Source organism: Haliotis cracherodii, unplaced genomic scaffold (genome assembly GCF_022045235.1).
Source record: "Haliotis cracherodii isolate W230 unplaced genomic scaffold, xgHalCrac1.p SCAF_52, whole genome shotgun sequence".
NCBI lineage: Eukaryota > Metazoa > Mollusca > Gastropoda > Lepetellida > Haliotidae > Haliotis > Haliotis cracherodii.
In genome coordinates this window covers 82,480-154,568 of record NW_027266311.1, presented here as the reverse complement: position 1 = coordinate 154,568, position 72,089 = coordinate 82,480, and the positions used below count along the sequence as shown (strand labels likewise).

General features: G+C 41.0%; 2 protein-coding genes across 3 annotated transcripts; both read left to right on the top strand.

The window, feature by feature from the left end:
• The first annotated feature begins 34,056 nt into the window (after positions 1-34,056).
• LOC139444466 (tumor necrosis factor ligand superfamily member 15-like) lies at positions 34,057-53,646 on the top strand. 2 transcript variants are annotated; one of them, XM_071225428.1, is made up of 3 exons: positions 47,753-48,469; positions 48,669-48,780; positions 50,887-53,646. In XM_071225428.1, the coding sequence occupies exons 1-3, from the start codon at positions 48,101-48,103 to the stop codon at positions 51,276-51,278; spliced, it is 873 nt and encodes a 290-aa protein (XP_071081529.1). In that variant the 5' UTR covers positions 47,753-48,100; the 3' UTR covers positions 51,279-53,646. The 2 variants fall into 2 exon arrangements, 1 of the variants encoding a protein (XP_071081529.1); XR_011651766.1 differs by lacking the exons at positions 47,753-48,469; positions 50,887-53,646 and adding an exon at positions 34,057-34,219 and having other exon boundaries at positions 48,669-48,747.
• Positions 53,647-56,464: 2,818 nt separating this feature from the next.
• LOC139444467 (uncharacterized) lies at positions 56,465-62,678 on the top strand. The gene is made up of 4 exons (XM_071225429.1): positions 56,465-56,855; positions 58,647-58,683; positions 59,505-59,600; positions 62,288-62,678. The coding sequence occupies exons 1-4, from the start codon at positions 56,520-56,522 to the stop codon at positions 62,674-62,676; spliced, it is 858 nt and encodes a 285-aa protein (XP_071081530.1). The 5' UTR covers positions 56,465-56,519; the 3' UTR covers positions 62,677-62,678.
• Positions 62,679-72,089: the final 9,411 nt, after the last annotated feature.

The following is a 72,089-nucleotide window of genomic DNA, read 5'->3' as shown; positions in this document are numbered from 1 at the left end:
TGAACTCTGTAAAATTTAATTAGCTTGGTGTGAATAACAATCCATTTTCTTTCGCCAAATGAAATATATTTAGGTGCAATCAAATTTTGCCCTGAACTTTTTATGTGAACGATCATTTTTAGTGGTCCATTCATAATTTTCATCACAAGTTTACCTTTCGCAACCAATTGAGTCTTGGGATATTCGAGACTGATCAATTGACATTTTAATAATCAACTTTCCCTTCATGTCTAGCAATATTCCAGCAGCTACAACCTTTCTTGTCTACACTTCACATCGTTTGAGATAAAACTGAGCATACTCTTTCTACCAAGATTTCAATAATGTCAATCTTGTTCAAAAGTTGTTTCATCAGGAATAAAGCATTCAAGAATATAACAGTTTATGTAAAGGACATTTTAAAATTTTTAAATCTTTGACAAGTGATGACATGTGACACAGTACTTGGTTTTCATTTGTACCGTATGTTCCCGTGATGTTTTGGGTGAACAGTTGACCTGCCTTTTCATGAACAGTTGACCTGCCTGTGCATGTGTTTTAGACGCATGTCACGTAGGGGATCGGATGTTTATGGTGGACATGTAAAGGAAATTTCATTTTCAAATTTTCAAATCATTGACAAGTGATGATGCGTGACACAGTACTTGGTTTTCATTTGTGCCGTATGTTCCCGTGATGTTTTGGGTGAACAATTGACCTGCCTTTGCATGTGTTTTAGACGGGTGTCACCTAGGGGACCGGTTACGCTAACCTTTTCACGAACACCTGGTGTAATGCCTATTTGAAAATGACTGACAAACAGATGCTGAAGCTATAGTCGGAACCACACAGTGGACTCTACTTTTGGCACAGATTTCTTATGTTTACTGAAAGGGTTTGATAAGGATGTTGACCTGTTGCATCAGCTATAGCGCATCACGTGATGCACAGTTTAGAAAACTAGTTAGTATTCTTGCATCTTCTAATGGAAGTTTTTCTAGTTGAGCAATCTGTTTGTGTGTTCACTTCTCCCAAACTTCCCATACCAGTACATATTCAAAACATTGACATATAAAAACTGTATGTACCTTATTCTCTGTATTGTGGATTTACAGTATTGCTTATGTGACAAGACCATTTTGTAATTTGATGAAAACATCAGTCCCAGTTCACAATGATCCACTTGTTTTATTCTTTGTTATCCAAAATCAGTTTTATAACACCAAATTTGATTTGGATTCCTAGTAAAAATAAAGGTCACAGGCAACCGATGGTTGATTGATTTACTTATCATTGTCTTCCAATTGTGTAGATCGATGCTAAGGATGTCAATCACTGGATTGTCTGGTCCTGATACGATTATTTACAGACCGCCGTCATATACCTGCAATATTTCTGAGTGTGACGTTAAACAACAAACAAACTATATATCGCAAAGAATGTGTACGGATTTTAGACGGCTTTGCAGGGTATGGTCAGTTTAACTGAGGGAAATATGGAATCGGACCAACAACAGCAGAACCTGATTTGACCCAAAAGAGCAAAATATTATGTGTGAGTGAGTGAGTGAGTGAATTTGGTCTTACGCTGCTTTTAGCAATAGTCACGGCCATATGTTACCCGTAATGGTACCAACAATATTACACATAATGTAACAAATTGATCCTAGGTCTTCGAAGTGAGGAGCGAACACTCGTAGCACAGTGAGTTGCTGCGCCTTAGAGCATGGTAACCAATAACATAAGCCCAATCTAAACGTCAAGACATGGGGTCAATAGCAACATAAGTGATGTACGTTAACTTTGGTATAAAATATCCACCTAACTGGTAATAGAATTGCCCTAGAGACGGGGCAAATTTCACGTTCGTAAACCCTTGAAATTTGCAATGTCACCTATAAAGGTAAACACATCCCGTATTGGCTTCATGTTTAACTTAAATATTAATATGTATAAACATGCGATCAAATTCATTTCCACATTCATCTATGACCATGACGTCTCCCTTAATCCCTTGTCATGTATTCATAGGCATGTATGGATTCCTCAAACACACGATCTTTGAACTATCCCGAAAGTGGATAAACAAACACCTAATTTACTTAACAATACTTGACTCAAGCTGCACGCCAGGTCAGGGAAGTTGAACTGTAAGGAATATGACTGAACAGATGACAAAGGGGAACAGTTAGGTATCTTCCCTTGGATTGGCAAACATGATTTGATCCTACGAAAACAGCCACGACATCTTACAAGGCGGTTACATTGAAACAACCTGGAGGAAGACAAGATCAACTGGTTCCACTCTCATATCCTGAACATTGTCACCCTGACATCTTCCGTCTACTTGCCCCTGACTGGGCCGTGTTTGGACTGCACTCAAGGCTCATTTAAACACTGACATGGATATGGAATAACAAACAATAGTGCCTGTCGCTGCATGTCAGCACCCTCCACGTACTGCCAGATGATTGTATTCAGGAACAGATCACAAAGGTGTGGCCACAACCTGTTGTCTTCATGTTAATGTGTTCTCGGGATTTTGTTGTTGTTTGTTGTTTAACGCCGCACTCAGCAGTATTACAGCAAAATGACGGTGGTCTGTAAATAATCGAGTCTGGACCAAACAATCCAGTGATTGACTTTATGAGCATCGATCAACGCAATTGGGATACGATGACATGCATCAACCAAATCAGCGAGCCTGACCACCCGATCCCGTTAGTCGCCTCTTACGACACGCATGGGGTGCTGAAGATCAATTCTAACCCGGATCTTCACAGATATTCTCAGGTTGATTGGAGGACATTGTGAAATATGCTTCTTATTGTGCTTACTCTTTTATTCTCTGTCGTTGACGTTTTATCATCAGTATTTATATTAATTGTTTCTCTGTGTTGAGAAGCCTTGGGTTCTTTTGTGTGTGTGTGTGTGTGTGTGTGTGTGTGTGTGTGTGTGTGTGTGTGTGTGTGTGTGTGATAACTGTGAAGTGTGTGTGTGTGTGTGTGTGTGTGTGTGTGTGTGTGTGTGTGTGTGTGTGATAACTGTGAAGATACAGATGGAAAAGTGGTGTTTTCTTACCAAACAACATGTCAAATGGCCAAAACTTAATAAAGAAAATTAGACAAGTAATTGTTATTTTGGTTGAAAAGATGTTACCCAAATACGTTTATACGTTTCATGATAAGTATGTAAAGGTTTCAAATCTCTACCTGATGCGCGTACGTTGTTTCCGCATTCAGCATTGTTCTAGCTCTTTTGTGTTTATCTACATATTCCGGTTGTACCATGGATGGACCTCTGTGTCAAAGCCACAAGCATGGCAACGGCAGTAATGAATTATTATTATTATTATTATTATTATTATTATTATTATTATTATTATCCAAAGCTGCAGTAAATAAATCCGTACATGAATAACGAAGCTGTCACACTCCCGCTCAGTGTCACAATATCGCTTTTGACATTTTCATCACGAGCCACATAGCACGAGACATATCCAGTTAAACAGTCTCATACATTCTACACATTACACATGTTCCTTGTGTTCTCTTGTTAATGTATAAATGTCACGTGTAATCCCTGTCAAAGTTTCTTCAGACTTGAAGGAAAATGTTGCAAGCGTCCATTTCTCAAATCAAATGATTTTATACTAAAAATACCCCGTCCAGAAAAAGTGAGTAAATTAAACGCCATATTGGATTATCTGATTCCCGTCACCGTGGGCGACTGAGTAATGGATGTAGAATAGTATTCACATTTCACACATTTGACGTCCTCAAAGGGGCCAGGAGACTGTGAAATTGTCACCTGCCAATACCAGACATAGTAACCACGGCCCTATTATATTAACTGCAATAGCTCCACTATTTCATGCAACGTAGACTGACACGATAGTCGGTCGATTATGCACAGACAGTTACTAATGAGGTATTAACTTCATAATACGTCTGAAATAGCGTAATATTGACCAATTAGCAATCCAGATTGCAACATTGCTGTGCTGTTGAGGACTACTGGAAACTTTCACAGGGACTTGTCACAGTTTTGTAAAACTAAAATACTGCCTCGTTTCAGTAGCTCAATTCATGAAAGATATAATGTTTGGCTTGAAATCTTGAAATATGCTCACAGAAACTTTCACATGTTTTTGTCAAAGTGTTTTAAGAATAAAAGGGAAACATATTGTATCCCCACTGTAGCTCACTGATATGTGATATTATGTTTCGATTCCATATCTTAAAAACAGCAGTATAAGAACTTTAAAAGCTGACAGCATCATAGAATGTGGGCGTTTTTTTCAATATTTATCAATATGGCATGAATTCAAAGCTATCATCTTATCTATATCCATACACATATACTATTCAAAAGAATTAAACAATGCCGTCTTTACAAGGGGATTCCTTCTGTACAGACAAAACCAAGTGCACAGAAGCATCAACGAAACTTACATGTAGGTATAGGTTTTCAGAGACTACCCACCTCACCCGTGACGCCAGTAGGTCACTTTTAACATCCTAAATATCACAACTGATTACAGAACAAACACAGGGACATTACCGACTGACCCACATGGTCTTTCAATAAATAACCCCAAATGCCATCATTCTTATGTTACACAAGCATATTGGATATCCCAGCCACACACGACCTACATAGCCACACCTGTATTGGACAACGTTAGATGTCCCGATCAATACCTATTTCAGGTTGTATTCCTGTTCATGTAACACAGTGTAAGGCCTATTGTGCCTGGCATGTCCCCCGAAGGAAGTGTCTGTCTGATTTTTTTCCTTGCTTAAAATACTTCTTCACAGAATGTGTTAAAGAATATGGAACTATATTTGGACAAGGAAGAACCGTTTTTCTTCTTGAAATAATAACTTATCTAAAAATCTCTAAATCTTTGGCACCTGTGGTTGTGCTGTGTGTTTGATATAAGCATAAATAGATAAATCACTGTTTTGATACAGTAACAAGTGATTAAATGTTTATACACATGCGTGTAGTGTCACATGCTATGGCCTGTACTTTTTATGTTTCAATGTTGCTACTTTTTCGTGTACTGTGATTATGTATAACTAGGTGTATTCACCTCCAAAAACAGACACAATGAAATTAGAAGCGTTAATTTCTTATTCAAGTATTAATATCCCTTTAACAAGAAAAGGTCACACCGTGATGGAACCGTTAGATTTAGACCTTCACTCAGGAACCATGGTATGTCAGAGGGGGGACAACAGACTCTGCCCTACAAGACAAGATAAGGTCACACCGTGATGGAACCGTTAGATTTAGACCTTCACTCAGGAACCATGGTATGTCAGAGGGGGGACAACAGGTTCTGCCCTTCTGGCAGTACACTCAACAAAGCAAAGATGGAAACCTAGGTTCATGTCCAAATACCACCCATACACCATGCTGAGAGTTGTTTAAGTCATACCGTTTCACCAGATACGTGAACCCTTTGGACGTTGTAAGAATAAAACACGTCACTATTTAAATACTGTTGGAATGCTGTGCAAATATGTACTTTTTTGTATCCCCAAGAGGGATTATTTTCAACATTTCTCGAACATTTGGACTCGATAGTACAGAAAACAAGGAACGTTGTTCTACAAGATTGCGGGATACCGTCTTATCTTTTCTTCACATGGCCCCTTCCATAGCCTTTGCACATAGTTCTAATATTACAGATAATGCAAGCTTGTTTGGAAGTAGGAATCTATTTGCGTTGGGCTACTGCTTCAAGTGCTATCAATCTTAATAACATGAGGTTTGATGCGTGTTGCTTTGGCCCATCTTACTTCTAGGAATATATTCAGTGCTCTGACAACGTATATAAATACATAGTTTCTTGACGTAGATGTTAGCTCACATGACAAACAAAGTTCCAGTTGAAACTTTTTGTACTAGGTTACCATCGAGATCTTTTATGTCAAACCTATGCATAATATTTGATCCCTAGACTGTATGATAAAAGGGGTGGACTGGGCTGGCATCGTTTAGGTTGGCATAATAGTGACGATGATCTGGTTGATCCTGCCAGTATGTTATATGCTTGTCTCAAAGATTAAGGCATGTATGTCTTGGTACAAGTGTCTATCATGACAACATATATTTGAGTATTTGGTCCCAATTAATTCACTATGACATGCCACTGTATATTCCAAGTCGCCATAGTTATTCCCACTGATAATTATGATTGGTTTATGAACACCGTACTCTCGCTTTTAAGTTTCACCAAAGGGAAAGATCACCTCGGCTTGACTCGCACATTAGGCTGACACGTGATATAACGTTACATCTGTTCTGCTTTTAACGCATTCAATCACTTTATTCGTATAATCGCATCCTCATAGAGGAGTGCCATGAACTCACTCACTCACCTATTTACTTAATATGCTAATAAAAGCGCCAAAATGCTTCCCATAACTATTATTATAAAAATATATGTCAATAATGATACGAAATCTCTAATGAGCCCATTGTAGGATTCCGGCTATATCATTAGCATGGATTTATGAATCACAATAAAGTCGGGATGATACTGGGTGGCTTTGACGTGGTACTACTGTACCTCGACATGATACTGATCCTGGGCAGATGTACAGATGGGTACCCGGTAGATGGGGGATATGAAAATAAGGAAAAGCTACAAGGCATATAGAAACAGGTCTCCGAGGTGCACTCGTAAGTTCAACTAACCCCTCGTGCATGACTAAAAGTAACTTCGAGACACGAGTTAGCGAGAAGACATGTGCGTACAGTTTTCACGCTGTCGGCAGCATCACTACGACAATGTCACGCTTCGGTGAACGTTGATTATTGGTGAGACATTCTTGTACCAGAGATGCTTGCTTGTAGGGGAACAGGTGCCTGCTGAAATGGTTTAATGTTTCAGCATTTGTATTTTTAGTACAGAAGTATTGTTCAGTGTTTGGAGATACCATTGCACATGCAGATACTATTGTATTTTAAGACTGAATCGTTCTCCAACTAGAGAATGACTATGTTTGTTTGCCGGAATGACACACCAATTAATATGGAAATTTAATTGTATATTCCTTAGTTTATCTAAATGTTATCAATTAGACGTAGAACAAAAAATTATTGACTGTATGTATTGTTGTACTGGCAACATATGTCGAATTTCAACAATAAACAGCGTCAACGACATAAGTACAACGGCATTAGTACAAACACGCACGCACGCACGCACGGTCGCACGCACGCACGAATAAACGCACGCCACACAGACACACACAAACAAACAAACACAAACACACACATATATAAGTGCAATAATCTTGAACCCAACGTTTTTTTCACCTCTCACTACAACATACTGCTGAATGGAAGAAAAGGCTTATTATCGAACTAGCATTGCGTACACCAGTTGTCGACGGCTCATTTACCCAAATGGAAAGTAATCAGATATCATGCACAGAATAGTTCAGGAAACTCCAGGAACATAAACAAAGGAGGTAGTGTTACTGCACATAATCCCACCAGCGTCGCGCAGGAATATGCTTTTCGTTATGTTGTCTTAAAAGGCATTTGTTCCTCCGCCATACTATCGAGTTCCTATATAAATGCATCAATTAGCGATGCCATCTTTATTGTCGGTACATGTCGTGTTTTCCCTGGCGCAGTAATTTGTTGTGACAGTCAGTCCGCGTTTCTGCACGAGTTATGCAGGATATGCTAAACAATTTGCCCGATTCAGTTCCGCAGTAAATCCCATGATCTTCCGGTATAGTCCCGCAGCAAGAACAACACATGTTAATGCTGAAGAGCTTTGTTTGACACGGAACGTGGGAAGTAAGTACTTTCTTAGGTTCTTAGGAGAGGCTGCAAGTGGTACGGAAGACTGTTTGGTCATATGTTCCAATTACTTTTGACATTACAAAATAAAGACAGAATCCGAGTCTCGTAAAACTTTCTTTATTTGATGTATCCAATTGGCTTTACAATGCTTTTGGATTTATTGCATAATAACAGGCAGCCAGTCGATCACAAGACCTACATTATTTTAAAATAAGTTGATTTCACTGACAAACAGGGGTGTATTTAAATCCTGCGTAGTGTCCTCCTTGCACTGAATATATCGGCTAATGTTTTTTATCTTCAGTTTGACGTTAATAAGATGAGAATAGGACAACGTATTGACTTTATCTCACGTTTCACATTTCACAGGCATCTGTAATTACATAAATATCTATTTTATCATTTTTGTGTGTCGACGTTTGGCATATGACTGTTAGTATGGCATGGCATGATTCATATATTCCAGGTTACATCCACAAATTGTTTTGCCTATTGATTTTATTGTATATTTCAAATGGCAGGACATTCACCCCAATCCCTCACTCACAGATATGAGGGACGGTGAGCTGGCCTTGAGGGACAAAGTGTTCACCATCCATCCCGAAGAAATGAATAAGCCCCCACACAGGTGCATGCAGACTAACACAAAGTCTGTAATATATTTTATGACACAACACACTCCTTAGCAACCAAATCTGTGCACCAACGTAACAACGTAACATTGTAGTTACAGCTTTATCTCGAAAAGTCTAGGACCCGGTTTAAATCCCTTGGTGCTCCCCACCGTGACACGGCTGGCATTTTGCTAAAGGTTTTCGTATAACCCTCACTTGAAATGTCTGATTGGGATGACAATACTACTCCTCCTTTTAATGATGATGATGACGACGACGATGATGACGCCAATGATGATGACGCCGATGATGATGATGATGATGATGATTAAGATGGTGCTATGACGACGACGATTACGGTGACGAAGACGACGATGATGATGCTGCCGATGATGATGATGATAATGACGACTACGATAGCGACGAAGCCGACGATCCTGTTGCTGCTGCTGCTGATGATGATGATGATGATGATGATGATGATGATGATGATGATGAAAGTGATATATCGAGACAACAGAGCTCAAGTTCACGAAACATATTACGGAATTACTAAAACCCTGCGATAACTGTGATGAGCTGTTCGCATTGATTCAAATATATCTCAATTAATTCTTCCAATTTCAATCAATTTATCAATTTCTTTGTGTTTGTTTTAATTCACTAAACAACGACTCAATTAAACGTTTTTCTGACTTGATAAATATTTCACCGAGAAAGTAATAATTGAAAATTGAATTTTTTGGGTGCGTAGGATTTAATGTAAATAGACTGTGGCTCCCAAGCAAACATGTGACACCTACATTCTTTTAAGTTTGAGAAATGGCAGTATGAATCAGAATTCGTGTAAACTGCACATCAATTGGAACACTCAAACAGAGGGACATAAAAGAAGGCTGGCTAAGTAGCGTTCTCTAGGGCATAAACACACTTCCGAGTGCCTCACGGCGTTTTCATTAATCACTCCATTCACCAACACGGGAGAGACGTGTTTATCATGGTTTAGATGTAAATCCTATAATTTTACCGTTGACTTTGACGATGTAGTCAAATATAAATGGCAGCACCAGAGACAAATAAGTCTCGATAATCTCAATACACAGATTCCATTTTTCGTAAAAGGTAAAATAGCGGTAATAATTATATGATTGGATCACTGAAAATCAACGATGACACCAGGTGTTTGTGAAAACTGCTAGCATGCCCTGCCTGCTGGTAACACCCTACACCCACACAATGTACATCACAATGTAAGTGTTTGTTTGTTAGATAAGAATTAATCAGTTGATTCAGTTGTTTTCAGTAATCCGAATTTATTGGGTATTGAAATATTTATTAATTTTACCTGGTCCAGGATTTCAATCCCGTATATAGATACCAACATGATGTACTGGAGGCTAACGTATATCTTGACATGGGCACGGTTATCTGAGACACTGAAGTTCATGGTACATGTGCTTCCTGGCACACTTGTATCATTTAATGCAAACTAAAATAATATAAATCTTAGTTCAATTTAAGTCCATTTAAGATGCGCCAACATGTCACTCACTTGTATACTCATGACACTACATTGTTATTGCCACGCCCAGTGGACCTGTGTGCACTCCATTTCCATTCTCAACACCCTTAGGAGTATACACCCCAAGGCACTACAAGGCTAACAGTCATATTACCACCTTGTCCTATGTAACGATAGTAGTAGTGGTAGAAGAAGTACTTGAAGAAGTAGTATAAGTATTAGCGGTGGTGGTGGTAGTAGTAGTAGTAGTGGTAGTGGTAGCAGTAGTAGAACTAGTAGTGGTAGTATTAGTGGTAGTGGTAGTAGTAGAAGTAGTATTAGTAGTGGTAGTAGTAGAAGTAGTAGTAGTAGTGGTAGTAGTAGTGGTAACAGCAGTGGTAGCAGTAGGAGCAGTAGCAATAGTAGAAGCAGTAGCAGTAGTAGTAGCGATAGTAGCAGTAGAAGTAGTAACAGAAATAGTTACAGTTGTAGAAGTAGTATTAGAGTAGTAGTACTAGTAGTAGTAGAGGTAGCAGTGGCAGTAGTAGCAGTAGAAGCGGTAACAGTAGCACTAGTAGTAGCATCTGTAGTAACAGAAATAGTTACTGTTCTAGAAGTAGTACCAGTAGTCGTAGTACTAGTAGTAGTAGAGGTAGCAGTGGCAGTAGTAGCAGTAGAAGCGGTAACAGTAGCACTAGTAGTAGCATCTGTAGTAACAGAAATAGTTACTGTTCTAGAAGTAGTACCAGTAGTCGTAGTACTAGTAGTAGTAGAGGTAGCAGTGGCAGTAGTAGCAGTAGAAGCGGTAACAGTAGCACTAGTAGTAGCATCTGTAGTAACAGAAATAGTTACTGTTCTAGAAGTAGTACCAGTAGTCGTAGTACTAGTAGTAGTAGAGGTAGCAGTGGCAGTAGTAGCAGTAGAAGCGGTAACAGTAGCACTAGTAGTAGCATCTGTAGTAACAGAAATAGTTACTGTTCTAGAAGTAGTACCAGTAGTCGTAGTACTAGTAGTAGTAGAGGTAGCAGTGGCAGTAGTAGCAGTAGAAGCGGTAACAGTAGCACTAGTAGTAGTAGAGGTAGTAACAGAAATAGTTACTGTTGTAGAAGTAGTACCAGTAGTCGTAGTACTAGTAGTAGTAGAGGTAGCAGTGGCAGTAGTAGCAGTAGAAGCGGTAACAGTAGCACTAGTAGTAGTAGAGGTAGTAACAGAAATAGTTACTGTTGTAGAAGTAGTACCAGTAGTCGTAGTACTAGTAGTAGTAGAGGTAGCTGTGGCAGTAGTATAGGATGTTGATCAGTTCTACACATATAGTGTCTGTTTAGTATTCCGAGCCTACGCGGCTGATGAAGATATATACCATCCATGTACGTGTTAATGAACCATATATTTGCATCTCTGAGGTACGAACGATTGTTGAATGATATAGAAGCTAATGGTGTTAAACATTCACATACATAGTGGGAATGTGTGGCGATCCGCTTTAGACCTCAGTTCGATTTTCCACATGGGTACAACGTGGTGTCCATTCCTGGTGGGCGCCACCATATTCATGTTAAAAGTGGCGTAAAACAATATTCACGCACTCATTTACATTTAAGGCTGCATCCGTAGTTTAGTAGATAGAGTGTCTGCCCGGAGAGTGGAGGTTCTTTGGTTCGATCCCTGGTCGTGTCATACCAAAAGACGACAAAAGATGGTACATATACATGTACTTGTTTGTACCCTGTCTGGCATTGAGGGGCCAAAACAAGGACTGGTCGGATCAGAGTCAGTATACTGTGTCTGGGTGGGTTATCTGTGTATAACTGTGGCATGGTATCTCAGTGGGCCAAAACAAGGACTGGTCGGATCAGAGTCAGTATACTGTGTCTGGGTGGGTTATCTGTGTATAACTGTGGCATGGTATCTCAGTGGGCCAAAACAAGGACTGGTCGGATCGGAGTCAGTATACTGTGTCTGGGTGGGTTATCTGTGTTAAACTGTGGCATGGTATCTCAGTGGGCGAAAACAAGGACTGGTTGGATCGGAGTCAGTATACTGTGTCTGGGTGGGTTATCTGTGTATAACTGTGGCATGGTATCTCAGTGGGCTAAAACAAGGACTGGTCGGATCAGAGTCAGTATACTGTGTCTGGGTGGGTTATCCGTGTTAAACTGTGGCATGGTATCTCAGTGGGCTAGCTGGCATTACAAGCAGTTCGCTCGTCACACCGAAGACCCGGGTTCGATTCCCTACATGGGTACAATGTGTGAAACCCATTTCTGGTGTCCCCCGCCGTGATATTGCAAGAATGTTGTTAAAAGCGGCGAAAAACCATACCCACTCACTCCCATGACAAATGCACGCGCATTAAGGGTAAATGTGTAGAATTTATGGCATGTTTAAACATTCGGTTCATATTTACAAATTAAAGGGACAAAACAGTTTCCATAACCAAGCGAGTCCATTGTACGATTCCGACTAAATCATAAGCATGTGTTTATGTGTCACTCTCAAACAACAAACCGCCATATCTTGAGACGGGTTTACAGCTTCCCTGTATTACCATAGTCTATGTCATGTAATGTATCACCGCAATCTATCATTCCCTCTTTGTTGTTCATGGCTCTGGATTCACAGTACCTGTACACAAACCAAAACAACCGTTATCTTACGTATGTTAAGACCACACGAACAGGGAACCGTCAGATCAAACCACCTGTTTCACGTCCTGGCGTCAAGGTGATTGACAGATGACCTTTGGGGTGGTCTATTTCTCACACTTGATAACATAATCCCCCGGGGCTTTGAGAGAGTCCTTCAGACTGGAAACCTATATTACTTGCTCTGTTGGTGTTACAACTACTACAACTACTTCTACCTCTCCGTCTACGTCACCATCCAGAAACCTAGATTCAAGAGTCACCTTTGACAAACCATTACTCAAAACGACAATTACTTGGGGTTAATAGACAACAAGGTAATGACGCATCGGTCGTTGACGTGGTATATGTACCGTTATGTCTTCAAGGTAAACATTCGACCTTGCTGTTTTGGTTTGGTCATTTGATACACAGAACGTAGAACATATACATCAACGCCCATTGTCTACCTACTGTGACAATAATTGATTGAGTAGCTCACATTCGGAGCACCATGTCCTACACTTCATGAACTCAAAAATGCAAACTTCGCATGAATATGCCAATAACACTGACAGATGACATCTCGGCTCGATTCTTAACATCCACAGTTATTTTTTGTGAGCAGTGCAGAGATATATCGGCTCGATTCTTAACATCCACAGTTATTTTTTGTGAGCAGTGCAGAGATATATCGGCTCGATTCTAACATCCACAGTTTTTGGTGAGCAGTGGAGATATATCTGCTCAATTCTTAACATCGACAATTTTTTGTGAGCAAAGTAGATATACATCGGCTCGATGCTAATATACACAGTTTTGTGTGAGCAGTGCAGATATATATCAGCTCAATTCTTAACATCCACAGTTTTTTGTGAGCAAAGTAGATATATATCACCTCGATTCTAATATCCACAGTTTTGTGTGAGCAGTGCAGATATATATCGGCTCCATTTTAACATCCACAGTTCATCGTTGTGTTTTGTTTTAAATTTTATATACAGGGCCTCTTAGGTCCTTTAAACTCGAAGATCTTTTTGTCTGAAAGTCCATCCTTACTCTCGAAAGAACCCGAGTGAGCTGAAATGCGCATGACTCCAACACAGCAGGGATGCTGGTTGTATAGCTATAATTTCAACTCCACATCACTGTGATGTTCATAACTTGAGGTTTCGTCACAGTATATGATTTTCATGATGTATATGATTGGGACTGATCTGTTTGTAATAAAGATGTCGAGATTACATGTGTGATGTGTGATGTGTGACATCATAAGGGAAGAGTGACGTTTACTTTGTTTGGGGCATTATGAGTGTGATTTTCGTGTGTGAGACTTCCACATAACCGTTGTAGCATGTACAATTATCAACAGTATCATCCCAGATATAGCCGTATATCACAAAGGTAAGGCGTGAACTAGCCAGCAAAGCGTAACTGATCAAACCGCCTTAAATATGTGTCCTCTGTTGGTGTAGGGGGGAAGGGGGAAGGGGGAAGGGGGGGTGTCACCGAACCACAAACACGTGCTGGGTTAGTTTCATTGTCACTGGTGGAAGCCGGGTGGCCCTGTTGTCTAAGACACCGTAATTCACTGTACCGAGTTGCCCCTCTGTCCTATGAATCCTATGAATCCTATGAATCCTGGCTTCTCCCTTACTGAGATTCTTGGTTTGGTCGCATCACACCAGTGTGTGTGTCTCTAAAGTGTAAACGTCAGAGACCTGCGTCACTTCCAGCTTCCCTCCCACATTAAGCTGAACCTCCGTGACATGACAGACATACTGTACAAAGCGGCATTAAACTACATGAGAGTTTGAATAATTATCAAATCAAGGATGATCTTGATCAAACTGGGTGACTTCTTCTGAAACAAAGCTATACTGTTCGCTGTCAATGCTTTGTTCAACAAGATGGACATCCCCTGGCAACAACCTGGTGCAAAAACAATTACAGGTCCATCACACTGACAACAAACAATGCCGGTAGGATGAAGCCATCCCGCCGATGACAGTGATAGCCTCCCTGCTCTGCTCTCGAGCCTGTACACGATCCTCCTGTTCTTAAGACCTTCAAACCACCAGAGCCTTATCAAGAGAAGATCAAGAGCGCCACTTGAAGGTTCAGATATTTCAAACAGCAGAGCGGACGCGCCTGGGGAAAGATGAGGATGAGAGGAGATGCGCGGGCAGCCGGAAGCAAGAAGCACACCTTGAAGGGAAAGGACTTCCTGTTGTAATGTAAAGCTGTCTAAAGGAAGGTTTATATCTGGGCTGATTAATTATCTGCTTGCTATCAGATTCTGTGTGTGTGTTATTATAGACCGTTGATTGTTTCCTCTCCACATAGACGTTAAGTTTTCGCGAGGCGATGGGCAGTTAACGGGAAGTGATAGCTTTACTCTAGGGTTATTTGAAACAGTTGATATAATCGTTTGACGTATTTGTGAAGGAGAGAATCTGCCTTCCCCTCCTTTATTAAATCTTCCAAGTCGAATTAATCATTGCGAAACATGGGTTTGCACTTATGATGTCAGTGTATGTGTAGCTGTACATGTGCAAGCAAATAATTCCATTTCATAGTGACACGATGACGTCATGCATTCCTGGTGTACCCTTGTCCTGTGGAAAAGTTGGATTTTATTTAACGAATATCAATTGCAGATAACAGGCTACAAGTATTTGTGACTTCGCCCTTATTCACTCTTAAAGGCCCACTGCACATGGAGCATTTCAATGTCTGAAATTATTTTTTCAAATGGTTTTGGACATGTATGTAGGACTGATCACGACAATGGACGTGTATCTGGGACTGATCACGACATTGGACGTGTATGTATGACTGATCACGACAATGGACGTATATGTAGGACTGATGACGACATTGGACGTGTATGTAGGACTGATCACGACATTGGACGTGTATGTAGGACTGATCACGACATTGGACGTGTATGTATGACTGATCACGACAATGGACGTGTGTGTAGGACTGATCACGACATTGGACGTGTATGTAAGACTGATCACGACATTGGACGTGTATGTAGGGCTAATCACGACATTGGACGTGTATGTAGGACTGATCACGACATTGGACGTGTATGTAGGACTGATCACGACTTTGTCGCTTGTATTTTAGAAAATCAGATTGGATCAGAGTCTTGAAATGCTTACATTGTAACACCCTCAAAATACATTATTGACACATTTCATCGTGATACTTCTTCATTCGATGCAGAAAATGCTCGCCAATCACATGAACACTTCTGATATAATACCTTCTGTATCTCGCTTCAAGTGGAAGTTCTAGAAGACGAATCTAACCCCGACTCTTGTTTGATTTATTTAAAGTGAGTGAATATGTTAAACATGTACATATTAGATCACGTTTAAAGAGATAGCATCGAGTGTGTGGTCCAGGCATCACATCCACGTGACTAAAATACCTTTACGTTTCATCATCGGAGACACTTAAAAGTGGTCCTACTGCGCACGCGCCAGCACGTGCAGATGGCAGGGGTAAGTACCTCCTTACGGCCTCCTTACAACATTTCGCTGTAAATAACCCGGGAATGTCCTCAGACTACGCCAAGGTGCATCCTATGCCCAGTTCTCTTCCAATTTCTATTACTTAAGTCCTCATGAAAAACACCACAATCAATTTCTCAGTGTCACAACACACAGTCAACATGTTTTCTAACTTAGAAACATCAGTTTATATTATAGTTACATCATGTCTACTTTAAACATCAAATTGCTCTCTGTATGCTTGGCAACATGTTTAAAGAGAGTTTAACAGAGAATAGGGTGTAATGGTCTTCAGAACTCCGTTAAAAGGGTAAGAGGGGACGTTTCAGTTTAAAATCCTTCTTGGTTGGTGTTGAAAGGAAAGGGAAAATGTTCATCTTAGAATGTTGTATGAGTCTCACGTCACGTTTCATTTCCTTATTTTATTCTAGTTTTCACTTTAATGTCCCACATGGCCTCAGTGGATACTCCATCTTCCTTCCTCTGGCATCAGGGTGAAGTACCATCAGTTTTGATGAGAGCTGTATTGGTACACCTGTGTTCATATTATTTAGAAATAATTTCACAAGAAGGCTAATTTCACAAATTTCATTTTGTTTTTTTAAATTGTTATTGACATATTGAAGCTATTCAAGGGTTGCATAGTTTCTGGATGTGAATCGTTCAATTATGTGGGTATAGTTTTGTTTCAGATGCCTCAATATTGCATTGCAAATATACAACATTGAATACAATCTACCTTTCAAACATTCGTTTTTTAATTTGGATTGGAAAATATATCTTTATCAAGAACATTATTCAAACTCCCGACTATTTCAAGTCTCGACTCCAACCTCTCAACTTGCTGTATACACTCACGTTTGTTTGACTTTTCAGCAATCAGAATATTTAGATTGGAGACTACATTCTGTCTGAACTGTTCATTTTAGCTTTAAACAGCACTACTACTTCCGTTTACATATATACAGTATTTAGATACTGCTTCCTTTGAATCACAAGTTGAGATACAAGTATTAAGAGCCCTGTTAGTGATGTTTCAAGTAAGCCAGTACACCTTTGTCTGTCAAACATTTGAAACCGCTGTCCCTACCGCCCTTGGACACGTGTCATCGAATGACTACAGTATAGACATCGACGGTGTTACAAATATGTACATCACTCCACATGACTTATAGGGAACGGAGGGGCTAACTCCTCCCCGTCTACCATTGCCCTCAGCTGACCGGACACATTAGCTATTGACCGTACTGACCAGTTGACTCACTTCCATCTACCGTCCTGGGTACAGTAACTGTTCCTCTTCACGGGGTTTACCTCGAACAAGGGGCATTGTGAAACTAAAATGAAAAGGTTGAATCTGATTGGACAAGATCATGGACTAAATAGGTAGTCACTGGTTGTATTTTGTACACAATTCCTCTTTTACATGTAACGTCATTAACTTATATCGTCATGAAAATAGATTAGACACAGATTTCGAATACCAGAATGTTTTATGTTAAAATGTGTTTTTCTGGACGTTAGGAGAATATTTTTATAGTGTTTATTAATATCCTGCAGCAAGGTTGGAAAGATATAATGTTTACTTGTTGACATAATATCACCATTTAAGAGATTCTAGTGAACATATAATTGACTATAATTGCCTTACAGTTATTTTAAATTATTTTCACAGCAGCCTATAGCCTGTATAAATAATACCGACAAATGATACATTTAACACATTTAAACTTAAACAGTTAGAAGACAACACGATTTATTCATCATGTGTATCTATTAATAATGTGACAAGATTGTTTATTTCAACATTTACGGTAATAGGGACCTATAAATCCAAACACGGTATTAACAAAGCTGGTGAAGAAGAAACGCAACATTACCTACAGCATCTTCAACACAGCGGGAGACTTTCCTATCTCAGTTTGAAGAGTTCCCTCCGGGCATGCGCATTATATAGCGGAACAAGAGAGAGCCGTGGTGTAGTGATTCGTGTAATAAGCTTTTGTTGCATGGCGGCTGTCGCTATTGACTGGCACAGAGCCCCTACGGTAATCCTCTCTTCACATCCAGAGCAGGGAGACACTTTAACTGGGTGGAGAAATTAATGCGTTTCAGTTCACGTGTTTGCTTTTTCCAATTTATTAATGCGAAATAAGTCAAAGCAAACAAGTCCTGATTCACACCATGGATGACAAAATAGACACTGTATTGATTGTTGCGTTCTTTGTCTGGGGACAGGTAGAAACCTTTTTCATATAGTAAAAGGCCGCTGTCCTCTGTCAACTTGTGAAATATTACCTGGCGTCTAGGTCAGGTGAATTCCTTCGCTGTATATCCACTACGTATTCTCGTTAATCAATGGAGCCTTAATTGTCATCACGTTGTGACGGCTCACAGGGTGAGAGTTAATGTCATTATATATTTTATAACGATCTTTATTCCCGAGCGCTACGGGGGAATTGCATGTCAGGGGAATCTGGGTGCTCTGGCGCATCTATCTATCGTTAAGGTATAATCGGAAGACAACCCATGTGCTTGTATTTGTTTAATGTATTGATGTGCTTAAATGTGCATTATACTTTGGTCGGTTTAGAATAGGGCCGTCGAAAGTTATGTGCGTATGTGAGGCTGCCAACCCCCTTTTGGCACGTGGGATTCGGGGATATATTTAGAGAGTATTCTGGACTCAGCAGTGATGTAAGTGGGATGCAAAGACAATAACATTTGAAAACAAATAACGATGAACGTAAACATTTCCTTTATAATTAAGCATATCTTTTCGATATTTGTTTTCATTTATTTATCTTCCAGTAGCACCCTATTCTCAAAGCTTTGAGATTTTTCTGAAGTAATAATCGGGATATTGGAATGAGCTATTAAATGGTATTCAGGATTCAAGGGAGGAGGGGGTTGGTACCTTCACTTGTCACCTTTCTCCAGTGTGAGGCATGTGTCGACTTTCTATTGTGTCATGCATGTGTCAACTTTCTTTTGTGTCATGCATGTGTTGACTTTCTATTGTGTCACGCATGTGTCGACTTTCTATTGTGTCATGCATGTGTCGACTTTCTTTTGTGTCATGCATGTGTCGACTTTCTTTTGTGTCATGCATGTGTCGACTTTCTATTGTGTCATGCATGTGTCAACTTTCTTTTGTGTCATGCATGTGTCGACTTTCTATTGTGTCATGCATGTGTCGACTTTCTATTGTGTCATGCATGTGTCGACTTTCTAGTGTGTCATGCATGTGTCGACTTTCTACAGTATCACTGTATGTAATCCATTATTAATTACTTGCTTATAGTAGACGATTTGACGAGTAGAATGAAATAATATTCCATTAAATATATATCGTCAGGTTATAGAACACTGTTTAACGCCAAATTCCCTTGGGCGTTATAATGATAAACCACAATGACCTTGAAAATGATAGATACCGATCGATATTTGAATAATTTTGTAGACTGCACAAATTGGCAATAATGCTACAGTAACTAACGTCATTTGTCATTGTGACAGTCTGGACCAAGAGAAGAGCAACACACCCCTTTGATCACGCATTCTATACTGACATTAGAGTGGTCAAATTACAATACCTACCAGATATGCAAAGACACATTATGAGGTGTGAGCGACATACATTCATACGACATGTTATTAATAGTGCACGTTTATTATCAAATGAAAACGCGAGAACCTTAGGGTTATTCAAACACGAATATTTGTATGTAGGAAGCCTATTAGTGACACAGTGTCATCTACGTAGATGAAAGTAGTATCTTCGTAGATGTAAGTCTCATCTACGTAGAGGAAAGTAGTATCTTTGTAGATGATAACAAATGACAAAGAAAAGCCGAAACTGCAGTGACAGATTAGAGTGCTTAGAATGTGTGATGCGTGACTCGTCTGTTTCGCGAACACCCGGTGTCAATGTTGTAGCATCACAATGGTTATAATGTGCAGGTATTGGAATCTGTATTGTGGAGCGAGCCTTGTGGTCAAAGCGTGCGTTGGTGTCCCCCATTATGATATTGCCGGGAAATGTCAAATGCGGCGTAAAACGCTACTCATCTTTTCACAATGTGCAGTACTGGTGATGAGCTTGGTTAAAACACACTTTTACATTCCTCAAGCAATATAACATTCCCATGGGCTTAAGACATCTCAGCAAACAAAACAAAACGTTGGTACAACGTTGTCACGTTTCTTGTTTGTTGTGATGATGAAAATAACATTGCTACAACATTAAATATGTGTTTTGTTATGTTGCTGCAAGGTTATGGTGGACGACGTGTAACGTTACCAAAACATATCCCTGCAACATTCCCTCAACATTGTCTTATCATATTCATGATACTATATGTTCATACTTTTATTCATAATTGACATGACCCGTGAAGATCCGGAGTATAATAGGTCTTCAGCAATTCGAGCTTGCTGTAACAGGTGACTATGCTTGTTGTAAGAGGCGACTAACGGGATCGGGTGGTCAGGCTCACTGACTTGGTTGATACATGCCATCGTATACCAATGGCGTGGTTTGATGCTCATGGTGTCAATCACTGGATTGTCTGGTCCAGACTCAATCATTTACAGACCACCGTCATATAGCTGGAATATTGCTGAGTGCAGCTTTAAACAACAAACAAACAAAATCATAATTGACATACCAGTCAAATATTCTCATCTCTTCTTGACAAGAATCATAGTTATGAGATCGTGCAAATGTTTATATTTAAATGCTGTTGACTTAGGGACTGGTCATATATGAAAGTCGTGACCCTGACCCTAAATAATTTCAATAATTAAATTGTTATATAAAATCCTTTTTTTTGAATAGAACTTGGAAAATGGCGGCAATAAGGCAGAGCAGCTGGTGATCTCTGTTTAGAACCTCCGAATTGTTTTTGTTTGTTTTTAATTAATAGATTTAGATATGTTTAGGTTTGTAAAGGCATAATTTCATACTCGGGACTGTATTTAATATCATGTCTTCCAACCACCATCTTGAAGATACTTATGATTCCTATGCAACCTTGTCGCAGTGTTACTGAAATTTATGTTAGAGCGGTAGTTAATTTATAATGGACTGTAATGTTGAATACGTACTAACATATTAAATATGTCATACGCAACTTGTTTCTTGTTCTCTGTTCAATGTTTATGACACATCAGTCAGGATTGAGCGATGTTGATTTTCTTTGCCGAGTTTGGTAAACAAAGTACCTGTCATTAGCGAATCAAGGGCGGGCAACTCTATATCATTTTTTTTGTGGTGTGATACTTTTGGATGATGAGGGTTACATCACTTCCTGTTTTTAATCATGCAGAATCAGTATTTATACCACCTATTGTGGGTCAAGGGACATCGTCCGAACAAGTGGATTCTTTTATAACCAATTTTGAATGTAGGTAGGGGTAATTAATTACCCTTCAAAAACATTGCAGAAACTATCATAAAAATGTAAACGTGTATACTAACAAGTAGCCGAGACATAGCGTTAACAGTCAACAGAGGGTGTGGATTACGAGATTTACCGATACCGCGATAATATAGAGCCCACGATAATATAGGGTCATACTAAACATCATAACATTCCCATATCTTTTGCTGCGAGTGTACCAATGTTGCCAATCGAACCTGAGCCGTCGGCGTTACGAGCGGATGCTTTAACCACTTGACAACCCAACATCCATCTTCCTGTTCTGAATATGAACCAAAAGAAGCACTGCTCCTATAGCACTAACAATAATGTAGGACATACATGTATGTGTATCCAGACACCATATCATAGCATCTCAAGTCGTCCCACATATCAGATTCCCAGAAAGAAATTTGGCTTCCTCTGTTTCCGTTTTCTATGATGTGGATGCTGAATGTAAGCTGTCGGTTCCAAGAACAGTTCCTTTGATACTTTGAAACAGCACGCGAGTCAATGAAAACATTCTCTTTTGATGCATAGTGTTTGTGTGTTTTAGATTTTTTCCTGAACAGTAGTGTAGCTTTTAAGTGTTTTGTTTAAAGCGGGTCCTAAGTTCTTTTCTGTGTCTTCATTAATTAAAAAATATTTTCATTTTTTTAATTCTTTTTGACAATTCAACTGGTTATTTCATCTTTAGGCACCCACATTGTGTCAATATTGATTTTATTGCATGTCAATACATGTCTTTATCCATGTGTTCTTGTCAACACAACCTGTGAGGAATGGGGAATGGAACAAGTTCTCAGAAAGCTTTGCTTGTTCTCCAGTACTACAAAATGGATTGGAGGTCAGACTCTGTGATTTGGTTGATTGGAGGTCAGGCTCGGTGGTTTGGTTGATTGGAGGTCAGGCTCAGTGATTTGGTTGATTGGAGGTCAGGCTCAGTGATTTGGTTGATTGGAGCTCAGACTCGGTGGTTTGGTTGATTGGAGGTCAGGCTCAGTGATTTGGTTGACTGGAGGTCAGGCTCGGTGGTTTGGTTGATTGGAGGTCATTGTACCCCGACGGAGTCGGATGCTGCTCACAACATCAACCACTGGTTTGTCTCGTCCAAACACACACATTTCCAGGACGTCTTTCTATGGTTGGAATACTCCCGACTGTACGTGTGGCGTTATATAACACTCATTAACATATGGGAATTATATCGATTCTCAGCTGCCTTGGTCCGCTTAAGCAATATTACCTCATATTCCTCCATTGTAAATAATTAATTAAAGGCGACAAAACCCTTTCCATATTCATAAGAAATATCTGCCCAAAGCAGAGTCGATTGTGCCGACAATATCATAAGGGTGTGTTTATGAATCACTATCAAATACTGATGAAACCAGGTGTTCGCGAAAAGGTGCGCGGTATCCTAACTCACTGGTGGTCCCTGTTACAAACACATGCAAGAGCAAGTCAACAGTTCCCCTGAATATACGCTATTATGAAAAAGTAATAAAAAAAGTCAGTCATATTTCCCAGCAACAATTTCCCTTAAGAGTTTTGAATGATCAGCTTGTTAGGACAAGACTGTATCACCCATTTAGCCATTCCCCAGGTTACATACATTCTAAACAATATAACCCGTGAAGGTCCGGGGCAGAATAGGTCTTCAGCAACCCATGCTTGCCGTAAAAAGCGACTATGTTTGTCCTAAGATGCATGTCATCGTATCAAACTTGAGTGGATCAATGCTCATGATGTCAATCACTGGATTGTCTGGCCATGATTCGATTATTTACAGACCCCCTTCATATAGCTTGCTGAGTGTGGCATCAAACAACAAACAAACAAAACATATGTTTGTTTATATTTATATTTTTACTCTGGGCTTCAGAACCATTCATATCTTGCTTTTTAGTGTGTCAAGATGATTATTTAATGTAAAGTTGATTACAGTAGAGCTAGTGACCTACGCTTCATGTGCAATTATTAAACAATGTGGATTTTGTCTGTTTCAGGACCATACTCTCTACCTGAAGACGTTTGACAAATGTCTAACAGTTGGGGAGAACTCGTCTCTCCAAATGGCAACGTGCGATGGAAATTTGAATCAAAGATGGATGTTCGAGAAATCTAAATTTGAAAACCAACGTGTTGTCAGGAATTACAGATTAACCGTCATTCATAAACACATTCATCATTCAGAACAGGCTCCGAAATTTGCTGTGCAGAGTTGCGTGCCTTGGGCATGCCAGAAACCTATGATTGTGGGTTCGAATCCCGGTTCGCCTTGATTATGTTCTAGGTTTGTCAGCACTATACCTGTGCTCGTGGGTTTCACCAAAGTGGTAAACGTCTGAGACCTGCATCACTTCGGGCTTTCCTCCCACATTAAGCTGACACACCGTGATATAACTTGAACACTGTTAAAAGCGGCCTTAAACCCGACTCACTCACTCACTCATTCAAAACAGCTGATCTGCAATGCCCCATAGCACATAACTAATTTCATAGTCTTCTAACATTGACGTGTATCAGTCCTGAAAATGTAACACCAAAGTATATTATATATTATAATTCTAAGTAACTACTTCCTTGGGACTAATAAAGGACTAGATTGCTACCGAATGATCTTAAACGATCTTGTGATATCGGTTTCACACACTTGGCGCCAACAGGCTTTTGTCCTTACTCCCCAAACTGTGGCGAATCAACCATATCTACTACTACATCTTGCTCAGAACAACAAGGTCGATCCTATAAATCACCAGAATTTTCAAATTGAAATGATCAAGGCTGTACTGCTTTAGTTTAACATAGCATGTGTCAAGGTGCAGTCTTTCTAATGTCACGCATGTTGAAAATAATTATGTTTGTAAGATACCATTATTCCACAGCATAGTTATATACCCCACAAGACTGTTTGACAAGAGTGATGACTTTCCAGTAGGCAACTAAACCTTTATGTCCAGCAATAGTGCAGGGTGTACATTTCACTACTTTTGAGGTACTATCAAGTATGCTCTTTCTACGAATTAAAGAGATTCATACGACTAAAGCTCTAAAGGCGTTTGATCAAGGTTACAACATTCAAGACCACAGTAAAGCTTCCATAAAGTTTTGTGGTCGACATGAGGTGGACGTTTTCAAATTAGACGCATCAGTGACAAAAACAAGATGTCCGATGCAATTCCCTATTTTGACTTGTACCATGTTCCTGTGTTTATTGCCACAGCCATCTTGTAAATCAATGACAAACGTAATGTAACGTAAAAGCTGTCACGGAGCTGTGCTCCAGTGAACAGAGAATAAAGTAATAATAGTGGTAAAAGGTTCAGATGTTTATTAATAAAGGCTAGTTGTACTTATAAATGACAATAAAGAATCAGATAAACACAATGAGTGCTAACAGTTATCACTATTATACAACCAGATAGCTAAACAACTGTATTACAGCAATACAAGGAGTAACTAAAACCACACCAGATACCCACCAGATACCCACCCGATACCCACCCGATACCCACCAGATGTCCACCAGATACCCACCAGATACCCACCAGATGGGGAGATGTGTAGATGCGTAGACAGACAATTAAGTCGGCTGCGACCAATTAACACCTGGGTCAGTTAACTGAACACTCTAATGAGTGAATAACCTCGGCTGGGTGAATTAACGGGAAATATCCACATCCCTAAGATGCCTATCCCTGAAATAAGTCACTTAGATTACAAAATAGATTATTACGTCTGAATATCAACTAGTCTTTATCGACTGAAAATTCAGACAATTTGACTGAAAAAGGTGAGTGAGTGAGTTTGGTTTAACACCGCTTCTAACAGTATTCCAGTTATATCACGTCGTGTCAGCTTGATGTGGGAGGAAATCCCGAAGTGATGCAGGTCTCAGACGTTTACCACCCACGAGCACGAGTATGGTGCTGACAAACCTAGAAACATAATCGGGGCGAACCGGGATTCGAACCCACAATCATAGGTTTCTGGCATGCCCAAGGGACGCAACTCTGCGCATGGAATTGCGGCGCCTTAGATGACTGGGCCACCGCCGGGGAATACAACAGACAGGCACCAAGCCAACGTGTGTTTCTACACAGGGGGATAACACTAACAGCAAACTAACTACTATAGCCATACTGGAGTTGTAACATATAGCTCTGAACATATGCTATCCAACGGTACCATTATACATCAGGCTATGTACAATTATTGATGAGGCAAAAATGACCATGAATACATGAGAAATATCTGAGTGTAATTTTTGAAAATCACAGTTACAAAAACATTTTCAATACAAGAATACGGCAAGGAAGAGAATATGTGGATGTCAACTTCTTTATTATGAGGAACACGATGTTTCCTAGTATATACTTACTCCTTTATCAGATGAATGATGAAGGAGTAAGCATATACTCCGAAACGTTATGCTCCTCATAATAAAGAAGTTGACATCCATATAGTCTCTTCCTCATCTGTATCGTTTCTTAATGCCTTTCAAAGACAGGAATACGGTGGCGAACATATAACAGATAAAATACACCAAGCCAATACATATTTGAGAGTGCCATTAGATTACAAGAGAATGAAATATTCGGGCACTAAATTTCTGACACAAAATGTACTAACACTGTAGTATAACACTGCCGGACATTGCCGAGCAGCGCCGGAAATAAAGCCAGGAACCGAGCACTCACAAGACCGTAACATGAGGCAATCAACGCCCCGGTGACAGGCGCCAACTGGTTAAAATGTTCTATGGTCACGCCGAATGGGTTTTGGTTACAAAGTATAAAGTACATTCTTGGTATCCACTGTAGAATTTCTCACTCACGCACGTATACAAATATGTTATTCCAGAAAGTATTTTACTTAATGCATATATTGATTACTGCTTTCCAACGGTACCACCTCGTAACAATGACTATGAAGATGGCCACTTTTCTAGTTATTATGAATATCCACCGATACAAAACCTCGAAGAATAATGAGTCACCCTAGCAATACTATATCCTATAAAAAATCCATGTTTTGAAAAGAAAGTTCATTGTTTTGCAATTATATGTTTTTTTTAACAATTACGGTTATCGTTAAGCTTTTATATTAAATTATCGGTTTAACAAATATTGTTTTAAGCCGGCACGTTATTTATCTTTCACAAGTTGAATCATGAAATAACACAAAGAAAAAGCTCAGTTCACAATATACAAAGGTATCTGATCTTGTTGGATGATGCGCAAGTAACGTTTGTGGACAGTGCAACTTCATCAGGCTTTATGCCCGGCAAGCAAAACTCGGTTAAAGAATAATCATTAGCAACATTGTCGGCGATCACCGAAATCACGAATAATTACGTTTCACGTTTCTGATAATACAATACGTGTGTACATCTAATTAGGTGAAACAACATGACGCCATAGCGACATCATAGTTTCCTTATCTGGACCAATGTTAGAAGTGTTTCATTTGAAGTGTTATCAAGTCAAACCGCCGGTACCTCAGGGGTATTCAAGCTTGTGTGTGTGTCACTTGAAAAGAATCAGAGTTTAAGCAAAATCGTAAGCGACGCATTCAAATGCTTACAAGCATTAATGATTTACACATGCAAAACAAAATTTACAAAACTTTGCACATGCAACACCCGGTGTCATCATTTAAATATTAGTATAGTCAATGCGTGACTCATCCCTTTAGCGAACACTAGGCCCCTTGGATCCATCCGGTTCGCGAACACCTTGTGTCATCATTTAAATATTAGTATAGTCAATGCGTGACTCATCCCTTTAGCGAAAAACTTGGCCCCTTGGATCCATCCGGTTCGCGAACACCTTGTGTCATCATTTAAATATTAGTATAGTCAATGCGTGACTCATCCCTTTAGCGAACACTAGGCCCCTTGGATCCATCCGGTTCGCGAACACCTTGTGTCATCATTTAAATATTAGTATAGTCAATGCGTGACTCATCCATTTAGCGAACACTTGGCCCCCTGGATCCATCCGGTTCGCGAACACCTTGTGTCATTACTTGATTTACGATGACTAGTGCGTGGTTCATTCAGTTTGCGAACACCTTGTGTCATTATTTAATTTACCATGACTACTGTGTGATTCATTCGGTTCGCGAACACCTTGTGTCATTACTTAATTTACCATGACTAATCCCGTTTCGCGAACACATGTGCCATCGCTTAATATTACTGTAATTATAGCTTGATTCATGCCGTGCATTGACACCTGGTGTCATCATGTCATATGACAAAGCATGTACGTATTTGCGTCTACTGAACTTGACCACCACGCGATCAGTCTTAAGAAAACATCTAACCAGCAGAATCAAAGAACATGACTGCCTTCAAGTAATCTGTCCAGGCTCTTCTGGCAACTGTATGCTTGAGCCATCGTTAGTTAAGCAGTATGCATGTCAGACATTATGTACCTTCAGTTTCAGAAGCTTTGACGAGATATCCAAGCCTGCTGACCTATACGTCGGACAGGTAATCTGGTAACGTTGAACGTATAATCAGTGCACGTAGAAGTACATTTAAAGACAGACTACTTCTCCTGACACTCACTGCACTGAGTGGGGGAACCAAACATTGTCTTTAGTAACCATGAGCTATTTATATTCTAAAACCTGAGGGTTTTTTAAGCATTTGCCAAGAGACCTATCACGTCCTTGAGAATGCTTATGCAAATTGTGGGTGCCGGGTGCTGCCGGTAGGGCAGGACAGGACATGTGTATATCGCGAACACCTTGTGTCATCACTGATCTTCGCTATTTTGCATTTTGACCATTGGAATCCTTCCGGACCACCCCTTTGAAAACCAAATGTAGTATATTGTAGGCAGTAAAATTACCTAAGAGAGGATTTTGATATTTTGGACACCCCCCATCCCCCCTTTTAAAAATGCTGTATCCGCTCTTGCTCATCAGTGTCGTTTTGGGATTTAGGGTCATGGCTTAATTCCAATATACAACACATGTGCAGATTTCCGGGACAGGTACTCATGTTCTTGGTCCCCTGTAGCGAGTGAGTGAGTGAGTCCCCAATAGTGAGTCAGTGAGTGAGTCCCCAATAGTGAGTCAGTGAGTGAGTCCCCAATAGTGAGTCAGTGAGTGAGTCCCCAGTAGTGAGTCAGTGAGCGAGTCCCCAATAGTGAGTCAGTGAGTGAGTCCCCAATAGTCAGTCAGTGAGTCCCCAATAGTGAGTCAGTGAGTCCCCAGTAGTGAGTCAGTGAGTGAGTCCCCAGTAGTGAGTGAGTCCCCAATAGTGAGTCAGTGAGTGAGTCCCCAATAGTGAGTCAGTGAGTGAGTCCCCAATAGTGAGTCAGTCAGTGAGTCCCCAATAGTGAGTCAGTCAGTGAGTCCCCTGTAGTGAGTCCCCAATAGTGAGTCAGTGAGTCCCCAATAGTGAGTCAGTGAGCGAGTCCCCAATAGTGAGTCAGTGAGTGAGTCCCCAATAGTGAGTCAGTGAGACCCCAATAGTGAGTCAGTGAGTGAGTCCCCTGTAGTGAGTCCCCAATAGTGAGTCAGTGAGTCCCCAATAGTGAGTCAGTGAGTGAGTCCCCAATAGTGAGTCAGTGAGTGAGTCCCCAATAGTGAGTCAGTGAGTGAGTCCCCAGTAGTGAGTCAGTGAGTGAGTGGGTTTGATTTGACTCCGCTGGAACAGTATTCCAGTTACATGACAGTGTGTCAGCTTGATGTGGGTGGAAGAGATGCAGGGCCCACTTGCATAAAGCGATCTTAGCGCTAAGATGATCGTAACTCCCATACTTTAACATAGGCTTAGAATAGTCTTAGCACTAAGATCGCTTTGTACAAGTGGGCCCAGGTCTTAAACGTTTATCACCATGAGTGAGTGAGTGAGTGAGTGAGTGAGGGAGTTTAACAGTAATCCAGCAATATCACAACCAGAAATGGTCTTCACACATTGTACCACGTGGGCATGACGAACGAGTGTTTTAGCCACTAAGGCTACCCCACCGCCCCTTATCACAGTGTTGAGACCCACGAGCACATGTGTGGTTCTTATACAAAACAGGGCCCCGTTCCACAAAGCGATTGTAGCGCTATGACAGTCGTAAGTCTAGGTTTAAGTATGGGCGTGACGATCTCAATGTTAAAACAGGTCCCGGGAATCACAAACAGGGCGAGTCTGGGGTTCGAACCCACTATCACAGGTAATGTCCCTAATAAACCATTTTGATTAAAAGCGACGAGGATCCATCGGTTACAATTTGCCACAAAACTTGCTTTTAGTATGTGTCATAGTGAAACAAGTGGTTTGTTTTCGAATTTCTGATGTTTGAATCATCATTGGCCTTTTGTAGATGAAATAATGATTGCGATTAAATGAAGAACTAAATGTAGAAATGAAGAAATATAAGACGCGCCATTCTAAACGAACTGCAAAACAGGATGTGAACAGGTGGATGGATCAATCACAAATTGTTTTCATCTATGTTTTGATTTTTATATAATTTTATCAAAATGTCAAATACAAAGATGCAATAATGCCTTATGCAATTTCAGCAAAATAAGAAACTTAAAACAAATAAGAATATCATGTTAGATTCCCAATCAATAATTCCACGCACTTAAACGCTAAACTTCCGGGGTCAGGAAGGTAGATACCTAAAAATAACTTGACTCAGCTCACTGTGTCCTGTGATTTGCTATTCCGTGTTCCATGTGCACCTTGCCTGTTGTGAGATATTCATTGATCTGAGTGAGTATGGTTTTACGCCGCTTTTAGCAATATTCCAGCAATATCACGGCGGGGGACACCAGAAATGGGCTTCACACATTGTATACATATCGGGAATCGAACCCGGGTCTTTGGTGTGACGAGTGAACACTTTAACCACTAAGCTACCCGACCGCCCCTCATTGATATGAAGCAGGTAATATCGCCTGTGATACCCGTATCAAATACATCACCATGGAATAACCATTCTTGTTTGTCCCATGTTAGCCACCATCAAACATGGGTATATACTTTCTTGTCCGGCAGTTTACTGTAAGCACAGTATCGAGAGGGTAAATACAAATATATCTCTTTGAGATTAAAGACAGAAATTGAGTTTGTATGTAGCCTACGTCTATTTGACCAACCACTACAACACACCACACAACACCAGAACATGCACTATTCAACTTTTACCACACAACACACATTATCCACACCCTACACACATTGCCAGACCACGCACTACACGATACACACACTGGACCACACACTACACAAAACACTCTACACTAACACTACACACTGTACCACACACTACACACAAAGGTACGCACTAAACACTACACACTGCCGGACCAACCACTACAACACACCATCATCCACACAGAACACCAGAACACACCTTGTACCACACAACACACAACGTCATCATCCACACACAACAAACACCACCAACCACACACAACACCAGAACACACACGACACACCTTGTACCACACAACACACAACATCATCATCCACACACAACAAACACCATCATCCACACACAACACCAGAACACACACGACACACCTTGTACCACACAACACACAACATCATCATCCACACACAACAAACACCACCAACCACACACAACACCAGAACACACACGACACACCTTGTACCACACAACACACAACATCATCATCCACACACAACAAACACCACCATCCACACACAACACCAGAACACACACGACACACCTTGTACCACACAACACACAACATCATCATCCACACACAACAAACACCATCATCCACACACAACACCAGAACACACACGACACACCTTGTACCACACAACACACAACATCATCATCCACACACAACAAACACCATCATCCACACACAACACCAGAACACACACGACACACCTTGTACCACACAACACACAACATCATGATCCACACACAACAAACACCACCATCCACACACAACACCAGAACACACACGACACACCTTGTACCACACAACACACAACATCATCATCCACACACAACAAACACCACCATCCACACACAACACCAGAACACACACGACACACCTTGTACCACACAACACACAACGTCATCATCCACACACAACAAACACCATCATCCACACACAACACCAGAACACACACGACTCACCTTGTACCACACAACACACAACATCATCATCCACACACAACAAACACCATCATCCACACACAACACCAGAACACACACGACTCACCTTGTACCACACAACACACAACGTCATCATCCACACACAACACCAGAACACACACGACACACCTTGTACCACACAACACACAACATCATCATCCACACACAACAAACACCATCATCCACACACAACACCAGAACACACACGACTCACCTTGTACCACACAACACACAACATCATCATCCACACACAACACCAGAACACACACGACACACCTTGTACCACACAACACACAACATCATCATCCACACACAACAAACACCATCATCCACACACAACACCAGAACACACACGACTCACCTTGTACCACACAACACACAACGTCATCATCCACACACAACACACAACATCATCCACACACAACACCAGAACACACACGACACACCTTGTACCACACAACACACAACATCATCATCCACACACAACAAACACCACCATCCACACACAACACCAGAACACACACACAACACACAACACACACAACACACAACGTCATCATCCACACACAACACCAGAACACACACGACACACCTTGTACCACACAACACACAACATCATCATCCACACACAACAAACACCATCATCCACACACAACACCAGAACACACACGACTCACCTTGTACCACACAACACACAACGTCATCATCCACACACAACACACAACATCATCCACACACAACACCAGAACACACACGACTCACCTTGTACCACACAACACACAACATCATCATCCACACACAACAAACACCACCATCCACACACAACACCAGAACACACACGACTCACCTTGTACCACACAACACACAACATCATCATCCACACACAACACACAACATCATCCACACACAACACCAGAACACACACGACACACCTTGTACCACACAACACACAACGTCATCATCCACACACAACAAACACCATCATCCACACACAACACCAGAACACACACGACACACCTTGTACCACACAACACACAACGTCATCATCCACACACAACAAACACCATCATCCACACACAACACCAGAACACACACGACACACCTTGTACCACACAACACACAACATCATGATCCACACACAACAAACACCACCAACCAAGCACTACACATAACACACACACAACACACAACAAACACCACCAACCAAGCACTACACATAACACAACACACAACACACTCAAAGCACTACCATCAGGCACCCTCTCAAAGAACATTAAGTGAAATAGATAAATTAATATCAAACTACATACGTATCAAAATACTCTATCTCAATGTGCGTTGATAATCCAGTGATTGATAGCAGGGGTATCAATCCTCACCTTCAGGGTATCATCTGGCGCGGGCTGTGTGAGAACGACAGACACCGGGGTGTCCTTGTACAAAGCGATCTTAGTGCTAAGGTGATCGTTACTCCCATACCTAAACATAGACTTACGGCAGTCGTAGTGCTAAGGTGATTGTAACTCCCATACCTTAACATAAACTTACGGCATAGTGCTAAGGTGATTGTAACTCCCATGCCTTAACATAGACTTACGGCAGTCGTAGGGCTAAGGTGATTGTAACTCCCATACCTAAACATAGACTTACGGCAGTCGTAGTGCTAAGGTGATTGCAACTCCCATACCTTAACATAGACTTACGGCAGCCGTAGGGCTAAGGTGATTGTAACTCCCATACCTTAACACAGACTTACGGCAGTCTTAGTGCTAAGGTGATTGTAACTCCCATACCTTAACATAGACTTACGGCAGTCGTAGGGCTAAGGTGATTGCAACTCCCATACCTTAACATAGACTTACGGCAGTCGTAGGGCTAAGGTGATTGTAACTCCCATACCTTAACATAGACTTACGGCATAGTGCTAAGGTGATTGTAACTCCCATACCTTAACATAGACTTACGGCAGCCGTAGGGCTAAGGTGATTGTAACTCCCATACCTTAACATAGACTTACGGCAGTCGTAGGGCTAAGGTGATTGTAACTCCCATACCTTAACATAGACTTACGGCAGTCGCAGTGTTAAGGTGATTGTAACTCCCATACCTTAACATAGACTTACGGCAGTAGTAGTGCTAAGGTTGTTTTGTACAGCGCCACCCGAGTATTCTTCACACCCTCCTCCACCAGTTGAATACACGATCTGCCTAGCGCTGTCTGGATGGACCGTGACGGGTGTGTATGGAAATGTCTCACGTGCATAGTCATCGTATTCCTAATAACACCAGTCACTGAGGTTACCCCTGCACTGATCCAATCAAAAAGCAGACACCCGCAAATATCAGATCTTGTTAAACATTTTGTCAGTAAGCAAAACAGGTCCAGCGACACATCACACTGGATAATTTATCACGCATCTTCATGGATTGTAACGTTGATACTTATACAGAGTTTAATGTATTTCGCCGAAGTTAAGTCTTCGACAAGATTCTGATGCAGCGAATGGAATATACACGTGTGAGGTGCGGTTTCCATGGCAACTTACCTGCATATAGGTGATGTGGACAAATCGTGACTTCTTTGCCTGCTTGTTTGGTTCGCTTCCAGCAAATGTCCTCAAAGAGTGTTTGATTGAAAAAATATAGGTTGTGGAAAAACACTAACTAGAGAAATGAAATACTGACGGGCTGACACACTGGGTGCCTAGATATATAGGCTACGTCAATTCCATCCGTTTTCAGATACATTTTCACATAAAGAATACTTGCTTAGTATGATTCGCTATTACGTGAGCTGCCATTGCTTTATTGATTAACATATTCGTTTCATTTTTAAGGTTGTATTGGCGTTGTTTTTTCGATCACTGAAAGGTAATTCTATTTATATGAAATGTTCATAAACGTGCCTCAAATCTAAATAGTTGTCACGTTTTGGTCTCGAGGTATAGCATTTTGTGTACGGCAGTTTGCATTATTGTAAGATCATCTAATATTGTATTACAGATGTAGACGAGGTTGATGTCACCAATATCAATGAGCTAATATTCAAATGCAACTGACAGCGAGCAAAAAAAATGTTGCTTGATTTTCCAATTTAATTTAGACACTTACGGTATATAAATTAACACTTTCATTTTTGAAGTTGATCATATTTGAGCACGATTTCAATATACTACGTTTTACACATATGTATCAAATTGAAACTCATATTTAATACTCTCTCTCTGGTGGACACTGTCTTGGTAACATTTACTCCTCGAAAAATAAGAAATACTCAAATGTTAACACAGCTGTAAAACGTAGTTATGTAATTGAAAATTTACATATTGATACACAAGATATTTCAGCGAATATTTCTTGAATAACGACAACCATTTTATGGATAATTAAATGTTCCGGGCAAATATTTATGACCCACTTTACAAAAAAACAATTATTCTTTAAAAATATATAGCAATTTGCAAACAATTTTTCAGGAAAATTGGCATTTTCTATTTCCATATATTCTTGAAATATGAGAGAAAAAAACGATTATTCAGTAGTTAAAAAAGTCAATAATCAGAGTGTCTCTGTGTAAGGCGGTCTTAATGCCATTCTACCATAAAACAGTGAAGCTTGGATCTGATTTGTGATTAAATAGACGTGGAACCTAGCATGAAAATGCTTCCCGAATATTCGAAAACCAGAACAACCAAATCGGAACCATTTCGGGTACAAAAAGATTGAACTTCAAACTGTCAACATTCATCATTTGAATGCTAAAAACTACGACACGCATTGCACACATTCACAACCTTCGAATATACAGCAAGCATTGAACGATACATGCCTAATTAAAACAATGAGCTGGTGTGCAGGTCCTTCTTTGATATCATACCTGTTGAAGCAAGATAAGGTCTTATGTCTTATTCCAGATTCAAGATTATTCGTGGCTCAGAGTACAACTTTACGTATGTATGGATTTTTTTATATATTTTTAATGACAGAATTTTACGTATGTATGGATTATTTTTTATATATTTTAATGACAGAACTTTACTTATGTATGGATTATTTTATATATTTTCTAATGGCAGAACTGTACGTATGTATGGATTATTTTATACATTTTTTAATGACAGAACTTTACTTATGTGTGGATTATTTTATATATTTTTAATGACAGCTTTAGCATTCATCTCAATGTGCACAGAGGTGTTTTTAGTGTAAGTGATAAAGATGTTGTTTTTAATATGAGGGAAGACCATTTACCAGTGCAACAGTCGTTGTGACAGTTTTTGCCGTGAGGTTCTGAAAGTCGACAGACCAAAGACCTTCGTCTTCATCTTCGTCAACTGTCAGAATTTGTGTAGAAAATTCCATAGCGTTGTTTGTTTATTTTCAAGTTGTATGAAAGTGCGAACCATGCCCAAACGTTTATTAACTCTTTTTGTAGTATATCATTTACAATGTGACAAATTGTGGTATTCCTGTTATTGTGATGGTATAATGGCTGTGTTGTAGCGGAACGATGATGCTGGTGTAGGTCATATACCTTGAGTACAAATTTTGACTATATAAATTGCCGGGCAAAAGAAAGTATACACCCATGTTAATGCTGGCTAAAAATAAAATAACCAACAAATGGTTATACGATGCTGATGTATTTGATACGGGTGTCATAGTTGTGTTTTGGACCTCAAGATTGCAGTGTTTAAGCATCTGTTTTCAGCCTAGTAACCTCTCGATAACGATTGTATTTTTGTGGTCAAATTCAATTTTCATGTGTATACTTTCTTTTGCCCGGCAGTGTATTGAGGTTACTTGCAGCATTTCGACCAAGTTGTAAAAATGAGGCTCTGCCATGTCGAGGAATTATTCGTTCAAACATTGAAGGCATAAAAAACAGTAACTACCTTAACCGACAATCGATTCCGGTAATGTAGGCCGTGCTTTTACGTATCAGGCAAAAAACATCCGTTTATGTCAAAAGGTCCCTTCGTGTCAAAAAATGTTTCAGAATATCTCGGTAAGATTTATGTAGGTATTTTTCAGTTTTTACGTCGTAGTAGAGGAAATGTACTTCATACAACGTGTATGACACACACGGAGATCCATCCATCCCTGCCCACCGGGGATATATCCTTGACTTAACTCCTAAACAAGACAGGGTGTAACTCTATATCTCTGAACCGGAGATTGTGAGAGGTTAATATTCACAACACTGATAACAGGTAAAATATCTACCTGAGCCGTCCATTCCTCGAAGGATGAGTGATTTACCTGTAGCGATCACATTACCCCACTGTTATCATTACCTGTTGACTGTGGATCATATGTCGCCATCAGTAAGTTGTGGCATTAATATGAAATCCTTTAAAACCATCTTCGGATAAGCTTCTCAGGAATATTTTGTATGGGAGGACGATGGTGTTGACTTTCAGCGACTAACGCAGTGGTATACATATTTAAACACGGACTTTACATGTCAGCGGTATCCTTGAAGCATTTCTGAATGTCAACCTAACGAATAAACATAGTATTCCTCTATGGTGTAAAACAAGTGAAGTTTCTCGGGCAATTGAATAAAGTGCATGTCACTCCAAGCATCATTACAAAATGTCAGAGCAGGTTTACGAACTTTTTACGCTTTGGAATACTTAGGATTTCAGGGTTTAGTGATGTTATCTATTGAACTCTGTGCAGTGCGGCTTCTGGTGTGTAGCAACTCGAGAAATATTTCGAACCAAGGTGGAATTTTGTAGTACTGTAAAATTTTGGTTCCAAAACAACGTTAAATCGTGTATGATTTGTAAGGTAATAGGGATAGTTGTTTCGTTTGAGTAACACGAGAACTATGTACACTGACATGAAGCGCGTATTGTTCACATGATTACCGCGATGTGGCGCTAAGTTGAGATATTCATGGAATCTTTAAAACTGTGAAATATGCCTTCCATACAGATTTTATTTGATAAGAAATATGCGGTAAATACAGAAAATACTAAATCTTGTTTTTATATTAAGTCGAATCATTTAGATTGACGATGTTCCATTTGACAGTATTCCATTTGCTTGAAATTAGTCTGATGTTTGTGATTTCATTTTCCAGTTATAAAGTATTTGATCAGATCCTAATCCTGGAATATGCAGCTGCGCCATAGACGGCATACACACGCTATTCATCAACACGGTCACTACGAGGAGCGCTTGGTGAGAAACTTAAAGGAACTCTCACTATCAAAGTGTACCACAACTTTTGTTCATGGCAGCATTACACATAATTATTCATTCATTTGACGAATATGACACCAAGACACGCCCCCTTGTGAATGGCACTGTGAAGATCCAATCATATCGTTCTGTACATTCAACAGGTCCGCCTGCAAATCTGTACTTGTCCAGTAGAAATCATTGTTGTATCTGATGCTGCGGAATGTTCAACAAATAAATGAACAATTACGAAATATTTTGTAATTAAAGAGCGCTGGGGTGTCATGTTTAAGAACTGAAGTAAACATTTGGACAAGAAAAGGTTTATTGTTGTACAAAGAAATCTTCAGATGGTGATGGAGACAGATAAGGTCGATACGTCTGACCCGCCCAAACTGTTCACTATAATGTTGTCTTACCTTCTCCTAACATGTCACATTCTCACCAGTACTGTCAAGTCTCTTCTTGATCCAAATTTTGCGTCGTCATATGCTTTTGGAAAAGAGTGAAGTTGTATCAGTATGAAAGTTTCGATTTTGATTTACTTTGTAAAATTACTCACAAATCACGGAGAGCTAATAATAAACTACTATACAAAAGGAAATATACACTTAAAAATTGCATTTGACCAAAAATTTACAAACCTTTTCAAAACGTTACCAGACCAAAAACAGTCGTAAAACACTCCTACTAAACGTCCGAACACAACTAATACCTGTATCAAATACATCACATCGAATAACCAATTCTTGTTTCTTCTATGTTAACCACCATCAGATAGAGACGTATACTTTCTTTTGCCCATCAGTTTAGTTAGATGAAAGAATCTTTAGATGTATTTTTAAGTCTTGTTTAGTCAACCAATGTTGTGTCTTTGTTTATGGTTTGTCATGTTCCTATTACGCTTGTTTACTGTTTACTTCATGTTATAAAAGACATAGTAAACAATAACAGTTTTCAATATTATTTCGTCATGAATGAACCAATGACGCTAAACAGGACGGGAATCGATTTCGTTTTCTGTGGCAATATTAATAAAATAACCATGAGACGCTTTGAATTTCAAAGGTGTGTCTTGTAAAATACCTTTACACAAACGTTTCATTTAAATTGCGCTTTACCGGGATACAAAAGTATTTGTGGTTACAGTAATCTTCAAACACACGACCGTAATATTCTGACATACTTAAACCGAGCGCAAAATCGTTAAGCCTGAGCTCCTGTTTGAATAACCGTCACAAATTGTGTAGTATTATTCAAACTATCTCGAGCATCTGTTATTTTGAGATAAAGACCCCTTAAATATTACCTCCCACCCCTGTAGCTCACAGCCTGGGGATGAATCTGGCATAGTTACCTCGTTTGTATTCACCCGTATTGACGAACGCGCCTTTCAAACATGCGTCACACTGACAGGCAGTCATCGGGGTGTTCGTGAATGAACAAGAAAGGGTTCAATGTGAGCACTCGAACTTGTTTCTAGATGAGGAAAGCGGTGTTCCATACTATGTGTATTTCGCATGGCCTTTCCACACGAGGGTATTCTAATGCCGCTTCTGTCGTTTTTTTCTTGTTTTAAAAATTGAAACGGTTTAGTTTCTTTGTGGTTGATGCTTGCGGCTTCCTTACTTCAACTGCTGTAAATATGTGTGTTCTCATGTCGTGAACTGTTGTTGTCGGTACAGTATTGCATGCTCTCTGCGAGTTTAATACAGCGACTAAACCATTCCCATAATCAAAATAATTCTCTGCTACAATCAGAGTCCGTTACACTATAATCTATATGAATATAATTGAAAAATTTCAAAAAGACCAGTCATCGACAGGGATATTCTAGGGAAGGTGAAATGGCTGCGGTTTGGGGGGTGTTTCTAAAACAATATACACCACGAAAGGGGTGAATATTTTATTTTTCCCGCAGGTTTCCTCCCAATATTATTAACTCACATGTATAGTTAAACGTTATGAAAAAAATCGTATTGTGTAGTGTTCAGTTCCCCCTTTCAAACAAAAATAATTGTACGTTTTGAAGCGCTAAACACTGACTAAACCTCACACCCAAACCCACCCCAACCCCACAAACAACCCCCACCCCACCCATGTCCCAATACACCCAGCAAATAAGGAGAACCCTTAAATAGATCACCGACGATCTATAATGAACCAAACAGTTCGGATTCATTGATATATTTGGGGATATTTTTATTTTTATGAAATTATGTGTTCAGTCATAACTATAAGAAAAATATCCCCCCAAATATCCATGATCCTTTACGATAATCGGTTCAATATCCCCCAAAATATCCATGATCCTTAATGATAATCGGTTCAATATCCCCCCAAATATCCATGATCCTTCATGATAATCGGTTCAATATCCCCCAAAATATCCATGATCCTTCATGATAATCGGTTCAATATCCCCCAAAATATCCATGATCCTTAACGATAATCGGTTCAATATCCCCCCAGATATCCATGATCCTTAACGATAATCGGTTCAGTATAGATTATAACATCTTCTCTCCCCGATTAATATAAAATATACACAGAGTGAGCCTTGGTACTCTCATATCATATATGAGTACTAAGTACACTGTCGGACAAAAGAAAGTATACACCCATGTTTGATAGTTGTTAAAAATGAAACAAACAAGAAATGTTTTTTTCGATTGCGATGTATTGTATACGAATATCATAGACAACATTACATGTTACATATTACATGATTATCAATAAGTATCTCACGACAAGTCAGCCCAGTAACGTTTAGATAACGTTTGTAATTGTGTGGTCAAATTCAATTTTCAAATGTATATTTTCGTTTGCCGAGCAGTTTATTTAAATTTTGGTGTCGTTTTGGATCGCTTTGAAATGTTTCCATGAATTCAACGTATACAGTGGTATCGCAAAGACATGTAAAAATATTTCTGCATGTTTTTGAAAAAAAATTTTATTTCAAGTAAATCTGAGATAGGGATTATTTTTGCTGAATCGTCGAGTCGGCTTAATCCAGTAGCTATCAGTCACCCAATGCTTTATAAAACGACACGTACAATTTGGCTACAACCCAATCCTTTATAATATCGGGTACCTAATTCGCAGACATATTCTTGAATACATTTCTTTCCGACCGTCGAGTCAGTGAGTCAGAGGTTTACATCGTGTGGGGTATACTATATGTATATCGCAAGGAGTTGATATACGACAACAAAGAAAATAATAAGGTGTGGATGATTAGGTCGGATCAACTGCGCTTGTCTGAACTTGCGCTCCTTCTTTAGAAAAAAATATATTTTTACATTTTCGTTGTTTAGTTTGTGATGTGTTTTGGTTAAATTTGAATGAATGTTTATCGTTTTGATTTACGTTGCTCGGAAATTAGAAGACGTTTATTCTTACAGATCACATAGTATTATCAGTCATCGTCTTATCTGATTGTACATAGGTGATATTGTTGGTTGTTAAACTTCCCTATAGTTTATGCGTTTGTTATATGCAGAGTTGCGTCCCTTGGGCGCGCCAGAAACCTGTGATCGTGGATTCGAATCCCGGTTCGAGCCGATTATGTTTCTAGGTTTGTCAGCACCATACCCCTGCTCGTGGGTTTCACCGAAGTGGTAAACGTCTGAGACCCGCACCACTTCGGGCTTTCCTCCCACATTAAGCTGACACACTTAACTGAAATACTGTTAAAAGCAGGGTTAAACACAACTCATTCACTAGTAGTTTGCACAGAAAGATATTTAGTGATCCAAGCTCAGATACACAAAACGCTGCGACAGTGTGCACTGTAAATGTGAAAGTTCAGACTACAGTTGAAATGCTAAGGTATTTATATTTTACATTTGTGTACACACATCATGCATTAGCGTATTAAGTATATATATCACCCACAGGGGCACGGATGAAGGGGACATTCTCGCAAATAATTGAAGATGAAGTCATCCGTTGTTCATGACGTCACATACGATGTATTGTGACGTGGTTTCAACAATAGGAATAAGGAAACTGACATGTTCCTACATTTCCTCAGAAAAAGAGACATTGGTTAATACAAACAATAACCTGCTCGTACATCTGAGTTCCCTGCCCATCGTGAATTAAGGTTGAAAGCACACACAGAAACTAACTCGTGACAGATAATCTTTATTTCCACGAAGACTGAAGGTTAGTCTCTATATCTGTGCGACCGCCTCCATGGTCTAGTGGATAGAGAGAGAAAAGTCGATGGTTCGATTCCCGGCTGTGTCATACCAAAAGATTTTAAAATTAACCACTAAAGTCTCAAGTCACGTCCGTTTCACAAAGCGATCGGTGTGTCAACCTTAAATTTGGCAATCGTATGTCTTCGCTTCTGAAACCTATTGTTACCCTGCCTGGTGCTCCGCATAAAGAGGATAAAACAAGGCCTGGTCGCCTCGGAGTCAGTATTCTGTGTCTGAGTTGGGTGTCCGTGTTAAACTGCAATATGGTGTCTCAGTGTTTTTATTGGGTTAGCACTATAATAGACGCACACACACATTCACACACATATAAAACACATACACACACACGCACACACACACACACGCACACACATAAACACACAACATGTTAAGACGTTAACATATGGTACTTGGAATTTTGTAAGGTGAACACTTGAGTTGCCTTTGCATGTGTTTATGACGGGTGGCACCGGTGGGGCAGGATAAGCTCATTATTTGAGGTTTATTCAGAGTCCATACACATTATCAGGGACCCAAAAAACCGTTATTTAGGTCCGCGATGTGATTTACAGTCGGAATCGCACAATGGCCTCTGCTTTTAGCAAAGAAATCTTATGGTCATGAAAAGGGCTTTGTGACATTTGTTTGAGAAATGAATTTGCTGAAGCCTGAAGCTATTTACCTTCAATTTTTCATACATTTACAAATCCTTACTCGTCAAAAGTACAATAACATCGATATGACTGTACACAATGACTTGGCAGCGCTTCCCCAGTTAACAGCATCTTTCTTACAAATCACACAAAGTCTTAAAAGTTAAATATTCCAAACAAAATACGCTCTCTTCACGGGTAATTTCTTGTTTACAATTACCTGTCCACCTCAATTAGAGGCAATTAGTGCAACAACTGCCTTCTCGACGCCGAAGATGACAACCACAGCATAAAAACCGCCCTAACAAACGTTGCCTCAGCTACGAGATATCTTGAGGACGCCATAGTGTTATTTTTCTGTTGATTTATTCGGAAAATCTGACAAGACTAAAGTTGGAAATATTTGTGGAGGCGAGAGTGGCACACCGGCTAACCCGTCATACACTTTGTCGGAGCTTAGTGAAGACGCGATTGATGATGATGATGATGATGATGATGATGATGTGGTATTCAGAATAGCTCATGGTGTTCAGTTCAATTAAATATTTTCAAATGCGATCTTTCAACACGAATTGTTATCAACGCTGCGGAATGAAATCAATTTCTCTCAACACTGAAGAGTGTGGGTCGGCTCTTGTCAATAAGGAGACACGAGTTGTGTCCCTTTATTGGCTCCCGTTCGTTTACGAGATATTGCTCATTTAACGTCGCACTGAGAAATATCTCAGCTATATGACGGGCGTCTGTAAATAATCGAGCCTGGACCCGACAATCCAGTGAATGACATCATGACATGGATCTACGCAACTGTTAGATGACATGCATCAATCAAGTCAGCGAGTTTGACCACCCGATCCCGTGAGACGACTCTGAAAACCAATTCTGTTGATTTGACTGTTCAGGCAGGCTTTAAAAGAACTGAAAGTTTACTTTCCATAATCATAAAAAATCTCTGCTAAAGGCACAGTTCTTTGTACGATTAAGCATGAGTTGATGAATCACGATCAATTCGTGAAGACGCCAGGTGTTCGCGAAAAGGGGAGAACACCCTGCCTCATCGATGACTTAGTGGTGTCCTGCAGCAGTTCGTCAATATCACGTCTTGGAACAAACCACCATGCCACCTTAAATTGGCTTGACTTGCAGCAGTTCGTCAATATCACGTCTTGGAACAAACCAGCATGCTACCATAAGTTGGCTTCACTTATTGTACCCTTGAGGGGAATCGAACCCGGGTCTTTGGTGTGATGAGGAAATGCTTATACTACTGCGCCACCCCACCTACCCAACTATGGTGCTTTTGTTGTATTGTAACACCTAGCTACCTAATACAACGAGGAATACATATGCTGCAATTATGAAGCCTATGATTATCATTCGCAAAGGGCAATCCCAAAACGGGTATTTCCTGAAAATAGATTATCAGATTAGATCGCCTGTATGCATTCACAACAAAGCGGTAAAGTTGTTCCGACAACAAATCTATATGATAACGTATATTGTATATTCTTTAAATAAGACACTGATAAATGGAGAATTACTAAACAACCAAGAACTTATAAATTTATCCCAACCATAGCCGTTCTCGTGGGTTTCACTAAAGTGGTTTTATCATTTAAGAACTGCATCACTTCGGGCTCTATTGCCACATCAAGCTGACACGCCGTGATGCAGAAGGAATACTGTTCAAAGCGGCGTTAAACCAAAACCACTCACTCACCTCGGGAGACTTCTCTGTGGCAATGGATATCCCACAATACTATCTAAGAATTTGTTTGGGTGGAGGAGATAGAATTTGGTGCTGGATAGAGGAGATGAGGAGTTCTATCTCAAGTCTCAATGTCTGGTAAGATATTGACATGGCGTACAAGATGCCATCACAGAGGACACGATAAACAAGAGTGTTGCCGGCGAAAACATTAACTGTCCTCTATCGGTACTGAGTGTGTCCATTTAACGGTGATTACATAGTGCTGGGAAACTACAAAATCAAAGAATATGAAAGAAGTCCGACATTGGGGATGGGGGTATAGGGGCAGGGCTGGCCCAGTTCGTCTGAGGCGTCACAATTCGCTGTGCAAAGTTGCGTCCCTTGAGCATAACAGAAACCTATAATTGTGGGTTCGAATCCCATATCCGTCCTCGTTGGTTTCACGTCAACGTCTAAGACCGGCATCACTTCAGGCTATCTCCCAATGCCAGGCCCTGGTGTTACTGGATACTCTCAACAACTCACTCACTCCAAGGCAGGAGCACACAGCCTGTAAATGTCACACACAAATCATCTCTACCTTGTTGTTTTTATTATGACTCCGCCATGAATAAACATCAGTTACAGAGTTTCATGAGTCGACAGTCCACATCCGGAGTGACGGGATGGTTACATAACTGACTGTAGCCATGGCACCTCCTTCTGGTTCATTCCTCTTGTTGACTTTAAATGTCTGGCTGACTTGGTTGATGCACGTCATCGATCCCCATTGCGTGGATCGATGCTCATGATGTCAATCACTGGATTGTCTGGTCCAGACTCGATTATTTACAGACCGGCGCCATATAGCTGGGATATTGCTGAGTGCGGCGTTAAACAACAAACAAACAAATAAATAAACAAAACATGTCCCCGATTATTTACATGTTATCCTGTTGTGACTGTAAATTTGCTGACTGGGGCGTGAAAGGCAATAATAACTCATGAGTATGGAATAACGCATGCAACATTTAGTTCATACATTTAAGACCCGTGAAGATCCGGGGTGGAATAGGTCTTCAGCATACTTGCCATGCCCGCCCTGAAAGGCGTCTGTGCTTGTAGCAAGAGGCGACTAACTGAATCGGGCGGTGATCTGACCTGGTTGATGAAGGTCATCGATCCCAATTGCGTGGATCGATGCTCATGATGTCAATCACTGGGGTGCCTTGTCCAAACCGCGATTATTTACAGGCCGCCGTCACATAGCTGGAATATTGCTGAGTGTGGCGTTAAAAAACAAACAGTCATACATTTGATCACTGTTCACGTTATTGTTCTCAAATGCAAAGTATGACAAATCTAAGTATGACAAGAACTCAGTATGACGAGAACTCAGTATGACGAGGACTCAGTATGACGAAAACTAAGTATGACGAGAACTAAATATGACGAGAACTCAGTATGACGAGAACTTACTATGACGAGGACTCTTTGGATTTTATCAGAATTACCATTTGTAAACGTGGAGAAATTTGTTAAAATAGAAGTTTGCGACAGACGGTTCAGAATGTATGTTTCTAAGAGAGATTTCAACCAAGAGGCCTCCGGTGGAAAATGGACAAGCAAGTCGCCCTCTCAAACAGTTTTGACAGAGACTTTAATCATACTGGAGACACGTGTCCACAATATCTGACATGGAAAGGGGGCGGTCGGGTAGCCTAGTGGTTAAAGCGTTCGCTCGTCACGCCGAAGACCCGGGTTCGATTCCCGACATGGCTACAATGTGTGAAGCCCATTTCTGGTGTCCCCCGCCGTGATATTGCTGGAATATTGCTAAAAGCGGCGTAAAACATACTCACTCACTGACATGGAAAGATACCCATGGGTGTCTATTTGTTTTCTAACAGGAATTAAATTTACAACACTTGAAATCGCAAGTGGCACCAATCAGTTTAAAAAATTGAAGTCAGCCTTGTTAAAACGTTTGGAGCCTTGATATGGTCCGGAAGAAACGTTTGATCTTTCTCCCTGATGACATTTCTCCGATCAATTTTCAGAGGAAATGCTTTTCTAGAGGTAAGAGGAAAGTGTTGTTGTATCGTCATTACAAGTACTGTGGTGTTCCAAGCTTCCAAGCCAAGCTACCCAGGGGAGCTCAGGAGCTGAATGAGTCTCCAGTGGCCAGTGCTTGTCGTGTAAAACTAACGAGGTTCAGGTGCTCACAATGTGTGCCATCATCGCCTTACAGCGTGAGATTCCGGGTGGAATAGGTCTTCAGCAACCCATGCTTGCCATAAAAGGTGACTATGCTTGTCGTAAAAGGCGACTTACGGGATCGGGTGGTCAGGCTCGCTGACTTGATTGATGCATGTCATAGATCCAAATTGCATCACTGGATTGTCTGGTCAAGCCTCGATTATTTACAGACCGCCGTCATTTACTTGGAATATTGCTGAGTACGGCGTTAAACAACAAACCAACAACCTTACAGCGTGACCCCGTGAATATCCGTGTTAGAATTGGTCCTCAGCAACCCGACGCGATGAAGTAGCTTAGTGGTTCAAGCGTTCGCTCGGTTCGATTCCCCACCGGAGTACAATGTGTTAAGCCATTTCTGGTGTCCCCCGCCGTGATATTGCTGGAATATTGCTAAAAGCGGCGTAAAACCATATTCACTAACTCATTCACTTCAGCAACCCATGCTTGCCGTGAGAGGCGACTAACGGGATCGGGTGGTAAGGCTCGCTGACTTGGTTGATGCATGTCACAGTATCCCGTAGCGTGGATCATTGCTCATGATGTCAATCACTGGATTGCCTGGTCCAGACTGGTTTGCTACAGGCCGCTGTCAACCACTTTACTGTCAAAAGGGACAGTGAATTTGATAATATAAATGATTTCGTTGGATTAAACAAAAAGGACAAGGTCAGGTTTGGGTCTATTCCACAAAATTATATAATTGTCATTTCCCATGACGCCGTCTACACATTCTGTGTCGTGCCATAGATGGACCTCTGATCCAAAACCACAAACATGGCGAAGACAAAGTAATAACAGGATCGAGCCACGCCATTATTTGTATTATTGTCGTTATTATTATTAGTAGTAGTAGTAATAGTAGTAGTTGTTGTAGTGGTAGTGTTATTGTTGTAACAATTATCATCATAGGAGTAGTGTTATCACCCAAATCAGCCACATTACGGTGGAAGACTCCAAGGGAATCGAACCCGGTCCTAGGCGTGACGAGCTACAGCTCAATCCTACCCCCACCGCAATGACGACGGTGCTCTGACAACATGCGTTAACAAGACAGTAGTCCTAAAGTTGTCTCCCTTAGCACAGGTGAGATACAAGGAGGTTGAAATTCCCGTGTCCCGTGTGACGAGTTCATAATGGATCTTGAAAAGAAATACTTACAATTTGCTTTACGGTGACAATGGAGAGTACATTTCAGCTTACTCTGTTGTAATCTAGACTTGGGCATCTTACGAACTCTAAATAGGCCCCACGCAACACCCGTCTGTCTCACGGTTTACCTGCCTTGGTGCTATTAATAAACCAGGACGTTGTTCCTGGACAAACCATGTTGAGTCACACTAGGCTCCCTGGCGGGTAACTGCCGAGTGACGTGAAGCCTTCCAACCGTAAACACAGGGCTGTAGCAGGGGTGTTCGTTAAACAGACACACAGCATGGAAGTTACTCCTCAAACGCATTATGAAGAAATCCATTTTATCGACAAGAAAGGCCCACAGAAATCCCGACACTTGTGTTCATCTTCCAAGTGTTTTGTTGTGCTTATTTTATCGATGGTTTTAAATGGAGGATTGGGTGCATTTATTGTCTACAAGATGACACACAAAGAACATGCTGCGCCGTTTGCTCCAGGCGAGGTTAAGCGACTCGATATTGCTGACTCTGTCTGTGTGTCATGTGACTCTCTGAACGTCCCTGACCTAGCAAGATCACCTTTGGAGAATCAGGTCAAGGTCGTTATGCTGGGTCAAGGTTCATTTTGCTGTTTGGAGAATACTGAGGGTCTCAGCATGTATATGAATATTGTAAGTGTTTATTTAGTGTTCTAAATAATGATATCCAAGAAAATATAATTCTGCACCACGGGTGGCTTATCGTCTTCTAGGTCAAGGACATTCAAAAGCTCTGCATGTAAATGTTTGTTGGTATGACGGTTATGCTCTTATGATTTATAAAAGGCATTGTAAGCACAATAATGATTTCACATATTTCTTTTGAATCTAGGTAGTCGGAGAATATTACCATGACCTCAACGGTGGCAACAGTGGTGGTGACCTTCACATCAACCATGACAGACCGGCGGCGCATCTGTATCTTGACACAAACAGCGTCACAGGTTTGTATGCTTCGTTTAATTCAATGTTTCACTCACTCACACACTGATTGAAGAATTAAACATTAAAGACCACATGATAATGATTGACCTTCACATCAACCATGACAGACCGGCGGCGCATCTGTATCTTGACACAAACAGCGTCACAGGTCTGTATGCTTCGTTAAGCCCAACGTTTCACTCACTCACACACTGATTGAAGAATTATACATTAAAGACCACGTGATAATGAGTGACGTTGCAACTGTACAAAGCCTTAACCTCCACTCACTCACTCACTCACAAACAAATGGCTTGAGGTAGCATATATAGAGACTAATATAATGTCATGAATTTAGTAATGGTATATTTCAAGGTATACAAAGAGAAACATAATATGATCACCATTAACAGTTGAACACGATCTGGTCATTTGTAGAAAAGGGACCTGTTTTACGGTACATAAACAAGCCTACTCTTCAGCACCCCAATGGCGTTCCGTTTGGGTACACGGCAACTATCTTCTGCACAACAACACACCCCTACATACTTGTGAATAAGCCGCAGATAAGATTTGATTTAACTTCTTGCTTTGCACACATTAATATTTCAAACAAAGAGTGTCGTATACAAACAGGGAGTCCGGTGCATGTTTCCTGACATGCTATATATAAACATCTCCTACAGTTGTTAAGTTAGTGGACCCTTTTAACCGCTACCAGGAAGTTACACACATAGGTGATTTCTCAGAACTGACACGCGATCTGAATATCGTTTCAAGGAAGTTGAACACTTCTTATTTAAATACTGTGAGTGGGGACTGTATTCAGGGTAAAGTTTACTCCTTGTTCGTACGCTAGGTACGGTCTTAAAGCTTCAGTTATTAAGTACAGTACACAGTATCAACTGAATCGGAATATTCACTGTCGCCTGATCTGAGTGGCTGTGTCATCTGAGTCTCCACAAATCTCTGTGTGACAGAATCTCACTTACTCACTCATTGGCCCGATCAACCACTCACCCAAACAACCGCCGCATTATTCACTCACCCACCTACCAACCCATCCACCCACTCACTCACTTACTGACCCAACTGACCCACCCAGTCACTCACCCAAACAACCGCCGCATTATTCACTCACCCACCTACCGACCCACCCACTCACTCACTTACTGACCCAACTGACCCACCCAGTCACTCACCCAAACAACCGCCGCATTATTCACTCACCCACCTACCAACCCACCCACTCACTCACTTACTGACCCAACTGACCCACCCAGTCACTCACCCAAACAACCGCCGCATTATTCACTCACTCACTCATTGGCCCGATCAACCACTCACCCAAACAACCGCCGCATTATTCACTCACTCACTCATTGGCCCGATCAACCACTCACCCAAACAACCGCCGCATTATTCACTCACCCACCTACCGACCCACCCACTCACTCACTTACTGACCCAACTGACCCACCCAGTCACTCACCCACCCACTCACTCACCGACCCAACCACCCAGTCACTCATTCATCCAAAATCCAAACATCCACCAACCCACTCACACACCCACCCAGTCACTCAACCACCCAGTCACCCACCCACTCTCTCCCCCACTCACCGACCCAACAACCAACTCACACATTCACACAAAACTCAAACATCCACCAACTTACTCACCTACCCACTCACTCACCTATCCGTTTACCCACTCACTCACTCACTTCCTGACTCAACTAACCCAGCCACTCACTCCCTCATCCACTCATCCCCACACCCACTTAATCACCTTCCCACTTAATGACCTCCCCTGACTCCCCCACTCACACCACCCCGCACTCATTCATCCAAAACCCACTCACTCAGGGCCTCAAATCTCTGGGTCTCATTTCTCTGTGTGACAGAATCTAATGCACGCACTCACTCACTCAACCACTCACTCACTCAACCACTCACTCACTCAACCACTGACTCAGGGCCTCAAATCTCTGGTTCTCATTTCTCTGTGTGCCAGAATCTAATGCGCTCACACACTCACTCACTAACTCACACACTCACTTACTCACTCACTCACCACACTGATTTAAAATCTACACATTATGACTTTATTTCTCTTCCCATCAGATCAACATCTCCAGTGGGACTCCTCCCCTGGGTATGGGACGGCACACGTGACTGGGGATGTTACCTATAGCAACGGACGTCTACATGTGCCACGTGACGGCATGTACTACGTCTACTCCTTCCTTACAATACGTAGCGACGTCGTCACAAACGACGACCTCAACATTGTCCACAGCGTACAGAAGTACAACTCTGACCACATAGACACAGACAGGCAGCTCCTCCTCATGGGCAAGACGACACTGAAGGAGAGACAAGGGCAGTTCACCAAAAGTTTCTTGGCGGCAAATTTGAAATTGAAAAAGAATGATGAACTTTTTGTCAGCTTGTCAAACACGTCCTTGGTATACAAATTTCCACCTGCTAATTATTTTGGTGTCCACATGTTGTAATATCAGTTTAGAAATGTGTCCAATAACAAGTTAAAACCGTCACATCAATATGAATAACTATAATTCAAGCATTGTATCATTTTAACAGGGGCGGTCGGGTAGCCTAGTGGTTAAAATGTTCGCTCGTCACGCCAAAGACCCGGGTTCGATTCCCGATATGGGTACAATGTGTGAAGCCCATTTCTGGTGTCCCCCGCCGTGATACTGCTGGAATATTGCTAAAAGCGGCGTAAAACCATACTCACCCACTCACTCATTTTAACACTAAAGGAGGTCATCGAGATCCACTCAACGGCTAGAAGATTGTAAGTGACACGTGACCAAAATATGAAGGTTGGAATTCCCTGTCTGCACCAGTACCAGTATCATACTACCGCTTCTGGCTCATGTTACGTTAAGCTACTAAAGGCACGTTTTGAAATGAAGCAGCGCTTGGAATGAGCTTCTGTGGCTACCTTTAAAGTCGCAGTACTGGTTAATGGTCTACGTTCCTGCTAGTCACTCTATAGATTTACCTCCCTTAGTTGCCTAGGGACCTGCTTATCTCGATCATAATCCTTGGCATGCCTGTGTCACTCGTTGGTATTCCTTTCGAGTGAAGCTTTGCAGAAATACTGTTGAAAGCGTCTCAATCATTCTGGTGATTATCTTCGATTGGTGAATGACGGACCATATCTATATTCCCACATAATACACAAGTCCTACTTTGTTATTTCAGTATCGTAGTATGTCATCTGATTGTAGAAACACAGGACCATATCTACATTCCCCCATAATACACAAGTCCTACTTTGTTATTTCAGTATCGTAGTATGTCATCTGATTGTAGAAACACAGGACCATATCTACATTCCCCCATAATACACAAGTCCTACTTTGTTATTTCAGTAGTGTAGTATTTCATCTGATAGTAGAAACACAGGACCATATCTACATTCCACCATAATACACAAGTCCTACTTTGTTATTTCAGTATCGTAGTATTTCATCTGATAGTAGAAACACAGGACCATATCTACATTCCACCATAATACACAAGTCCTACTTTGTTATTTCAGTATCGTAGTATTTCACCTGATAGTAGAAACACAGGACCATATCTACATTCCCCCATAATACACAAGTCCTACTTTGTTATTTCAGTAGTGTAGTATGTCACCTGATAGTAGAAACACAGGACCATATCTACATTCCACCATAATACACAAGTCCTACTTTGTTATTTCAGTATCGTAGTATTTCACCTGATAGTAGAAACACAGGACCATATCTACATTCCACCATAATACACAAGTCCTACTTTGTTATTTCAGTATCGTAGTATTTCACCTGATAGTAGAAACACAGGACCATATCTACATTCCCACATAATACACAAGTCCTACTTTGTTATTTCAGTATCGTAGTATTTCATCTGATAGTAGAAACACAGGACCATATCTACATTCCCCCATAATACACAAGTCCTACTTTGTTATTTCAGTAGTGTAGTATTTCACCTGATAGTAGAAACACAGGACCATATCTACATTCCTCCATAATACACAAGTCCTACTTTGTTATTTCAGTAGTGTAGTATTTCATCTGATTGTAGAAACACAGGACCATATCTACATTCCATAATACACAAGTCCTACTTTGTTATTTCAGTATCGTAGTATTTCATCTGATTGTAGAAACACAGGACCATATCTACATTCCACCATAATACACAAGTCCTACTTTGTTATTTCAGTAGTGTAGTATTTCACCTGATAGTAGAAACACAGGACCATATCTACATTCCTCCATAATACACAAGTCCTACTTTGTTATTTCAGTAGTGTAGTATTTCATCTGATTGTAGAAACACAGGACCATATCTACATTCCATAATACACAAGTCCTACTTTGCTATTTCAGTATCGTAGTATTTCATCTGATAGTAGAAACACAGGACCATATCTACATTCCACCATAATACACAAGTCCTACTTTGTTATTTCAGTAGTGTAGTATTTCATCTGATAGTAGAAACACAGGACCATATCTACATTCCACCATAATACACAAGTCCTACTTTGCTATTTCAGTAGTGTAGTATTTTATCTGATAGTAGAAACACATAATTAAGTCTCCAATGCGACCTATCATTATGGCGCACGTTTTGTTGACGGGGATTATAACTGCGACCGACTCTCTTGCTAAGATTAACAGCTTCAATGCTTGCTATAACCAGTTTTGAGTTACTCGCGTTGTATAGTCAGTTCATTGTTATTGGGAATGTATTGTTGTGATGTGGAATGGGAATAAATGGGAATAAATGGGAATAAATGGGAATAAAGAGTATACATTCCAACGACAATTGTCTAGTTTATGTACAGGCCGCCGTCGCATGATAGGAGTGCTGTTGTTGCGTCAGGCAAGAAACAGACACATACTTTTTATGCAAATATGTGCTACCTTCAAGACAGAACATGCTTAACCATTTCGCGAACACCAAGTGATTTTCATCGATCCATACACATAATATCCATCAGTGGTTTGCCTTTGACACCCACTGATATCTGTTTCGGCGGGGGTCTGGTTATTCTCTGACGATGGCGTTGTATATATGTTTGAGATGTGAGTATTTAGTTGCAGTCATTGCTGTAAAGAATCTAAAGCTCCAAGAACTATTAAGGTATTTGGTCTTCTTCAAGAGATGTCTGAACTTTGACATCTGTGTCAAACGAAAGTCGTCAATAATTTGGACCTATAAGCTACACACCGTGGCAGTATAAAACAAGAATCCCTCCCCACTTACAAACTGTATAGACTGTTAAGGTTGTTCCGAGAAAAACAACACAGGAGGCGGATGTGTGTGTGTGTGTGTGTGTGTGTGTGTGTGTGTGTGTGTGTGTGTGTGTGTGTGTGTGTGTGTGTGTGTGTGTGTGTGTGTGTGTGTGTGTGTGTATGTGTGTGTGTGTGTGTGTGTGTTAGTGTGTGTGTGGATGTGTGTGTGTGTGTGTGTATGTGGGGGGTAATTAAAGCTGCATATTGTATAAAATCACTTGAATTCACACAAAATAGCACATATGTTTATGTATAATGAATACCAAATAATTAAGCAATCATCCGTTACCGCAAAAGTAATTTCAAGTGTCTTATACAATTGAAATAACTATTGTATCGGACGTCCAGGACCCAGGTCAATTCGGGAGGTGTCGGTATAATTCGTAACTCATTCGTAACTTTCCATGCATTGTCATCTCCTGATTTAGGTTAACTGAAGTGGTCAATAAACTTATTCACGAATATATAATGTAAGCATTAAGCAAGTTGTTAGTCGCGTACATTAATGCTCTCTTCACACACGGTGACAAGGCTGAAATACTAGTCAATGCGGTGTTAAGCCCAACTCACTCACTCACTCACTCACTCACTCACACACTCACTCACTCACTCACTCACACACTCACTCACTCACACCCACTCACTCACTCACTCACTCACTTACTCACTCACTCACTCGCACAAACGGTTTGAGGTAGTATATATAGTCACTAAAATAATGTCGAAGAGGCGCGTCCAACCCGGCGTTCAAAACGAGATCCAACCCAACAATCATTTTATTGTTAACCGCACACGTCATCAAAAACCAAGGGGGATCTCCCTACTGGTGTCAACACCCCTGCAATATTTGATCAAACGCGCGTCGTATGTATTCAATAAAATATGAGTTGTATTTTTATTTAAACCCTTTTATTACATGGAATCAAGTTGTCACGATAACCGATAACGTGGTCTCCAGTGGCCTTCCCTGTTCCTTCTTAGTGTCGTTAAATGTGATCGACGAGCTCTGTTCACACACGTTCATGACATGTGTGATATATGACACATTTAAACTGAAGAGCTAAAACCCCACTTTGAAATAGGACGGTCATTGCCAAACACACTATCACAAACGCTGAATAACAAATTCACAACAAGATAACATGGTGATCTATATCCGCTAAATGCCACTGTAATTCGATAGCCAGGTCATTGATTACACAACAATCACTAGTATCTCTGGTACATTTTTTTAAAAATATACATCTCTTTACATCAAGTCACAATATTCTTCCAATGTTGTAGACGCCATTCACACAATGAGCCGCATCACTAAATGTACCTGTCGGGAATGAGTGAACCTTGTTGAGTGATCAATATTCCAGCCATGTCAAAAATCGAATCCGGCCAGCCAAACCAGTGGTTGATATTATGAACAACTATCCGCGCCATTGGGTTTGTGATCACCCCATCGTCAGCATCAGGTACTGGGGATCTATTTTGTATATTCTTTTTTGCAACGTTGGTTCAAATCCCAGTTCGCTGTGATTGTTTCTTGGGTTGTCAGCACCATACCCACGGCGTTACATCCTCACTCGCTCACCCACAGCACGACTGCTACGACTGAATAAAACTACTACCACTCATTAGTTATTAGGTATACATGACTATGAACATCTATTACATGCTGATGGCGGCCCGCGAAGATCCGGAGTAGAATAGGTCTTCAGCAATCCATTCTTGTCTCCCCGTGGAGATCCGGGGTAGACTAGGTCTTAAGCAACCCATTCTTGTCTCCCCGTGAAGATCCGGGGTAGACTAGGTCTTCAGCAAACCCATCCTTCTTGTCTCCCTGTGAAGATCCGGGGTAGACTAGGTCTTCAGCAACCCATGCGTGCATTAAAAGGCGACTATGTCTCAAGAGGCGACTAACGGGATAGGGTGGTCAGACTCGCTGACTTGGTTGACGCATGTCATGAATCCCAATTGCGTGGATCGATGTTCATGTTGTCAATCACAGGATTGTCTGGTCCAGACTCGATTATTTACAGACCGCCGTCATATAGCAAGAATATTGCTGATTGCGGCGTTAATCAACACACAAACAAACAAACAACATGCTAATGGTAACATATCGACTTCAAACAAAACATATTAGTTAATCTTTGATGACTTGTCAAATGTAACAGTAAACATTATTTATATATCTTTTGTACGTCATAATGACATAGCGACGAATGTTCATTTTCTAACATCCACTGACACGTTGAATTGACATATATCATGCTGTAATTCAATCTAGTTACCTTTGTGCAAAATCTCCAATAGCGTTTCAGCGGACAACCAGGAAGTAGCAGATATGCTATCACATGGTGATCGGGGACATTGATCGAGTACACACGCTTCAAGTACCAGAACTGCACAGCAGTGTATTAACGTTGTCCCAACATGTCGGACGTGGAGAAGAGTTTTCTGCCTCCAAAGCCAAATTTAAAGCAAGACAGCTCACGTCCTTGGCGACGTTGTTTGTATACTTCTGTTGCAGCGTCAGTTACATGCAGGATCGTTTTGTTGGTTTTGTTCTTAACTATGGCTGGCTACAGTGTCCGAGATGGCGAACATCCGTCCCCCTCAGAGAACATTAAGTCTGGGGCGGTGTGTTCTGTATGTGATCACCTTGGGCCCGGGATACAGTCTTCTGAGACCTTGTACGACTTGGTCAGAACGCCGAATCATACTCTGTGCTGTCTGAAGAACGGTAATATTTCCTCAGTGTTTAAACAGGTATGTAATAGTGTCTATAACACGATAGGTGTAAATATTTACTTCTGTTATGATTAATTATATTACATAAACAGAAAATACGATTTCTGAGAATCACGTTTTTAAAATGGCTTTGATACTAATGTTTTTTTCCAGATTATTCATTTGCGATCATGTACTTTATCTAAAGAATTATTCACGTTTTAAAAATAAATTCTCGTTGGAATCATGGCGTTTAAGTTTTATCAATATTTTCTTATATCAATGATTTGTTACGGTGTTATGATAGTATAGTTTTAATATCAATGGAATATCATGGTGTCATAATCTTACAGTGTTTATGTCAATATCATGTTACGTGTTCTTATCTGGCTAATCCCCTATACATCAGGGACGTGTTATCAGGGTTCGATTCCCGACATGGGTACAATGTGTGAAGCCCATTTCTGGTGTCCCCCGCCGTTATATTGCTGGAATATTGGTAAAAGCGGCGTAAAACCCTACTCACTCACTCACTATAGTGTCTGTATCGTCCATGTCATTCAGCACGACTGAGTGTTATGATCAGACCAGTTTCATTCATGTACACGTCCTACCAAATCCTCTTTCAAACCAGACAAGTGAAGATCCGGGTCAGAGAAGGTCTTCAGCAACCCATACTTGCCGTAAAGGGCAAGTGCTTGTCGTAATAGGCGACGAACGGTATCGGGTGGTCAGGCTCGCTGACTTGGGCGATGATGCATGTTATCGATCCAAATCGGGTAGATCGATGCTCATGTTGTCAATCACTAGACTGTCTGGTCCCGACTCGATCATTTACAGACAACCCCCATTAAGCTGAGTGCGGCGTTAAAAAACAAACAAACAAACAAACGCACAAATCTTTTAAAACAGTTTTTGTTCTCATAATAATAAGATATTCAATATATTTATCATAGCTCAGAGACACATTTCCTTCAGACATAAATACAAATTTAAAGTATCAACAGCATTAGATATACAGGATGTTGTTTTGTACCAGTTAACGATTTTAATAGAGCATTGTTCAATTTCTGTAGAATTCCCAAAACGTCACAGCCCGTTCATCAAAGCAGTAGTGGTGTTGTATACGTACGTTGTAGAATAGACGTCCCCATCGGCCTGGAGCTCCATCAATCATTCTCTCAATATACGGATATACAATTGGACATCCTTTGAGGCTGTAATACGACCTTGGACTAATGGTTAAGACCGTCCCATGCACACAGGCGCTTAATGGAAATACGTGCGTGAGGTCCATTGTTGATAATACATCAGCGTCACTGGTATAACCTCCAACGTCGTGTGAATATACAGGACTCAAGCAATTAATATGTCATACAGGAACTCTACACGGACTTTGATTTAACTTTTGTTAAGCTATTTCATACATTGCAAGGGTTTTTGTATCATATTCTGAAAGATATTCAATCTCCAGAAATGATCATGACGTCATGGTAGACACTTCGTTACACTTGTTACCTTGTTTCCTTTTGTCGCTCCAAAGGGTCGCTAAATACAATGTTTATTCCTAATACAGGATATGTACCATTCCCAAACACACTCGCGTGATAACCTCTCTACATGTATATGTATAATGCAGGACGTCAAACCTACAGGTATGGTGCTAATACGGTGAATGTTTGATACAGCGCAACCATCACTGAATCCCGTTCTCCTAAGGGACGCAACTCTGTTAGGTAAAGTTTTGCCCCTTATATCTCAGGGCCAGCCATAATCTTGATTAACCCCGTACTGATGTGTGTGTTATGACCTGGTTTTCTCATCTTTCAGATACTAGCTGACCAGCAAGCCGGGGCTGTAAATAATGGTACGCCAGAGCCTATAATTTACTGTAGAAGTGTACAGCAACGTACCGCTACCTTCTGAAGCAGCCTGAATGACAGGCATGCTTACCCTTATCGTGAACACCTGCTGTCACGATTTGTTTAAAATCCATTCAAATATTTTCATCGCTATTTTGCCTTTGACGCCCACTGGAATCTGTTTCGGCGGATAATCAAGTCTGGTTATTCTCTGGCGTCAAACATTTTATATACATTATTGAGTGAGTGAGTGAGTTGAGTTTAACGCCGCTTTTAACAGTATTCCAGTTAGATCGCGGCGTGTCCGCTTAATGTGGGAGGAAAGCCCGAAGTGATACAGGTCTCAGACGTTTACCACTTCGGTTAAACCCACGAGCAGGGATATGGTGCTGAAAAACCTAGAACCATAATCGGGGCGAACCGGGATTCGAACCCACAATCATAGCTTTCTGGCTTGGTTAAGGGACGCAACACTGCACAGCGAATCGCGATTTGTCGCTTAATTAGCCGTTATTTCTATAAGCATGAAAATATAACTGTTTTGAGATTTGAGCCTACGGAACTGGTTCATTATTAACAGTTACTGGGGCGGTCAGGTAGCCTAGCGGTTAAAGCGTTCGCTCGTCACGCCGACGACCCGGGTTCGATTCCCGACATGGGTACAATGCGTGAAGCTCATTTCTGGTGTCCCCCGCCGTGATATTGCTGGAATGTTGCTAAAAGCGGCGTAAAACCATACTCACTCACTCACCAACAGTTAACGGTACCATACATATGACATCTTCCGTCTTTAATTCGACATTATATTCTAAATGTTGTATTCCAGCGGGTTCAAGTCAGCATCTTCTTCCAGCATCCTTAGTCAAATTACGACAGAACGTTACTGGAGCTCACCTGTATCTCGACCCGAACTGTTTAAGTGGTAAGTATGTCACTTCCGGTTTTGATACTCTCAACAAACGTGCGTACACACAAGAGCCTTGCGGGTGTTCATGCGAGAACGCTGTCTCGCTTACAGTCGTGACGCCCAGTCTGTATGGGGGCCAGGATCTAGTGATCTTGTGTTCAAATCCCATTTCGCAATAATAGTGTGGCGCTTATTGGTTTGTCAGTATCATACCCGTGCTTGTAGGTTTCACCTAAGAGGTAAATGTCCACGACTTGTATCATCTGGGTTTTGTCTCCAAAAACTAAGCTGTGTGAAATATTGTTTCAAGGTTAGTTACACATACCTCACTAACACAAGGACATTGACGGACAAGTTTACGTGAGCATGCCTAAATCTCAGTCCACACACAAGGACACCGACGGACAAGTGTACGTGAGCATGCCTAACTCAAAGTCCACACACAAGGACATTGACAGACACGTGTACGTGAGCATGCCTAACTCTCAGTCCACACACAAGGACATTGACGGACAAGTGTACGTGAGCATGCCTAACTCTCAGTCCACACACAAGGACATTGACGGACACATGTATGTGAACATGCCTAACTCTCCGTCCACACACAAGGACATTGACGGACAAGTTTACGTGAGCATGCCTAACTCTCAGTCCACATACAAGGACATTGACGGACACGAGTACGTGAGCATGCCTAACTCTCCGTCCACATACAAGGACATTGACGGACAAGTGTACGTGAGCATGCCTAACTCTCAGTCAACACACAAGGACATTGACAGACAAGTGTACGTGAGCATGCCTTACTCTCAGTCCACACACAAGGACATTGACGGACAAATGTACGTGAACATGCCTAACTCTCAGTCCATACACAAGGACATTGACGGACAAGTGTACGTGAGCGTGCCTAACTCAAAGTCCACACACAAGGACATTGACGGACACGAGTACGTGAGCATGCCTAACTCTCAGTCCACACACAAGGACATTGACGGACACGAGTACGAGAACATGCCTAACTCTCAGTCCACACACAAGGACATTGACGGACAAGTGTACGTGAGCATGCCTAACTCTCAGTCCACACACAAGGACATTGACGGACACATGTATGTGAACATGCCTAACTCTCCGTCCACACACAAGGACATTGACGGACAAGTTTACGTGAGCATGCCTAACTCTCAGTCCACACACAAGGACACCGACGGACAAGTGTACGTGAGCATGCCTAACTCAAAGTCCACACACAAGGACATTGACAGACACGTGTACGTGGGCATGACTAACTCTCAGTCCACACACAAGGACATTGACGGACAAATGTATGTGAACATGCCTAACTCTCCGTCCACACACAAGGACATTGACGGACAAGTGTACGTGAGCATGCCTAACTCTCAGTCCACACACAAGGACATTGACGGACACATGTATGTGAACATGCCTAACTCTCCGTCCACACACAAGGACATTGACGGACAAGTGTACGTGAGCATGCCTAACTCTCAGTCCACACACAAGGACATTGACGGACACGAGTACGTGAGCATGCCTAACTCTCCGTCCACACACAAGGACATTGACGGACACGAGTACGAGAATATGCCTAACTCTCAGTCCACACACAAGGACATTGACGGACAAGTGTACGTGAGCATGCCTAACTCTCAGTCCACACACAAGGACATTGACGGACACATGTATGTGAACATGCCTAACTCTCAGTCAACACACAAGGACATTGACGGACAAGTGTACGTGAGCATGCCTAACTCTCAGTCCATACACAAGGACATTGACGGACACGAGTACGAGAACATGCCTAACTCTCAGTCCACACACAAGGACATTGACGGACAAATGTACGTGAGCATGCCTAACTCTCACTCCACACACAAGGACATTGACGGACAAGTGTACGTGAGCATGCCTAACTCTCACTCCACACACAAGGACATTGACGGACAAGTGTACGTGAACATGCCTTACTCTCAGTCCACACACAAGGACATTGACGGACAAGTGTACGTGAGCATGCCTAACTCTCAGTCAACACACAAGGACATTGACGGACAAATGTACGTGAGCATGCCTAACTCTCACTCCACACACAAGGACATTGACGGACAAATGTACGTGAGCATGCCTAACTCTCAGTCGTTCTCAAGAACGTTTTTTCGAGATTTACTCTTTTTTTCAAATGTCTAAGTGTATAAGGAAGGAGTGTGTTTAGATTTTGCGCAGCTGTTGTGTGACGGTCTGTGTGAAAACTTGAGCCCGTAACATTGAGGATTGGGGCTCAAGAAGCGTGTATAAAATAATCTCTGCTTAAGTTCTATCTCTTGTGTGTAAAAGATATATCTGCTGTTATACTGCAACAAAGCTTACAAATTTAGAAAGGAACATTGAAGCATTGCCGTGCGATACTAGTGCTACGTTAGGCAACAAACACTTACTTTCTTATGCACATGGCATGAGTGTCGGGTTCTACCGGTAGGGCAGGACATGCTTAACCATTTCGCGAACACCTGGTGTCATCACTGATTTTCAATGATACATTCATAAAATTTCTTTTACTATTTTGTCATTTACGCCAAATGGAAACTGTTTAGGCAGATAAGCGAGACTGGTTATCCTCTGGTGTTGATGTTTATATTTACACTACGTCCTTACAAAAATCACATATTTACTTTCAGATGGCAGACTATCGTGGATCAACCAGGACAAGTACGGCACCGCATACTTGTCCGGAATCCGCTACCACAAACATCGCCTCCACATCCCTTCAGCAGGGCGGTATCTTCTCTACTCACACATCACATTCACTAGAAAGTTTCCCGGAACTCGCGGAGGCAGCAATTTCATCCACACGATCACACGCTACCACTCCAAGCAGCCAAAATTGGGAGAAGTTAACCTTTTGGTCAGCAAAGATTCTTACCCACAATACACCACCCAAAAGTCTAGTTTTCAGTCAGCCATCTTAAATTTGCGGTCGCATGACCAACTGGCTGTCCAGGTATCTGACCCAGATTCTGTTCATGACAATTCAATGTATAGTTATTTTGGAGTTATTAAACTATGACGATGTGCTGTGAATCGTTGTTTAATCCTTCAGTTTAGAAATGAGTAATGGTGGCGCATTCAATTAAGAGGCGATGTGAAATGGCGTTCAAGATTATTGCACTACATAGCGATGGGCATCTTAAGTCACCGGACCGCCTCGTGGTCTTGTGGTAGAACGTCCGCCTGGAGAACGGAAGTTCGATCCCCGGTCGAGTCGTAGCAAATGACGTTAACATATGGTATTTGTTGTTACTCTGTCTGTAGCTCGGCATTAAGGGGCTAAGACAAGGACTAATCGGCTCGGAGTCAGTTTTCTGTGTCTGAGTGGGGTATTTATGCTAAACTGCGGCATGGTATCTCAGTGGGCTAGCACTATGAACAATAAGTCCGGATTAGCACAAGCAGCCACACACACACACGTCTCAATATAGGAGCAATAATCTTGGATGAGAGGTCAAAACCCATTTCACCTCACCTCACCTTAAGCCATCGAGTGAGTGAATGTTTTTTTTGTGAAGGCGGAAATGGTACAATGGTCTCTGCGTTTAACGGGTATGTTAAAGGGGCCTGTCGCTTTTATTTTCTATCTCGATGTACACATCCTCATTCAAAGAGCTACTTCGCGACATCAGCCTACATACATCACGTGTAACAAAAGCATTGCTATTCAACCAAAATGTTTTATGGTTTGGTTTGTTGTTAACGCCGCACTCAGCAATATTCGAGCTATATGCCGGCGGTCTGGACCAGACAATCCAGTGTTGTTTAACGCTGCACTCCGCAATATTCCAGCTATATGACGGCGGTCTGTAAATAATCGAGTCTGGACCAGACAATCCAGTGTTGTTTAACGCTGCACTCCGCAATATTCCAGCTATATGACGGCGGTCTGTAAATAATCGAGCCTGGACCAGACAATTCAGTGATTAATGTCATGAGCATCCATCCACGTAATTGAGATTGATGACATGCATCAACCAAGTCAGCGAGCCTGACCACCCGATCCCGTTAGTCGCCTTTTACGACAAGGATAGTCACCTTTTACGGCAAGCATGGGTTGCTGAAGACCCATTCTACCCCGGAATCTTCACGGGTCCAAACACAATTTACAAACCCTGACATGGCCCGAGTAAACAGATGAGTTGGATCAGCCTACAACAACGTCAACCTGAAATGGAGACACTTCAACTTGTTGCACGTGTGCTATAGGCCGACTGGGCTAACATTCCCAGACGTGTGATCCGTACTCTACTGCGTCCATGGGCTGGTGTGCTTCAGAACATTGACCTCTCTTGACCTTGACCTTTGTCGTTTTCGATGCAATTAACACGTGTCCCTGTTGAAATGTTTGCGATATGCTAAAATGTGAAAGAATAGGGAGATCCTTAACTTACTTTAAGTAGTATAAAACAGCACTTTGCGATTCATAAAAACGACACCCACCTACAGTTGTATACATACAAACATTCAACGTCTAAATTATACACGTGAATACTAAACTATATACAGAGAGACATACATCGTTTTTAAGACTTGCTTTGAACATGGATTACATACAGTGTTAAACGAACGTCGTCAATTAATTAGAACGTATAAGCTACACACCGTGGCAATATAAAACAGGAATCCCTACTTACAAACTGTACAGAATATTAAGGTTGTTCCAAGAAAAGCCTCACAGGAGGCGGATGTGTGTATGTGTGTATGTGTGTGTGTGTGTGTGTGTGGGGGGGGGGGACGTCCAGGACCCAGGTTTATATAATGTAAGCATATTTTCACAAGTTGTTGTGTTTTGATTATTATTATCTTTATCCTTATGATTCTGATTGGAACATACACTATTCCCTTGATTCACATCATAGTGTAAACGGCTAAGACATGCTCTCCTCACACACGCTGACAAGGCTGAAATACTAGACAATGCGGTGTTAAGCCCAACTCACTCACACAAATGGTTTGAGGTAGCATATATAGACATTTAATAATGTCGAAGAGGGGCGTCCAATCCGGCGTTCAAAACGACATCCAACCCAAGTCAAATATTTATTGTTAACCACACACGTCATCATTACACACGTTCATGATATGTGGGATATATGACACAGTTAAACTGAAGAGCTAAAACCCCACTTTGATATAGAACGATAATTACCAACGACGCTATCACAAACGCTGAATAACGCTGAATAACGTATTCACTAAATTAAAAATACATCTCTTTACATCAAGTCACAATATCCTTCCAATCTAGTAGACGCCATTCTCACAATTAGCCGTATCGCTAAATGTACATGTCGGGAACAAGTGAACTTCGGATTCCATTATTTGTCGAGTTTATAGGCGTTATCCCATTTCTGGTCGAGGGGAGATGAGTAATAATATAGTCAAAACTCTCTTAAAATTCGAAATACTGATACATAGCATTCATATTCTGATCACAAGTTAGAAATGTGATTTACTATCAGCAGCCAAAAGAAAAGCTTAAGGAAAGGGTGCATAGTCAGAAAGAAATGCTGACATTTGTGACTTGTTGTGTAAGCATAGAGTTCTAGATAATTTGTGTCATTAAACAATATATCACGTGACTAACCAGGGTTCCGAGTAGTCCTATGGGTACCCGGGTCCTACTCAGTACCCACCCGACCTGGGGAACCGAATCACCTGTCCCCGTCCTAATAAATTCACACATTGGCACACAAAGAAATACTAATTTTACAAAATGACATGTCACTATGGTTCATATACATCAAATTACTTTAATCTTTTTACCTCTTGTAAAGAGGTGGGTGTTGTCAGTCATTCTGTATAACAGAGGTATTTTAATCCTCCCTGTGTGAACCCAACCGTCATTATTCGTCATCCACAGTGATGTGGACACCCCTCCCTGGAACTTGACTGGCATCAAATTCTGTTGATTTACACTCCGGTTGACTTCTGCATAGGTTTTATTCAGCACATCCATCATAATGAGAATTATTGCTTCCTTAACCCCAACATACACCAGGTAATCTGTGGCAACTCTGAAGTGTGAAAAAACATATGTTTATGTAAAAACAATTGACTAAGCACCGTAGCTCACAAACACATCAACACATGTAGTCAACAGTTTGAAACATGAACAAAGTCATTCATCTAACGGTATTTGCTGTAAGCATTGTCATTCTGCTAAATAAAACTATTTAAAGAAAATGCAATGAATATAACCAGAAATTACAGCAATACTGAAATATTTGGTTAACACATCTGACATCATTGGAACAAGTATGTGACGTTTCAGTCATCACAACATACCACAACATACCATAGCCTCCCAGAATATGAGGCCACCTCAGATACATTATCCTGCTTACTACCTGACCCGCCCAGCCCTCCCCACCCCCTCTCCTCTCCCCCTCCTCTCCCCCAACCAAATGCAAACAACTTTTCTCCACCCCCAGCCTCTTACAACACACACAGCCCAACCTACCAGGTACATACCCCCCCTCCCTACACCCCCCCCCCCCACCAGAACCTCGTCAGACACCCCTCACGCCACGTCCCCCCCACGCCACGCCCCCCTCTGTGCCCGCCGTACCCCCACCCACCCAGCCCAAACCAGAAAAGGCCCCTGTTACCACAACCCCTTACTTGCACCCCCCCCCCCCCCCACACACACACACACACCCTCCAATCACCACCCCAGCCGCGCCATCTCCCTATCTCCCTACCACAGCAGTTCCCCCTACCCTCTCATACCACACAATCTGTAGAGTTCAAATCAGCAAACCCTATCCCATCTACTCAAACACAAAGAAAAACGCGACACCCGACATTTAAAACAAACTCGAGCAGGAAACAACTCATCATACAAAAAATCCAATCACTCCAAACAGCCCCTTCACAATCAGTCACTCCCAAAAAATTGCATTATTACACAAACAAGCTCATCGAATTTCTGTCAGCTGCACAACTTATTCAAAAACCCACAGCCAGTAAAATCAACACCCTTGCCCTGGTGTCCACTCTATACCACAAATCTTTTCCAAACTTTCAGACAGCCCTAAAAGCACTAAGATAAATCTCACCCACTGCCCATATCTTCCAAATTAAGTCCCAATCACCATGCTACCTTTACTAAAATTCCCTCTTCTTTATCTCTTCTGATCATGGTGTTCTTACAGTGGATCGGCAATGGACTCACCTCAAAGGGGCATGAACTTAAGGCCCTCATTAACAAAAATAAACCCACTTATAATAGAAGTACAAGAAACCAAAACATCACCAAAAAAGCCTTCAAATTGCCAGGTTACCATTTCCTTCGTCAAGACCCCGACCATGAAATATTCCAGGACCACAATATGGAGGCCTAGGATTATTCATTAAATCAGAATTAAATTACGAAGAAATTACCATACCTTCGCCTACCTTAGAAGTCCTGGCAATAAAAACAACAACAAATATAACAAAAATAACCATTATTAACAGCTACCATACTAAAACTAAGCCATTTACACGAGAACATCTCGAAAGACTATCCAAATTCATATACCCAAACACCCTAATTTTAGGTGATTTCAACGCTCACCACCCACTTTGCGGCACCAGAAATTATACAGGTAAGCACGGCAAACATATTATGGACAGGATTGACGCCAATAACCTCATTTGTCTAAATGTCTAACAACAAACCCACTAGATTCCCTACCAGCCATCTCCAAACCCCAACAGCAGTCGACCTATCTATTTCTGCCCCCAATCTATTTAAAAAACTTAGCTGGGAAACCCATTCATCAGATACCTGAGGTAGCAGCCACTACCCCATCAAAATTTCTTTATCAATAGCACAATCTCTTCCAAATGCTACCTCACCAAACTAACACCCAGCAAATAAAATAATTTTCAAAAGGCAGATTGGCAGAAGTTTACAAAACTCTGCAACCAAACAAACATACATGACATTCACAACCTAAACTACGACATCTTAAATACAAACTTCACAAACACTATATATAACATAGCACATATACATGTTAAATGCATCCCCACAACAAAAATATAACTAACACATACACCCGTCCCACGGTGGAGCTCGGAAATTATCAAATCTAGAAAACTCAGAAAAAAGCACTCAATAAAGCAAAACATGTCATTACCAAACTCCATGTGGCAAAAAAACCCTAAGAAATTCAACTAAAGATGTAATAAGGGCAGCCAAAGAGAAACACTGTCAAACCATTTCTAGCAATTTGAAAATGGGCAAACAAAATACTAAAATATTTTGGAAAAAATTTAAAGCTATAAAAGGAAATGCTAGAACCTTCACAACGCCCAATATCCCGAACCTAAATACACATAAAGAAAAGGCTAACGCCATGGCTGCCCATTTCTCGGCTGCAAGTAGCTCCACCAACCACACAAAACAACTTAAAAACACAATAAAAACACAACCTAAATACAAAAATAGACCACCCAACACCCACCTTCCCATCAACAATTTTATCAACATACATGAATTACAAACCGCATTAAAAAACAAAAATACAGCCCCACCCACAGGAGAAGACAAGAAAAGCTACCTAATACTAAATCACCTCCCCGTCAAAATTCAAAAAGTGCTCTTACAGCTGTACATAAAAAATTGGACCTCTGGAACCTTGCCTAACACATGGAAATCTGCTCTAGTAGTACTGGTTCTGAAACCAGGGAAACCCCCAAAAGAACAGATTCCTACCGCCCCATTTCACTCACCTACCATATCTGCAAAATAATGGCATCCATAATAAATAACAGACTAAAATTGCAAATTAAAAAGAATAACCTTCTTAAAGAGGACCAGAGTGGTTTTAAAGCCAAAAGGCAAACTTGAGACCATATTTTACATTTACAACATGATGTTAAACAGCACTAGCACAAAAACGATACACAGTGGCCATTTTCATAGATTTTTCTGTAGCTTTGGACATTGTTTGGTATGACGGCCTTATCCAAAAACTATTAGACAAAGCCAAAATAGATGGTAGAATATCAAATTTCATTCACTCTTTCCTATCAGACAGAAACATAACAGTAAAGTCAAACCACACACTATCAGACCTGTACCCTCTTGCAAATGCCAACCCACAGTAAAGCATCCTATCCCCAACACTATTTAATCTTATGATTGATGACATTTTCCCCGATTACCAACAAACATAACAACAGCCAAATTCGACGACAACATTTCCTTCTGGACATAATCAACATCACTGAAAGAAATCGAAAAAAGAATTAAACCCATCCTCTCTGACCTCGAATACTGGGCTTCCCAGTGGGGCTTCAAAATTAACACTAAAAAAACAATTGGCTAACTTTAACACCAAACTCTCACTTAGTGATAAAGTTTCAAGGTATAACCTTTGACCAACACATTACATGGGCACCCCACATTGCTAACTTGGTCAACTCTTGTCAAAAAGATTTTAATCTCATGAGCGCCATCAGCGGCTCTGACTGGGGTGCTGACAAACACACACGTCTCAACATCTATAAAACACCAATACTACCTAAAATAGACTATGCTACTACAGTCCTCCATTCCATAACTGAAAATCTGCAAAATAAGCTAAATTCATTAAGATAGCCCTAGGAACCAGAGCCAGTACCTCACAGGCACAACCTCTATACAACCTAGACGCAATCAAACAATACTCAATTATTGGGCAGGGGCCCAACACAACCCAATTTTCAAACAAATTACCTAGATATACCAAAATGATTGCCCCGCAACACTCCAAACATTAAAAAATAACAACCATATGGCACCTCACCTTACACACCTACATAAACTGAATAAAACCCATAAACTAGAACACATCAACAACACACCTCCTTCCTACATAAATGACACCCCACCCCAATACACCCACCCCACCCCCCACACAGACACATCCCTTCACACATTGTTCCAGAACCACACAAAACTCACCAATACAGAAAAAGCAACATGATCACTCCAACATTCATCAAAACTGGCCGGAACATACACACATATACACAGATGCATCAAATAATACCAATAACAACAAAACAGGGCTGGGAATCCATGTAGCACAACCAGACCCAATCACAACAAACTACCACTATACCAACTACACAAATACAAACACAGCAGAACTATTAGCCATTCCATGTGCATATTATCAGATAAAAGTATCCAACAATAAAAATTTCATCATGATCTCAGACTCAACAGCTTTATACTCCCAAATAGCCACATTTCTTAAAAACACTAACCTTCAAACAAGACTTCATAAAAATCCCAAACAAAACAATATTTGATATAAGAAAATTAGTATCATACATGGCAAATATCATTGCTAATTACCAGAGATATGTCAATCTTTAAAAAGGTATGCTGAAATGTATGTGCCTAAAGCAATCATATTGCTAACCTGCAATGTTTAACTGTGATCAGGACAGATAATTGTATAGCCTATCCAACAGAGAAATATAACAAGGAGATATGATTCAATGTTACACACATGGATTGTTGATACAGACTAGTACCTGGCACATTTGAAAAGTCATTCACATTCCATAAACAACCACATACAACAATCTTATATTCTTAGCTACTAACTTCAGGAAGCAATGGTCATTGGCCTTTTCAATGAAACAAGTTTTTTTCATTGCCTAATTCATCATGACTGACAGAAAGGAGGAAAGCGCAATACCAGATCAGTGACCATAAACCCTGGTACGGAGGATGGCATAATATTGCATCCTACATACACCAACATGCCAGCTCTCTGTATTAATGAGATCAAAAGCATGTTGTGTATTGAATGAAAGAACACAGTGCCCCTATGTGAGCGCATCCTACAAACATAAAGGGGAGGAAATATACAGGTATCCGTGAGAGGGAGGTAGAGGACCTACATTAGCAACCTTAGGTATGGGTAATTTATTATGGGGGAGTGTGGGGTTGAGGTTAGGACCATGTTTAGATGAGACTATTTCCTAATTCCTATTCCTGAGTGAGAAGTTAGCATGTAATGTTCTACTTAATGTTAACTGCCTCTGAATTAAGTTCTCTCTTAGGAAGTCATTCTTGGTCCAGAAACTTAGCATACTACTACACAATGTTTTTCACCCTTTTCTGACAGAACATCATAGCACAGCAAACAGGGATTCCAGGTTGGGTATCCAGCAAGGAAGATGTAATAATACCTCCACTGACAAATACAGGGAGTAATTGCTACAGAGTACATTGATTTAGTGCAGTGACTGCACACAGAGAGGCAGCTCCACACACTGGACTTCAGCCATGCATGCCTATACTGTTAAAACAGATTCACTGACAAATACAGGGAGTAATAGCTACTTAGTACATTGATTTAGTGCAGTGACTGCACACAGAGAGGCAGCTCCACACACTGGACTTCAGCCATGCATGCCTACACTGTTAAAACACTGACCATCGTTTATATGCTTTAACAATTGCATCTCACCTGGCAAGCTGGCAGAACCCCTTGAGGTGCACACTGACCGTCTGCCTTGAGGAGCCGAGCAAGCCGCCCGTTGTTGCTGTAATGGGAGAGAGAGTGAATGAAATGTTTCAGTCTAGATGGGGTTGTGCATGGTCAAAGGGATCAGGAGGGGCCTATGCACCAGCCCATGACTGTCTGGAGGGTCCAAGAAGGGGGCACCCCATCATTGTAGACTTAAGTCCTTAACAAGTAGAGAAAGATGTATTTTATAAGTATGGAGCTTGGTGACAAGGGGTTTTTACTGTGTTGGGTATGAAAGTTACAGCAAAGATATGTCAATGTTTTGATCAGGGCTACTGTGGTACATCACTGAATGTTTCGGAGACAGGCGAGTTGGGTTGACTGTAATTCGCGTAACTTTCGATCTGTCCGAAGTCGAGGCTTGCAAATACAGTTCAGCACAATCTTCAAAGACACGTAAACTACATGTAATATACCTGATGTGGAGATTGTGAGTGAAACATCACGACGACAGCTGAGTCAGGGATGCTTTCGGAAAGGTCAACCAGCTCTGCTGAAGATAGTGTCACGAGCATACATAAGCCACGCCCACTCATGAATATTGAGACCACAGTTGGTTTAAGGGCACAATACGCCTGGCTTGTCAACTTTCTTTCCTGAAGCATTGTGGCCTGGGTAGGTTGGTTGGTTGGTTGTTTGTTTAACGCCGCACTCAGTTATTTTCCAGCTATATGACAGCGGTCTGTAAATAATCGAGTCTGGATCAGACAATCCAGTGATTAATATCATGAGCATCAATCCACGCCATTGGGATCGATGACATGCATCAAACAAGTCAGCAAGCCTGACCACCCAATCCCGTTAGTCGCCTCTTACGACAAGCATAGTCACCGTTTACAGCAAGCATGGGTTGCTGAAGACCTATTCTACCCCGGAATCTTCACGGGTCTGGCCTGGGTAGGTA

What these genes read in the sequence shown, in the direction of transcription:
- LOC139444466 (XM_071225428.1), top strand. Translation starts at nt 48,101, where the DNA reads ATGGAAGTTACTCCTCAAACGCATTATGAAGAAATCCATTTTATCGAC. An exon ending in TCAGCATGTATATGAATATT is followed by an intron (nt 48,470 to 48,668) that starts GTAAGTGTTTAT and finishes TTTTGAATCTAG; the next exon opens with GTAGTCGGAGAATATTACCA. An exon ending in TGACACAAACAGCGTCACAG is followed by an intron (nt 48,781 to 50,886) that starts GTTTGTATGCTT and finishes TCTTCCCATCAG; the next exon opens with ATCAACATCTCCAGTGGGAC.
- LOC139444467 (XM_071225429.1), top strand. Translation starts at nt 56,520, where the DNA reads ATGTCGGACGTGGAGAAGAGTTTTCTGCCTCCAAAGCCAAATTTAAAG. An exon ending in TTTCCTCAGTGTTTAAACAG is followed by an intron (nt 56,856 to 58,646) that starts GTATGTAATAGT and finishes CTCATCTTTCAG; the next exon opens with ATACTAGCTGACCAGCAAGC. An exon ending in AGCCGGGGCTGTAAATAATG is followed by an intron (nt 58,684 to 59,504) that starts GTACGCCAGAGC and finishes GTTGTATTCCAG; the next exon opens with CGGGTTCAAGTCAGCATCTT.